This window comes from Rutidosis leptorrhynchoides, chromosome 1 (genome assembly GCF_046630445.1).
Source record: "Rutidosis leptorrhynchoides isolate AG116_Rl617_1_P2 chromosome 1, CSIRO_AGI_Rlap_v1, whole genome shotgun sequence".
NCBI lineage: Eukaryota > Viridiplantae > Streptophyta > Magnoliopsida > Asterales > Asteraceae > Rutidosis > Rutidosis leptorrhynchoides.
This window is the reverse complement of record NC_092333.1, coordinates 34317034-34389122: the sequence shown is the minus strand read 5'-3', so window position 1 is coordinate 34389122 and position 72089 is coordinate 34317034. Positions and strand designations below refer to the sequence as shown.

The following is a 72089-nucleotide window of genomic DNA, read 5'->3' as shown; positions in this document are numbered from 1 at the left end:
ACATTCACTTTGCTTTCATAGCTTGGCTTGGTAACCGACCTTAACATATAATGCGCATCACTAATATCCCCAAAACAGAACATCTCGTCTGTATAATATATAAACTTCGAAGTACTAAACACCACGCCCACTAGCTCTTCCGTCTAGTGAACATTCTGGGTGGGAGTGTTAAACCCGGTAGCTACCTTTAGGATTCGCGTGAATTAGGGCCATACCCGATTCTAATTCTTAGGTTACCAAGCAATAATAATCAGGGAAAATAATCACAACAATTAGTGGCAATTATAACGTCCAACTAATTCAATAATAATCCACATAACTTATGTCTGCATAATAATTCATTCGAGGAATATTTTGCTTGTGTCTATCTCGTCAAACATTTATAAAAGCATTTCATGTATTCTCAGTTCAAAATATATTTCAATAGCATTTAATAAAACAGTTGTAAAAACGGCGCATGTATTCTCAGTCCCAAAAATGTAAAGAGTAAAAGGGAGCAAATGAACTCACAATACGATATTTTGTAGTAAAAATATTCATACAATGGAACTGAACAATGCAAGGTTGGCCTCGGATTTACGAACCTATATCAAGTATATATATTAACACAAAATAGTAATCGAATAAGTTTATATATATTATTATCAATAATATACTTGTTATATTATATGTTATATAGATAAATTTATATTTAATCTATATATTTTATATAAGTAATACTTATAACATTAAATTTTTAATATACTAATTACTCATTAAATTATTATTTAATATGTAATATTGATATTAACATAGTTATGTCTTATGTCATAAATATATTTTTATATAAAAAATCTTTATTTGATATATTAATAATACTAATAATAATAATGATAAAAATAATATTAATTATGATAAAAATCATGATAATTCTAATAATAATAATAATAATGATAATTTTAATAATAATAAAAATATTAATTTTTAATAAAATATTAATTTCAATAATAATATAACTTTTGATAAAAGTGATAAATTTTAAAAATAATGATACTATTAGTGTTACTGATAATAATAATAATAATAATAATAATAATAATAATAATAATAATAATAATAATAATAATAATAATAATAATAATAATAATAATAATAATAATAATAAATAAACTACCTTTAAGCTTTTCCCACAAAAAATGTCTTAGACAGGTCTCGAACCCGAGACCTCTCGGTAACACAACACACCTCCTAACCAGTCCTCCATCTGTTACATTCTGATTTAATTGGAGTGTTTACTTCTTTTAACTCAATTTCAGCTTTCATCACCTTCACTAATGTCTCTATAATCATCATCTCATTAAAAACCCATATGAGTTTATGTATAATTCGGCCCAACTAGAAACTGAATTAATCAGCCCAAGTACAACTAAAAAGTCCAAGTGTAACCCAAGTTTCATCCCGTAATTAATGGGCGTCGGTGTAAAAAAAATAATTAAAGGGATCCGAAGTTTGCAAGTGCAAAACAGAAACATAGTAGTCAACAATCATTCGCGTTTTTTTTTAACGTCACTATCATCAATATATATTATCTTCTTTATCAATCATCATCGTGTATTCATCCTTATTATAAACAGAAGCAGAATTTTTATGGATTGTTGAATGGGTTTCAGAATAAGAATATATATGGCAGCGTAACAGTAATTTAGTAATGGGTTCCGATGGGTGTGTTTGGTTTTAATAAAAAAAATAAACATCACTTGCAGCAACGAATTGCAAGATTTTGTGATGGTGATGATAGTTGTGGGTGGCTGTGAATCATGGGTTTGTGATGGTGTTCGTTTATTAACAGAGAATGGGAGAAAGAGAAGACGAGTGAGATATATAGAGAGTAATGGGGTTGTGGTTCAAAGTGGCGGTGTTAAATGGAGGTGGCTGTTCGGTGGTTAAAACAGAAACGAACAGGAGTGGAAAGAAAACGAGCAGTACCAGGCGTTAACAATAGCAGGCTACTTGGTTCGTGGTGTTCTTGGTGTTTCTCGAAGATAAAGGGATGAGAGAGAGAGAGAAGAGTGAGGTGGTTTATGGCGGTTTAGTGATGATCATAGGTGGTGTTGTTAAGGTTGCAGATGGTGAAGCCGTGGTGGTGATCACGAATGGAAACAGAAAAGAGGAACGGTTTGTTTGGTTTGTGATAGTGTGTTGGTTTATTGGGATGTGGATGGTGATATGAGGGTGATAAGGTGGAGATTATGGTGGTTATAGTGAAGGTGAAGGTGGTTTTAGTGATAGCCTGTAACAACCTGACTTTTTTCGTTAACTTTTCCGTTAAATACTTAACGACCGTTAGTTAAATTCTACGAATTTATACGCCAGAACTTTTTCTTTGAGAATATTATTTCTAACATGTGCTACATATCACTTGATTTCATACTTTGGTTAGAAGTATGCGAGAAACTTAGAAAACGCAAGAAAAACGTACGGTTAGTGAAAATCGGAGAAACGTCTTAAGACAACCAAATGATTGATAATTCACTTTTAATAATTATTTTATATAATTATTATGCTTTAAAGGTACTTTTAATTTATTAGAAGTTTTATAAATTTAAAACGCGTAGAATTCGTTAAACGCTCGGTTAACGTTCCAGTTTCGGTTTCGGTTAACGACACTTAGCAACGAATTAAATAATTATTAAGAAAAATAATTATTCCATGTATTTTATAAAAATTAGAATTCTTTTATGATTAACAGAATTTAATTTAATTAAAGAATCCGAAAGAATTAACGTTTAGCGATTCGGGTTGCGTTTTCGGATAACGACACTAAAAGGCTCTTAACGGGATCCCACAGAAAGTTATCTAGCATCATTTTAGAGTCCATAGACTCCCTTTTGGGCCACTTGGCCGAAATTATTCACCCCTCCATGGTTTATATGTTATTTTCGTGGCCCGTTTGTGTTAAAACCCAACTAGTTAAGCCCTTAAACCTTTTAATCCCTAAAATTAAACAAAGAAAAAGGATCACGGATCCTCCCTCTTCTTTTGGACGAATTTTACAGCCCCTATAATCATCATCTTCATCTCCACCTGTTGGTCCCTTAATAACAACAGGAGTATTGTAGAGGGGGGGGGGGGTGAATACAATTCTTTTCTTAATTAACTAGTCAGTTAAACACGTTTAGTATTCTGTAGTAAATAAGATAGAGTCACAGGTAATTTTCAACTGTTATTCTTTATTGATTAAATCAGAAAGAATCACAACTATCCTTGGCTGAAATGATAGTTGGTTGATACAGATTACCTAGATTATAGCTAAGAGATAAACTAAAGCTATTACACGGTTTGGACTCTAACAGATAAACCCACACCACTAGTTTTTACAATAGTGGATACAACAATATATATAGTAGTTCTATTAACCGTGTAATTAATCTATTGTCCACTAGTACATTGGATGCCTTGTACTTGTGGGGACAATTATGTCAGAAGGCGTGCTCTCCTTCTTTCCTCTTAGGTAGCTATTTGCAGGAACACACCAATTCGGTTTGGCACTACCATTTGATTTAAACAAATGGAATGTTGTGTTCCCTAGGTATGAATAAAGTATAACACATGTCTGCACATGCGTTCCACTTCTGCATTCCCACGTGGTCTTGTAAGGTCACTTGTCAGCCGCCGACTCCTGTCCTTTTCTGTTCAACTTTGTCTTCGACTTCTGTTGAATAGTGCGTTGATGTAGACCACTCTGATAAACTACCATGCTTGTAATTGAGCATGGCTGTCTTGTGTTGTATGCTATTATCCAGACTTACTGGTCCTTCATATGCTGAGTCACTTGATATTCTTGATTTGCTGGGTGCACATCCTGTGCTGATTCGAAGAATACATTTCTACCTTGTGCTGATAGACTAGGCAGCATACTAAACACTCGACACAGCTATATTAGCTGACTATACATAAACAAACGTGTGCTGGCTGCACATAACACTTTAGTGCAAATAAATATTGTTTTGTCATAATTAAATCCTTAATTATTTTGGGGACTCAACAATCTCCCCCTATTTGATGATGACAAAACCTATGACTTGAAGAGAAAACACTAAAGCCAGCACTTAGGGACCTAGAGAGAGTAGACAGTAAATTCGTCCCTTTAAGTTTGTTTTGGGATCTTTTGATGAGTTATCTATATCTTATAATTTGATATGATTTTGAAGATAAACTCACTTTACTTACATTACATCAGATATATACAATAATTACAAGATAATTCATAATAAAAAGTAAATTACAAAGATACAAGTTAAACACATAGGAGACTATCTATCTTTATCCCTTTCTCTTTCTCTTTCTTCATCAGATAGCTCCTCTTGTTTAATCTTCCAGGCTTCAGGGAACAGGAGAGGTAATTCAGCAGGGTCAAAAACAGGGATGAAAGGAGGTAGAACAATTCGGCTTCTCCCAGTTGGTCCTTCACCAGTAGGTTGCTTCCCTTTAGGCTTTTGAGCAAGAAATTCATCAACATCAACTACTGGTGCATTCCCAAACTTAGTTGCCTTCTTGAACAGCTGTTGGAGTTCAGTCTTAAGAGCACTCTTGATAGCACTCTCACCTTTACCAATGAAATACTCCAAGATTTCTATCCATTCACTGAATCCAAGAGTTCTTAAGTCATCAAAACTAATCCTTTCTTGAACATTGTTATCCCTGACAACATTGAAAGCCCTTTTTGTCCCCCTGTTTACCTTGATAATTCTGCAGGGATTAGATCTTCTATTCATCACATTACCATACCTGCTCTTATAATAAGTATCAGGAAACTCAATATTGTGATCAGGTACTACAGGAGCAGTGGTAGGTACTTTCTCAGCAGTTTCTATCTTATCAAAAACCTTATCCTGTTCTTTGACAATGGCTCTGGCTAGTTTGAGGGACTCAGCCTGTTGCTTTCTGTCAGCAGCCAATCTGTCTTCAATATCCTGAAGCCTTGAACGTTCAGCAAGTTCAGCATCAGCAGCTTCTCTGGCTTCCCTTTCAGCAGCTAAACCCATCAGATAATCATCATAAGAAATGTTCAGGGATCTTACTGCTTCAACCATCTTTCTACCCTCTTCAGTACTAAGGGCAGCACAATACTCCCTTATATCCATACCCAGCTGGAGAGCATCTTCAAAATGAATTCTTTCATCAGTAGTGGAGAGCCTGAGACCACTGTTATTCAAGTACACCCTAATGTCAACGCCAAAGGTTAGTGCAACAATATAGCGTGGCTGATCAAGAGGGTGATGCAGCAGCCTGACTTGACGAATTCTTTCATTAAGTTCAATTTGTCTTTGTTCAAGCAACTCTGGAACAGTGATCTGAAGTCTGTAGGCATCTCTTTCATCTGGGTTCATTTTTCTGATGTTCGGCTCACCATGGGTTACTGAGTCATCTTCCCAAGTGATATGTTTGTCATGAACCCTTGGGGAAGATGAAGGATACATAGATGATTCATAGCTGCCAGATGAACTAACTGGATGCTGATTGACCCGGTTATCCTGTGTTCTGTCAAAGTAAACTTGAATCTGGGGAGGAAGAGGAGATAGAACAAATGTTTGGCCGTCTCTTCCCCAGACTGTGAAGTGAGCAGGATCAACCGTTTCATCATCTACTTGTTTAGCACCCAGCTCAACCGACTTTGCTGGGTCTTCAACACTTGTACTACCCAGCAGCACACTTCTGGCTGGGTCTTCTATCACAGCACTCCTTGCTGTGTCTTCAATGCCAGCTGACTGATTAGTATCAGCTGGCTCAACCACATCAGTACCTTCATCAGCTGCCTCGAATAGGGGTCCATTCCTCAGGGGCTGATTGTCCCTAGGAGCAGATTTCACCCTGTATTTGTCAATAGGCCTGGGTTCAGCTGATGGTTCTTGTGTCGATACTGGTTGAATAGGAGGCAGGTAAGGAACAATAGCAAGATGCTCCCCCTGTCTAATATCATCATCATTAAGGATGATTGTTTCTGCTGGCTGTGTTTGTTGTGTAGCTGGCTGAGCAGCAGATGCTGGTTGAGGAGTAGAGCTGGCTTCTAACATAGCATCAACCCATTTCATGAAAATATCAGCTCTAACTCCACCAGTTGACTCAGTAGAATCAAGGTAATCCTTCATCTCAGCAGGAGTCATGTTCCTGATTCTTTCTGCTCTCTGTGCATACAGCTTTGCCCTCTGTTTGTCGTATTTGACCATGAACTTGGCATTTCTTTTTCTTGCCTCTTTTCTGTGTTTATCAAAGGCAGTCAGGTCATCATCGATTTCCATTGCTTTTGGACTCAGCCATCTCCTGTGCATAATCTTACGACGTTTAAGTTCAGCAAAGGCCTCAAACTTGGCATTGAAGGCATCATCTAGTTCCTGCTGTCGCTTTTGATGTCTCTCTAACTTCCTCTTCATTTTACGTTCAATAGATTGAGACAGCACAAAAGCTTCAGCTACAGCCATATCAGAAACATCACTGGGCTTACTGCCAGAACCAATATCATCCACTGGTGTGGCAGACACACTGGGTTGAGTACCACCAGTTGCCTGTGCACCACCAGCTTCAGTATGAGCGTTGCTGGGCTTAGGGCCAGTGTCTTGACCATCACCATCACCATCTCCATCTCTCCTGGGTTGTTTAGGAGCCTTTTCATGTTCATGCTCCCCCTCAGACTGTTTTCTCTTTTTAGATTTCTTTTGAGACTTTTTCTCCCCCTTTTTGTCATCAGCACGGGCAGTAGGGTGAATAGAAGGGGAGACAGTAGCATCAAGATCACTGTCTGACTGAGGAGCAGAGAAGGAAAAATTGTTCCACTCAGCAACCTCTGGAGTAAGATGGGCACCAGGATCCACACCAAATTGTCTTAGCAGAAGATTGGAGGATCTAACTTCATTCCTGGCTACACCCATAGCCATTTGTTCAACGATGGCCCGAACATCACCTTGCAAAGCAGCCATTCGTTGCATGTTTTCAACCATCTGAACATAGGCAGCAGCAGGAATCATGTTAGCCATTTGAGCTTCCTGCAATTCCAATCTCTCGTGTAACACCCTGTTCTCCTCATTTAAGAAAGTATTTCTGCGGTTAGCAGCATCCAAATCAGCTTGGAGTCGGGTGATATTTTCACAGTACTCATTGTGAGAGATAATTCGCCTTTGAAGCTCCTCTTCATCTTCGTGGTGCTTTGTGATTGCTTCGACTGCCACATCAGCAAAAGCACACACCTGCTGGAGTTTAAGATCAATAGGAGTTGTAACAGCCTCTCCAGCAGATCTGACAGCAGCAGAGACACTATCAACAATAGCTCTGTGAATAGTTTCCTCCAAATTTGGTGTGATCCCTTGCAGTGTCTTATAGACAGCAAAGGTGGAAATATCAGCAACCTCATCTGCATTGAACTTTAAGTATGCAGAGGTTGAAGGTTGGTCAGCACAAGCTAACAGAGGAGTATCACCGTGGGGTGGTGGAGATGGAAGGTCAGGAGCTGACTCATCACCATGATCACCATCGTTTTTACCTTCGCCCGAAGGCTTAGAACCACTGATATCCTTGTCAGCATTACTATCAGCATTGTCATCAGTAAGATCCACTGGTTTGTCTTTGGAACCAGTCACGTTATCATGAATGACTGGTTCGCCCTTACCAGTACCTTCATCAGCATCCTCATCAGAAGAAGATGAGGAGGAAGAAGCTGAGGAAGAAGAAGGTACTGGCGAATCAGGGACATTTTGCATAACACACTTACCAGTAGTAGGATCGATGACAAACTTGAGAGGCCTCCATGTACCAGGAAATGGCGAAGCAGCTGGAGCCATACCAAAAACATGATAGTAAGGCTGTTCATTGATTTTCTCCAGCAGGGCTATCCTCTCATAAATTTCTTCTCTAGCTGGTCTATCAAGCTGAGATAATAGCTCAACCATCTCTTCACGAGGTAATCTGCTGGCTGAGACTATCGCAGATTCGGGATCGGTGGTCAGCTGATCGACCAGCATAGCAATCTTGGGAGAGATTGAAGCTCCCTTGAAAATGAAGTTAGGAACAACTTCATCTGGATCTGGTACCTGCACAACATATGGCTTTGTTTCCTCAGTAACAGAAGCCTTAATCGAATCAGTAGTTGTGTCAGCAGAGGTACCAGCATCCTTAACATCAGCAACCTGTGCACCAGAATCAGAACCAGGAATGACAATAACATTAGCTGCATTCGGCTGAATGGTTTCAAACTCCATCTCAGCAGTTGGTTCAGTAGCAACCAAAATCGGAACAATAGGATGACGAACTCCCGATTCTGTAAGAACTTGACGTTCCATAGAAGAAGAATCAGAAGAATCAGCAGGCTCATCAGACATTAATGCAGAGTCCACTCTTGGCTGGGTGACAGGTTCATCAAGAAGAACATCCTTGACAATATTGTCAATAACCTTCTCAAGAACAGGAGGTTCTTCCATGATAACATCTTCCACACCAGCAGCAGCAGAATCAACAGTACTAGCATCAGCACCACCAGTAACAGAATCAGTGGTGCCAACACCAGTAGCAGGGGCAGCAATATCACCAGTAGGAATAACAACATCTTTATTTTGCTCCCCCTCTGCCTGTTCATCTACCCTGCTAAGAACTGAAACAATAGAACAAGTTATGTTAGCAACTGTAGAACCAAATAAATTTGACTCAACAATTGCATCTGTTTTTGGTCTCTGGGGACAGACTTTTGATTTGGTCAGCCCTTCGAATGAGACAGAAGAAGGTGTCTGTAAGTACAGCGGTGACTCTGCTGACTCATTGGCAACACATGTTGACCCAGATAGTGTAAGAGATCTGGCTGGTAATGATGTAGGAGTGCGACTCTTATCAGTATCCGAGTAACATACTGGCTGTGCAGTCACCTGAGCTGGTTCAACACGATGAAGACCCAGCTCAAGCCTGCTTTGGGGGTCAGTTATGTTCTCTGCTGGTTGTACTGTCAGCAGAGAGTATTGCAATAAGTTCATTTCAGAAAAATGTGGAAGTGCCTGGTTAGACGAGTATGGGTTGCTACTCTTCTTGACACCAGTTTTAAAACCAGTCAGCTTGGGAGCCAGGGTTATACCGTTAACTCCCTCAACATTTTTCAAGTCAGCAGTTAAAAAATTTTCAATTAAGTTAGATTGTTCTGCTGTTTGGTCTAGAAACGCACCAGGTTCCATAGCTACATCCTTTGCAGGAGCAGCAGCTGAGACTGGTGCAATCTCCCCTGTGGTTCGCTTGGAGCCAGCTTTAGCACGCTTAGGTTTGCCTGTTACCAAGAAATAGATGAGCAACGGATTCCAACACTAGAATTGGGTAGTCAGTATATAAGACTAGGGCTGTTCTTTATGATTAGAGAGCACTAGATTCTAATACAACTACTGCTTTACCAGTATATGAGACGGTGGCTGTACTAGTTGAGGTAGCTGGCTGCTTCCTTCGCGTTGCTGGCTTTCGCTGAGGACCCTCCCCTCAGCTGGTGCAGAACCAGAGGCAGTCGATTGGGTGGCTCCACGACGAGCAGCAAGATACTCGTTCATTGCTGGTGTCAACTCAGCATATGGAGCAGCAGGTACATCCTTTGGCATACCCCCTTGTTTTACTGGGACCTCAAATGATTGATCAGCAATTTGCTGATAAGCTTCACCCAGTTCACTTTCAAATACCAGGCTTAAGAATCGTGGAAATGGAATCAAGTTGGTTCTTACTCTAGCAGTCACCATTTCCCTTAGCCTCAAATAAATTTCAAGGGCGTAATCGATGTTCCTGTTGAACAACAACCCATGACCAAGCTTGAGCTCAAAATCTGAGCATTGGTCAAAGCTTCCTGACTTTTGACTCATGCACTGAGTCATCAACCCAAAGAAGTAGTACCACAGAGGTGGCATATGCTTTCTCAACGGTGTATGTGCCACTGGTCCAGCAAACCCAATGGTCTCCAACACCTCCCTTCTTAATTCGTCACTAGTAGGTGAAGCAACAAATGGTCCACCGGGCAATTGAAGAGCACGTCTAATAGCTTCAATGGTGACAGAGCAATTTAGGGTTTCAGTCACCATGCCACGAATACATGGAACGTTGCCGGGAGTGGTAGCAACAGTGGCAGTATACCAAAATCGTGCCAAACAGGCAGCATAGAATCGGGAAGGTACACCGGTGATGGCTCTTGCCAGAGGTGATTGACGGATGTATTCGATGAGGGCCTCATACCCTTTGTTAACCTTCGATTTGGGAATAGAGAGGGCATGTGCAGCATTGCCTCTAGATAGGCGAATCAGTGAGTGATCAGGTGCATTGGGAGCCCTAATCAGGTTGGGGTGGAGATTGAACAGTGGTCCTTGAACGACGTGTTCTTGAACCACCAGTTCCTCCGGTGCCGGTGCCGGTTGTGGGGCAGATTGTGGTTGCTGTTGTGGTTCGACTGTTTGAGGTTGTTGTTGCTGTTGTTCCTCTTGCTGGCTTGCAGCACGTGGTGATTGCTGTTGTTGTTCTGCCATTGATGAGTGTAGGATGAAGATTTGAAGATTGAAAAGATTTTGAGAGTAAAAGTGTGTGTGTTTTGAAAAATGAATAACCGAAGGTTATTTTGTAAGATGAAACACACTTTTATCCGTTGTGATTGGGTGAAAAAGTGCAGGAGAGAGAAAATTACTGTCATCTGCAGGCGCGTGGGCAGATGTGACAGACTGGCACGTTTTCAAATGGAGACAGACGGTTGACATGACATTTATACGGCTTAAACACTCATTACTCCCATACAGCATTAAATGCATCAGATTTCATTTCAAACAAATTGATTTAAAACCTCAAAAATAATTTTTTGTATTAAATACAAAATACTTTTGTTACATTTAATATGTCATGAATTTAATTTAAATCATTGGAAGTAAATGAGTTTCCAGTTTTAAGGAATCATTAAATTTGGAGAGCTATTTATTATTTCATTTAAAACATTTAAGTAACCAAAATATAAAAGACCTTGCTGTGCTGGTTGTTTGACATGTAGGCAGTAAGTAAATAAATGTGACTTACTGGTTTGCCCTACACGTTGTAGAGCCAGCACACCAACAAAAGTTGTCTTTTATTTAAAGCTCAAGCATACCCAGCTCAGAGATGAGATAGTTAAAACGTTTCTCATCTAATGGCTTTGTAAATAGGTCTGCTAATTGCTGGCCTGTAGAAATAAAATGTAACTCAACATCACCCTTTTGAACATGATCCCTTATGAAATGATACCGAACATCGATGTGCTTAGTCCTTGAGTGCATCACAGGATTGTTGGTGATAGCAATTGCACTGGTGTTGTCACAGTAGATTGGAGTTTTTGTAACATGAACACCATAGTCCTTTAGCTGGCTTTGCATCCACAGTACTTGAGCAGTACAACTACCAGCAGAGACATATTCTGCTTCAGCAGTGGATGTGGACACAGTATTTTGCTTTTTGCTTGTCCAGCTGACTAGCCTACTACCCAGTAACTGGCACCCACCATTAGTACTTTTCCTGTCTATTTTACACCCTGCAAAGTCAGCATCTGAATACCCAATTAGTTCAAAATCCTGGTCTTTGGGATACCAAAGACCACGTTTAGCAGTACCTTTTAGGTATCTGAATATTCTTTTTACTGCCAGCAAGTGTGACTCTTTAGGATCAGCTTGATATCTGGCACAGAGACATGTGGTGAACATAATATCTGGTCTGCTGGCTGTGAGATAAAGTAGGGATCCAATCATACCTCTATATTCAGTGATATTGACTGGTTCACCATTTGGATCAGCATCTATTTTAATGGATGCTGCCATTGGAGTCCCTATGTCTTTTAAACAGGTCAGACCAAATTTCTTTAACATATCTTTGATATATTTATCTTGACTTATGAATATTCCATCATCAAGTTGTTTGATCTGCAATCCTAAAAAGTATTGCAGATCTCTTTGTACACTCATTTCATATGCCTTTGACATACGTTTTGAAAAATCTTGACAATGTTTTTCATTTTTAGAACCATAAATAATATCATCCACATATATCTGTACCAACAAGAGATCACCATCTATCTCTTTTGAGAATAGAGTGGTATCAATTGTTCCAACTTTAAAACCTATACCAGTGAGATACACATGAAGTGTCTCATACCATGCTCTTGGAGCCTGTTTAAGGCCATAAAGAGCTTTGTCTAACTTGTAGACATGGTCTGAATATTTACTGCTTACAAAACCAGGAGGCTGTTTGACATAAACTTCTTCTTGCAGCTTCCCATTCAGAAATGCAGATTTAACATCCATCTGAAATACTCTAAAGTTCATCCTAGCAGCATATGCTAAGAACAATCTGATAGCTTCCATCCTAGCCACTGGTGCATAAGTTTCCCCATAATCCAATCCTTCTTCCTGTCTAAACCCTTGAGCAACTAATCTTGCTTTGTTTCTGATAACGACACCATCTTCATCCATCTTGTTTTTAAACACCCACTTAGTACCAATGATCTTCTTTGTCTTATCCTCAGGTTCAGGTACCAATGTCCACACTTTGTTCCTATCAAACTGAGTAATTTCTTCTTGCATTGAACCAACCCAGCTAGGATCTTGAAGTGCTTCCTCAGGACACGTGGGCTCAATGGTAGACACAAAATTAACATGCATACAAAAGTTACTGGTAGCATGCCTCCGTGTTTTAACACCACTCGCAAGATTACCAATAATCTGCTCAATCGGATGCTCCCTTGTCCATTTGGTGTTATGAACAGGTGAGCTGGTTGTAGAACACACAGCATCTTGATCATCAGCTGGTTCAGATGAGTGAGCAGCAACAGAAGGTTGCTGATCAATATCAGTAGAAACAGTACCAGCTTGTGATCTCTCAGAACCAGCAGACCTAGGCTCAAGTTGCAGCACTTCAGTAGAGCCAGTAGGTCCACTTGGTTTAGACACAGATGGAACAGAATGTTCCATTTCATCATCAGAGAACCCAGCAGCATGGATTGGTGAGGGTTGTGCTGCTGGCTCTTCATCATCAAGAGCTTGCTGAGTAGGCTCTTCAAACAGTAACACTTCATCTTCACGATCAGTAGATGAAGCAGAGGCAGTTTCATCGAATGTAACATTAATGGATTCTTCAAAACAACCTCTTCTTTTGTTGTAGACCCTATATGCCTTTGACATGTTGGAATATCCAAGGAATATACCTTCATCAGCTTTAGCATCGAATTTGCCCAGCTGATCCCTATTATTTAGAATGTAACAGGGAGTGCCAAAATCCATGAAGAAATGAAATTGAGGGTCTTCTTCCTTTGAGAACTTCATAAGCAGTTTTCTGATGTCTTTTCACAATAAGAGATCTATTCTGGGTAAAACAGGCAGTATTCACAGCTTCTGCCCAGTAGGAATTCTTCAACCCAGACTCAGCCAACATAGATCTTGCTGCTTCAATGAGAGTTCTGTTTCTTCTTTCTGCAACACCATTTTGCTGAGGTGTTCTCACAGCAGAGAAATTTTGGGAAATACCTTTGTCAGCACAAAATTCTTCTAATGTAGCATTTCTGAATTCTGTACCATGATCACTTCTTAGTTGCTTCACCAGTTGCCCATTCAAAAGCTCCATTCTTTTGATAAAATTGATGATTTCATCAGCAGCTTCACTCTTTTGCCTCAGAAAGAACACCCAAGTGTATCTCGAGTATTCATCAACAATAACCAGTGTATACTTCTTCCCACTACAGCTGGCCACATTCACTGGACCAAATAGATCCATATGAAGTAAGTGAAATGGTTTCTCAACAGATGAGATTTGCTTTGATTTGAACGAGGCATGGTGATGTTTCCCCTTTTCACAACCAGGACACAACCTGTCCTTCACATAAGACATTGTGGGTAGCCCAGACACCAAACTTCTACTGGATAATTTGTGAATATCTTTGAAGTTGAGATGTGAGAGTCTCTTGTGCCATAACCACTTCAGGTTGTCTGCTGCCTTCGAATAGAAACAAGTATCAGTTGTTGTGACTGCTGTGTTCATGTCAATTTGATACATGTTTTCATGACGTTTTGCAGTCAGCAGTGGCTTCCCTGTCTTATCAAAAATAGTACCAATTTTCTTTCTGAATTGGACTATCTTATTCTTGCTTGTCAGTTGGCTTATGCTGAGTAAGTTATGTTTAAGCCCAACTACATATGCAACATTTGAGAACGTGACATTCCCATTTGTCAAAGTACCAAAACCCTTTGTGTAACCCAACGAATTATCTCCATACGAAACAACTGGACCATCCTTTTCCTGATAGTCCATCAGCAGGGACTTACTTCCGGTCATATGTCTCGAACAACCACTGTCGAGATACCAGATTTGCTTGTTTTGAATGCCCTGCACAATAACTTAGAGATTAGTTCTTTTTGGGAACCCATCCTAGGATGGGTTCTGAAGGAGTCACCTTTGATGACTTCTTCTTTTCTACTGGCTTGCTAGAAGAAGCAGCAGATGGGGTTTGGGTTTGAGTACACTGGTTAGCCAGGTGAGCTTTGCTGCCACATTTGTAGCATTTTCTCACTTTTGGCTTTTGTGGCTGGTCATGCACAGATCTAATAAGGGCAGTAGGATCGGGTCGACTTTTAGTTACTGCCTCAATTAGCTGGTCAAGCTTGGCTGTCATTATCTCAGTGATAGACAGCTCATCAGTCGAGTCAATTTTTGCTTTTCCCTTATGGGCAGCTTTCCTTTTGGAACCAGTACCATGACCATGGCGAACTGTCTTTCCTTTATCATTTGACAAGTTAGCGTGGGAAGTTGCTGGCTTGTCTTCTGATGCTGATGAACCAGTAGGTATCTTAACTGCTGCCTTAGATTTGCTAGTATTTCGTTTTACTGGCTTGTCTGCAGCTACTGGGTAACCAGTAGATTGGTCATCAGCTGGCTTAGCACTGGTAGAACTCGAACACGAAGGGGAATCAGTTGGTTTAACTTTTCTCAAATTGTTTTCAGTGATTTCCCTTTTAATACGTCTTTCTTTCGGAGTCATGTAGTGGATGCTTGAGGGGTCAGTAGTCTCATCAATTGAGTTACTGGCTTCTCTTGCTCTAACTTCATCCTCCAAAATTTCTTTCATGGCAGGTGGTGGGGACACAGTAGGTCTAACAAATTTGTTTGTCACAACCTTTTTACCTTCAACTATCTTGGCAAAAGTATTTGGCAAGACAGCTTCAGGATCAGTTTCAAGAATCGGGTCCATGAAAGTAACTTCTGCAATAGCAGCAGCAGCAGCATAGTCACCAGCAAAGAAGGCTTGAACTTGGGCAGGCACCTGCTCATTAACACATTTAGCTGTGCGTTGAGCAGATGTGCACCATGAAGCAACAACTCTTTTGAGATTGTCCAGCTGGGTCTTGACTTCTGCTGCCTCAACGTGAAGAGTTTCTAAAGCAAAGTTTTGTTTTTCAAGTTTGGAAATTGTATCTTTTAAGATCTTAATTTCATCATTTTTGCCTTTGAGTTTTTCATTTAAAGATTTGTTATTAGATTTCAAACTCTCTTCTCGTTTGCAGCTTCTGCATAAATCAATTCTTAGGTAGTCAAACATTTCAGCTTTTTCATCATCAGTATAAGTTCGAAAATTATCAACCTTATACATCATTTCAGTTTTCCATTGAGGAGAATCTCTGTTTTGATCAGCTTCCCTCATATCAGCCAAAAATGTACTACCACCATCATCCTCATCAGACTCCTCTACCTCTTTGGCCATCAAACACAGCTTTTTACCAGTAGCATAACCAGCACCATCATCATCAGTATCACTATCAGAAGACGAGGACGTGCTGGCTTCATCCCAGTCATGATGTTCAGCAACTAGAACCTTTTCTGGCTGTTTACCCTTCTTGTCAGTCTTTGCACTTTCCTTCATCTGAGCTTTCATAGCTTTGTACTTGTTTTTGTACTTATCAGCTTTTGAGAAAGAGTTAGCATGTGACGTGGAAGGTTTCTTGGACATGCATTCAGCAGCAAAATGTCCAACCTTCCCACAATTAAAGCACTCGGATTTAGGACCCTTGATTGACTTGCTGTTGTACCTAGCATTTGGCTTTTTGCTCCCTTTGTATGACTTGCTGGTTCTACTACGATTGAACCTTTTGAACTGCCTAGCCAGCAGAGCCATACCTTCAGCAAACCCTTCTACATCACTTTCATCTGTACTGCTTTCTTCAGACCCAGTACCACTTTCCTCAACACTATCAGCTGACTCTTGTTCTGCCAGTAACTTTTGAACCAGTAAAGCTTTTTGAGCTTTCTTCCATTTAGCAGCAGCAATAAGAGCAGCATCATCATTTTTAGATGATTTTGAAGTGGTGGGGGCAGACCTAAAGTTTTCTTTCATGTTAAGTTCAAACTTGGCTTCTGCCTTCTCATGATTCCAAAGGGAACTGTAGAGAGAAGACAGGTTAAAGTTCTTTAGGGTCTGTGTGGTTCTTAATGGGTCAGTAACAGGTTTCCATTTACATGGCAGTGCATCAATGAATTTGTTCACTTGTTCAAATTCAGTGTAGGTTACATTTAAAGTGGTCAGGTCTGCTATCAAAGAGTTAAACCTAATGAAGGTTTGCTTAAGGGTTTCATTCTTATAGGCAAAGAACATTTCATATTCTCTTTTAAGAGCAATCATCCTGTTCTGCCTAACTTCTCCCATACCCTCATAGGTGACATCTAGGTAGTCAAGCATAAGCTTAGCATTTTCTTTTCCCTTGATCAGTTTGAACAGTGGGTTAGGCAAAGTTATGGCTAACAGGGTTCTGATTTTAGGGTCAAGACCAACTCGACGTTTATCCTCATCATCCCATCTAGAGGGAGTGAGAATAACCTCTCTGCCAGGGATGGCAGGAGTGTCAGCTGTTGCTGGTGCACTACCAACTGTCTCAGTGGGAACAAAAGGGCCATCTTTGGCAATTCCAGGCATGAGTGAATCCACAGACTCAAGATGGAGCATGAACCTTGCCTTCCAGGTTTCATACTCATCTTCAACAAACTTAGGTGGTCTGTTAGACGAGCCATTCTCAAGGTAAGCTGAGTTTGAATACGAAGCCATAAGAGAATTCAGATCCAAGATATTAATTATCAAGACTGAAGCTCTGATACCAGTTGTTGGTCCCTTAATAACAACAGGAGTATTGTAGAGGGGGGGGGGGGTGAATACAATTCTTTTCTTAATTAACTAGTCAGTTAAACACGTTTAGTATTCTGTAGTAAATAAGATAGAGTCACAGGTAATTTTCAACTGTTATTCTTTATTGATTAAATCAGAAAGAATCACAACTATCTTTGGCGGAAATGATAGTTGGTTGATACAGATTACCTAGATTATAGCTAAGAGATAAACTAAAGCTATTACACGGTTTGGACTCTAACAGATAAACCCACACCACTAGTTTTTACAATAGTGGATACAACAATATATATAGTAGTTCTATTAACCGTGTAATTAATCTATTGTCCACTAGTACATTGGATGCCTTGTACTTGTGGGGACAATTGTGTCAGAAGGCGTGCTCTCCTTCTTTCCTCTTAGGTAGCTATTTTCAGGAACACACCAATTCGGTTTGGCACTACCATTTGATTTAAACAAATGGAATGTTGTGTTCCCTAGGTATGAATAAAGTATAACACATGTCTGCACATGCGTTCCACTTCTGCATTCCCACGTGGTCTTGTAAGGTCACTTGTCAGCCGCCGACTCCTGTCCTTTTCTGTTCAACTTTGTCTTCGACTTCTGTTGAATAGTGCGTTGATGTAGACCACTCTGAGAAACTACCATGCTTGTAATTGAGCATGGCTGTCTTGTGTTGTATGCTAATATCCAGACTTACTGGTCCTTCATATGCTGAGTCACTTGATATTCTTGATTTGCTGGGTGCACATCCTGTGCTGATTCGAAGAATACATTTCTACCTTGTGCTGATAGACTAGGCAGCATACTAAACACTCGACACAGCTATATTAGCTGACTATACATAAACAAACGTGTGCTGGCTGCACATAACACTTTAGTGCAAATAAATATTGTTTTGTCATAATTAAATCCTTAATTATTTTGGGGACTCAACACCACCTTCCAAGATCAAGAACACCTTCAATTGCTTGCTCATTTGCTTAATCGTTTACATAATCGTGTTCCTCTCGTTCTCCTCTACGCATTGGTGTAATTTATTTGTTGATCAAAGGTATAAACACATGAACCCTAATCTTAAAAATCTGATTTTTATTACAGTTTCAAAGGTAATTTATGTTGTCAATTGCTCAAGTCTATACACGTACGTGTTAATCGTTATCGTTATTTTGATTGTTTGATGCGCTAGGGTTTAAAAACGAATTTGTATTTGTTTGATCAGAAAAATTTATTTTTTCAAATGTTAATTATGATGTTATAATCAGATTCCTTGCGAAAAACTATTGAGTTTAGGCTTTGGATTCGCTCGATTTCGTTTCCGTACGATTAAGTTATGTCGATTTGAATTATCGTTGTGTTTTTGTTGCTTGATCAGAAATCTGGTATTGATAGAAAACGAATTGGAATGTGAGACTTATACCACTGGAAAGATAATTTAAAAACACTCAAGTTAGACTAGGATAACATGTCGTTTGCTTATGTATAGCCCGAGATATGCTCGAATGAGTGTAAAAGTAGTTTTATACAGCACTTGCATAAAAATAACCTTGTATGATAAAATTTGTTAACTTCTGTGATTAAAGCTTTGCATATTTGAAAATTAGACAAAAGGTACTTCATCTTTCATGTGGATATCATAGGCTAATTTAATCTATATCTTCGGATAATCGCATGCGAATGTGACTAACTAAAGGAGAATCGAATCTGTAAATTGATCACGGTTTTGTACTCTGTGGATTATGTGAATTGCATGAGAATGTATGCTTCTGGAAAATGAAACTTAACCTGATATGTGACTATTTTTAGTTTATGTCAATCTCTGAAATCTTATGCATTGGGTACAATAGAGCCATACTTTATTTGAATTCTGATTTGAGCTGAAAACTGAATGTTCAACTTGCACGAATAAACTGTAAAAATTGGCTAAACAAAAGTTGCTAGATTTTTTATATGTGTTACTTTGATTTGTCTTTGAACTATGGCCACTGGTCTTGTATCAATTTCATGTTCCTAACTCCGGTTATAGCCAAAATGAAATCAGTGAGCGGTCACAAACTGACTTGCCAAACCCCAAATGTATCTCTTCGGATTCCTGATTTTAATTATCGTATGGGTCCCTGGCCGGACTTTTTAGAATCGATTTTAAGTATATTTATGATCTGGAGTTTTTCATATTTACTTGAATTTTGTACTATGAGATAATGTGCTAAGTATGCTACGTGTTCATAAACTTTGTGCATGACGATAAGCTGAAATTGTGAAAATGATCATTCATGGCCTAAAACGTATTGTATGACTTAGGTTTGACATGTTGACTAATATTTGACATGAACCTACTGAGGTTGACTTTAGTTGACCACATTGACCAAGTTTGACTCTCGGTTTGACTTCAGTTGACTTTGTATGACTTGCATGATATAGTTGACTTTTACTTTAAATCGCATCGAGTCGAGCAATAAGACAACGTATGCTATGAAACGACACTTGTTTAAGATATATATTGACCAACCTAGATACGTATACTTAGGTTGCATTACTTGGTTATAAACCGTACAAGTTAATTGTTCGCTTTTCAATCCGAGCTTATTTCAAAGGTGAGTCTACAGTCCCGCTTTTTATATATGTTTTCAGGGATGAGAATACACGCTATTATATTTACATTTTCAAATTACTTTATATTGACATGAGTACTACACATATGCATACTGAGTTTTGTTCAAAAAGCCTCTAGCTTGAATACTTTTAATACCATCGGTGTAAGCACAATTTAGATGGACGGATCCGTTAGGTTGACAACCTCACCTACTATAAAAGCAGTGGTGCATTTATTTTGAACATTAAATACATTTGAACAAGTGTATAACATTTTAGGAGGTAAAGGCGGGTATAGTGGCTTATATACTCGGGTTAATGCTAGTATTCAGGTGCTCGATGTATGCAGCGATAGAATCTCGAGGTCAAGGAAATTAAACTATTTTTCTGATAACTGTTTTTCAGATACTATACAACGATATTTAAACTGTGGTTTACGAGCAAATGAGATAAAACTTGACAGGGTGTTGTCTACAAATGATTGAAATTTGACATGGTAGTGTCAACAAACTTTTGAAACGAGAAACGGTGTTGTCTAAAAACTTTAACATTAAACTTTGGTGGTCTTTCACTAGTAAACGTTTTCGAAATGTTATTTCTTAAACATACTGTATTGTTTACCTAAAACCTGTAGATTCACTCAACATTATTGTTGACCCGTTTTGCGTGTTTTATTCTCAGGTATTAATTGCTTCCGCTGTAAAATACTGCTGTTACGTAGAAGTCAAGCCAAGCACTGGGACCAGAGTTAACATTCCGTTAAAGGGATTTGACGGGGTGTTACATAGCCGATGGGTGGAAGGTTGCTGGTTGTGTTTAGTAACCGTAATACATAGAATTCATTTACTCTCTACGGTATATTAGCAAGACCCATAGGGTTGTACTAGTACTAATATTAATAAAAATGAATATAGATGTACCTTTGAACAAAATTGTATTAGAACCAAACTGTATGGTGAAATGGTGGTTATACATAGTGAAGGTGACGGTTGGTTTGAGGTTGAAGAAGATGGTGTAAGGTTTGATCAAAGAGAAAAGAGATTGATGTATTTGAGTTTGATTCATTGAACATGTGTTAATGTATGTGTTATATAACTATATAATACATAGATGATGAATCAAATAAAAATAGTAGATTATGATGGTTTGCTTTCTATAACAATCAGAGAGGACAAGTTGGGTTAGTGATTGATTGATTAAAAAGAAGAAACAGAAAGATAAGTAGGGTAGCAGTGTGACTTTGGTGATCAAATAGATATGTATGTATCACATATATATCATAAAATATAATAATTAACAATACTATAATAGGATTAATAAACGTGAAAATAAAATTTAGCAGCCCTCTATTTTGGTTACATATGCCGACAGTTTACACGTTGTGGGATATCGTACTCCGTTATTAATTAGTGGCGGACAAAAGTCTTCAGAAAAATCTCAAAATTTTATAGTAAATATATTTATTTATTTTAGTCTTTATATGAAAAACGTGATCAAAAAGGTTCGCCTAGTATTTGTTTTTAGTTTTAGGTAATATGTACGGAGTGCTAGAATTTACTGACTAACTTTTATTTTTAAAATTTCTTAAATTCGTATTAGATCTATTTGAACACTAACGAAATGCCAACCGAGTGTTACTGACGTTTATTAATTAGGCTTGAAATCACATTTATATATTTAATATATTTCAATTATATATATTGATATATTTTAAATAATAACTATTATAATATCATATTTTATTTTACATAATAAATTCTAATAATCAAATCATATAATACTATATTTCCAACTATTATTATATATTCATAGATTTAAATATATATATTTATTTACAAATAATGGTTCGTGAATCGTCGAGAACAGTCGAAGGTCAATTGAACAGTTCAAAATTTTTTTAGACTCGACCTAACAGACTTTACTTATCGTGTCAAAAATATTAAATCGTATTGAGAGTTTGCTTTAAAATTGGTCGAAATTTTCCGGGTCGTCACAAGTGATGATCTATAACTTATACTGTAATTAAGAAATCTTGCATTCTCTACAATATTCATAATGTTTTTCACCTGTGATCTGTGCTGCATGCTTGTTTAAAGAATAACCAAGGCTTGTTGGTTATGTCAACTTGAAATGGTTACGGTTTTAAAAATGTGGAGTGAAAAAATTAGAAAAAATATAAATTTAAAGATTCAAATAACATTTCAAATCAGAGATAATATAATTTAATTTGAAAAGTTAAGATACATACTCAAATCATATCATGTGCGGGAAAGTCACATATTTGGGTTGAGGTTTTCAAAATTAGGGTTCTTATTTTATTTTATTTTTTTTGATGATGAAGATTAAGATGTGAGTGGAGTAGATTGAAGGAGAATGTTAGAACTATGCGCGTCAAAAATAAATATTAATTGAACAAACATGAAGGACCAATCGCGTAACTTTTTTTACATATTAACCTGGTACCTTCTTTACAAGTTATTTGATACATACAATAGAACAATTAAAATAGTTGAATGCATACAATAAAAGATTTGAAAGTTGAATGTATACGATAGAAATTTAGTGAAAGTTCAATGCATTTTTATATAATTTTCTCTTTAAAATTTCATGTCAATGACCTTTATAACAAAATTTTCAAAATCACGTTACAAAGTCAACACGTATCATGCTTACGTGTGTGAGAAAATTTTTTTCCAACCTAGTCACTAAATATAGCCTTTGCATCATAATCATAACATCTATATAGAAATATTTCATCATGCATGGAGATATGATAACTAGGATCGCAATTACTTCCTTCGTCATAAAGTAATTGAATTGGTATTAACATTTAAAAGAACAAAGACTTCTAAGTTCTAAAGTCAAATTGAGATAGTTATCTTATGACAGAGAGTAATATCAAATCCGACCTATATTTATCAGATTTGATTCTTTAACAATAAAAGTTTATGACTTAAATGGATATATAACAAATGTGGGTACCAATGTGCACAAATTATCATTTATAAATTCACCCACATGGTCACCTTAAATATATAACTACACATCATACATATACTACATACACTATAAATTTAAGTATAGAATTATTAATGTGGATCGTTCTTACATTTTTTGATATATGGATTTCAGACTTGCTTTGTGGTCCGACTAATCACAAGGCGACTTCCCACTTTACGAGCAGCTCGAAGTCATCGCGGGTAAACCTTCGTGGTCACGAGCAAGGGCGGACCTTTGTTGAGACAAAGGAGGGCAACCGCCACCCTAAACTTTTGGTTCACAAGTGTACTTTTCTTATATTAAAGGGGTAAAAAAAAATACGAATGCTTTATTAGCCCTCCTAATTTGCTACTTTATTTTTTCCTTTCTTAAAACTTAACCGTCATTGTTGTTTCTTCTCTTCAAAAATTTCCTTTTCTATGTTTTTCCCTACTGCAAAAGACCAAAGCAAAAAAGTGAGTTGCAAAATAAACCAAGTATTGTCGCTGTCATTTTGTAAAGTGTTAGAAAGCCCCAAAATAAACCAAGGATTCAAGGTATTAACTCTCACTAAAATGTATTCATGTTTAAAAATATAATATTGCATGTAAACATATAAACTTTTACTCCGTATTTGAATCTTTTTGTCTCTTTGTCTGTATCTAATGTTGCCTTTGTTGATTAAAATTCTAGTGTTGCATAATTGCATTTGCATACAGTATACTTTTATTTTTATGTTTTATTTTCCTGCCCTCCTACTCATAAACTTCAAGTTCCGCCACTGGTCACGAGAGGGATTTATTTTTTCAGCTCCATGGATTCGAACCCATAACCTCCACTTTGAAAGGGTAGACCACAACTACTTCACCACCACCTCGCGGTTAATCGTTCTTATATCTTAAAAATTCATACTCCCTCCGTCCCAGATTAATTATCTCCACATAGTTTAAAAAATGTCATTATCACATTGTATTTTTTCTGTACTTTTTTCTCACTTTACAGTTTTAATCACAATAAATTAATCAAAAATATATACTCGTATCAGTTAGTAAAAATAAATGTATACCAATACGGATAGAGAGTAATCCTATCAAAATCTGAATTATTAATTGCCAACTATAATGTTTATAAATTCTCAAGAAGACAAGTTTCTTCAAACTAACCCACCGAAACGGAAAATGGCAAATGATCACAAACAAATAGCCATTATCGGTGCCGGAATCAGTGGCCTACTAGCATGCAAACACTTGATGCAAAAAGGTTTCCGGGCAACCATTTTCGAATCACAAAGCTCTCTCGGTGGTGTGTGGGCCCACCAGACTCTTGACTCAACTAAACTCCAAACTCCTAAAACATTCTACCAATTTTCAGATTTTTCTTGGCCATCTTATGTTACTGAGGTTTTTCCTGATCATAATCAGGTGCTTGAGTACATTAATTCTTATGCTGTACACTTTGATCTCGTCCGTAGGATTAAGTTCAATCATAAGGTGGTCGCGATTGATTACTCCCGACCGTTGGATGATAATGAGATTTCTGGCTGGGATGAGTGGGGTGGAAATGGAGGGCCTTTTTCACTTGAAGGGAAATGGAAATTGCTTGTACAGGACATCCTCTCTCCATCAGAACCATCAAAGGTAAAAGGGCAATTTGTAATTTCCTTATGTTTAATTAATTTGTTTGTACGATTTATTTGTGAAGGTAGTTAAAAATGGATAGTTAATTTGTCTTTAAGTAGATAACGGCACCGTTGTACAAAACCCGATTACTTCAATTAATCTTCGATTACTCATTTTTAATAGTAGTCTGTTCCGATTTTTCAAAATCCGTTTAATTAGTCGATCAACGTCGATTGATGGGCCAAAATCGAATTTGGTAATCAAATTCGCTTAAAGTCAAAATTGTTCAACATTTTAAAATGAATTCAAATTATAACTTTAGAGTTTTAGAACAGAATAAACAATTTTAGACAATTAATAAAGTTTATGTGTACGTTTACGTTTTTTTTTTTTTTTTATATTTACACATATAGTTTTTGAAATTTAATATCTATATGTATAAAGTACAATCCGATTAATACACGATTAATTCTATTAGCCGTGTATATATATTTCTAGGAAATATCATTGACTTTATAATTATAGTTATGATCTCATTGTATATCCATTCCTTATATTGTGGAATGGTTAGTTAGGATTGATTTGCTTTCCTTGTTTGTAATCATGTATATATACGATACACATATGATGAATAAAATCACGGATCAAATCCTTTCATAGTATCACCCTAATATCGATCCATCTCTTCTCCCCTTTCTCTGCTTTCTTACAAGCCTATTCTACAAATCACACGATGGCCGATAACAACATAATACACCTAGCCACCACTGTTAATAATATTCGAAACTTCATACCACTACTACATTCCGGCACAATTAGACGTGTGGAAAATCAAAGACGCGTTGAACAACACGTTTACATGTGACGGCTTCAATTGAGTGGTGACATATAGTGCGGTTCAAGGAACTGCTCTAAAAACTCTCAAGTAGACGTGTTGTCAAATCGTTAAATTAGGCTGTTCCGTTATGTCTTTTAGACGTGTTCCGTTATTTACAATTAGACGTGTTCAGTTAGTTGCAATTAAAGGTGTTCCGTTAGTTGCAATTAGACGTGTTCTAGTAAATGTTAACCATGGTTAAACTCAAATATTTTAAATAACACCTGCCAATTACCGCCAAATAATTTCTAGCGCCAAATAAATTAAAATCTCAAATAACACGCGCCAAATACAAAATGCATCAAATATACCAAATTAAATTTACTACAAACTATATATATATATATATATATATATATATATATATATATATATATATATATATATATATATATGTTTAAAGTATTTACAGAAAAAAGTCATAAATGTAATTTACAATGGATGATTCTAAACTAAAAAACACTAATAAAACACTAAACTAATATAAGGTAGCTATAGTTGGTTCTTTGCCATCCCTCTGCCAGTCTTGCCTCCCTCTCCCTCTGCCAACAACATTATAAAATAATTTCACATGTTTAGTTATATAATGCTTTTTACTTAGAAAGGATATTTAAGATACCTTGGACGAGAAATTGTTAACTAAAGATCTTTTTTGTGTTAGGTTCTCCTACTGCTCCTACTGCAACTGTCAAATTCAGCTGCTATACAATTGAATCACGTCTACATGGAAACATGTCAAATTAAGCTGCAATACAGAGCACGCTTAAAACAAATCAGTATAATTAGCAGATTGCATTAAAGTACATTAAAAAAATCATTGGACAGACAACTCTTAAGAACCTCATTATGAGTGGACAAACTTAGTAAATAATTCGTTAACAATCAATGTGATCTCTACCAAACACCATGAATCACAAAATAATATAGCAAAACAGTATAAATGAGAATCACGGGTAGCTCCTTTACATATATATACCTTTATTGTGTATTCAGTTGACTTGGAACGACATATACACCATTAGACATAATCGAAGTTTTATCTCCATAAAGACACTCTAGTGGACAACTTTCATTCTCCAGCGTCCTAATACATTTGAACATTGTACAAGTATTACTGACGGTAACCTATATCTTGTAACTAAACCAATTCAGAGAAAACATACCTGAACATGATTAGCAAGAAACTTGAAGATCTAGATGTGTTTCCTGAGCTGCTTATATGTGAACGTGGGTACTAAATATGATTAGAAACAAACAAACCAAGAAGCGCATGTAACAAAGTAAAGTCTGGAAAAAAAAAATCATACTCAGTAACATGTTAGTATAGCATATACAATCTTAATCTCAGTAATTACTAAAAAGGAAACCCATATTAGGCATGATACTGATACTTATAGTTATAAATGAACCAAAACCATTAAGTGTCTACAAAACGTCCATTAACATGCTTCGCAGTTGCAGTGGCAATATATAAAAAAGCTTGATCTTTGGCGCTGCTATCCATTGATGCCTGTTTCTACCGTCCAAAACTATTCAACCGAACAGAAGCATGTCAAGTCATGCCTCCAATTCAGCCACTACTCTCCAATACACAATTCGCCACATACCAAAACATGTTATTAATGAACCTGATATATGACTGAGCCCATAGCATTAAACGATATAACCATTTTTTCCTTTGTTAGTAATACTTTTCTCATAATTGTCACAGGCAAAGATCTTCTTAATATAATTATCATGTCCGATTCTTCGCCAAAATAATTCTAATTTTTATATCTATTTAAGGGTATCAACTTTAATGCCTTAAGTGAGGAACGGGTAATTGATACTTTTTAACCAAATTTGTCCCATACAGCCCGACCCGGCCATTTTGTGACCACTAAAAACTAAAGATTAAACCAGTTTTTCAGGAAAAAATGTTTTGTCAAAAAGATATTATACGAGAATTCTTGCATCTTTCTACTTCTGTAACATACTTACATATTTTTGAGCATATGATATGTGACCCTGTAACAGAACATGTCATAAACCCATTTAGTGAAGATTGTATGTCAACACTGACATCAACAACTTAACTAACAATCAAAATTTAACATGTAAACAACTCAACTAAACAGCTCTAATATGATTAATCATTGTATGCATCAACATAATCAAATGAAATAGTCCAAAAATTAAATATGAATATACTTGCTGTGAATCCTTTATTACATGCCGAAACTTACCAGAATTTTTATCTAGTTGACACACAACGAAAGTCAACTCTAGGACTTGGCCTTCCTACGCCCGACACGTGCAACAAAAGCACTCTTGATTGGGCCCACTCACCGCCCAGAAACACTGTAAATAATATTAAAATTCGATGTTCTATTAATTGATAATCAATTACAAATACATAAGGGACAGTGACAAAAAAGTCTAAGATCATGTATCAACAACGATAAAGTAACATAGAGGAATTGAAGGGAATTATACATACATATTTACAAAAGTATATTCAATCACCGATCATCACAGCCACCAGCGACGTCACCTGCAACATCAACAACATCAAAACGAACAATCAACAATATAGAAAAAAAAACATTAATCGAGAATCGTCAACAAAGCAACTAATAAAACCCTAACCTTTCATCGATGGACTGAACAGATGAATGCGAATGTGAAAATAGAAAATAAAACCCTAATTCCGTCGATTAAAACTACAAACGCCTCATACAGTTGATTAAAACCGTGGCGAACGGCCATAAAAATTATAACCGCGTGAAACCATCGATTTTTTGCCGTCGATTGTGGAAGTCGATTGTAAAAGGAGGTCTGATGATGGTTAACAAAGTAGATGGGGAAGGAGGGTGAGTGAGAATGGCATAGACGTGGTTACGGTTATATAAAGAGATATTTATATTTATTTTAATAAAATTTATTTATTAAGGGCATAAGGGCAATCGTGTAATTAGGAAGCCCAACTGATACTTGAAAAGTTAAATGACGCTATCTATAATTTAGAGGGTTTGGATCAAAATTAGATTTTTATCATTTAAAGGTTGGCCTTTTTCCAGATGTCCTTTTTTCAAAAAAGTTGACAACATATTTTTTTTCTTATTAGAGATAAAGAGATTATATTATACTTATAATAATAATGATAACGATAACGATAATAATTAAGATGAGGCAAGGTTAAAAAGTTTAATTAGACGTGTTCTGTTAACTTATGTTAATAAAATGTAAGAGCGCTCCCAACCATGACAGGGTTTCTTCCAGGACTAACCAATCATTCAGCGCCACATCAGCACCTCCATCCCACTTTCTTCCCAAGACTAAACCTGGACTAAATACTCCCAACAAGGACATACCTCCTCAAATAAATTGAGACCCACTTAAATTATTTAATTAAAGATGTTACAAGCTTTAATGCTCACGGTACAAGCAATATATACGTCCAGCCGTCCTCAAATATGTTGTAAATGGACAAGAACCTGGGCGGAAGAGCTGGGCTAGACCCCTGGACTAGAGCTGGGCTAAATGGTGCCATCAGTGTCCTCCTGGACTAAAACTTGGGCGGAGCCTGGGCGCATGCGTTGGGAGCACTCTAAGGGTTAGGTTGATTAAACGGAGCTCGTTAACTTATATAACTCGTTAACTTATTTGAACTTATTTAGACGTGTTCCAGTTAAAAGGCGTTTGTTGCAAACTAATTAAACGTGTTTTTTGTAACTTATTAGACGTGTTCGTCATTTAGACGTGTTCCTGACAAAACTTATTAGACGTGTTTCCAATTAGACGTGTTGTTTTTTCATTCAGACGTGTTCATGGTAAAAGTTATTAGACGTGTTGTTAATTAGACGTGTTCCTTGAAATACTTGTTAGACGTGTTGTCAATTAGAGGTGTTCCTTGTAAAAGTTATTAGACGTGGTTACCAATTAGAGGTGTTATACTTATTTTAGACGTGTTGCAGGTTTCTAATTAGACGTGTTGCTACTATTATTTAGACGTGTTCCGTGTTTTTTTTGTAAAAACCTTTGTAAGTAACTAGAGGGGGGTTGAATAGTTACTTAATACGTTTTTAACATTTTTTTCGATTGATCACCAACTTCGATTTTACTTTGATCAACCAACTCAACTCAAACTTGATGTGTGTAGTATATATGTTCAAAATGATAAATGAAGTAATGTAAAGAACATAGACACAAGGATTTATAGTGGTTCGGGTGGATGTTAACTAATCCACCTTAATCCACTCCCCGATCACACTAATCGGGATTTGTTGCTTCACTAAGCACTTTTCTCCAAACCCGGTGGAGATCCGATTTACAAGTCTTCAATCTTCTTTAGTAGACAACAAACCTAATCTTTCTATCCCTTTGAAAGATCAACTCTAACCTAGATAAACTTGTCTTTACCTTAGACAAGTACTAATCTCCAAATTAGATTAATCAACTTCCTAAGTCCCTTTAAGGAAGTAGATCACTAAGCTGCCTATGCTTCCACTAATTGAAGTTACAAGACTCATACACTCTGCAATGATGACCCTAACACAATACTAGGACATACATTACATTAAGTAAACTCACAAGATAAATGATTTTAATTGGTAAGCTTACAATAACCCAATTCTATATCTATAAGATCATAGAATCTTCTCTTGCTTGATCACATTTGAGTAGTAATTGATGCACTTGTGATCACTGGAGATTAGCCTTTTAAATGTGCAAGCGGGTCAGCTTCAAATGCTCTTAAATGTTTGCCTTTTATAGTGGAATTCAAAAAATAGCCGTTGACACACGGTTATCTGCACGGTCGACCGTAGTGCGACCGTGCTTGCTCCAATCCAAAATTGATAGCCGTTGTATAGCCGTTTGACTCAGATTTGAACACCACATTTTGGCACCTTTACTCCTTCTAGCACCTGCAAAAGAAATCAAACATCCTATACAAGTACTATATGCATTAAGTGTGTGAGATTTGGTCTTATTGCATGAAAGTGACTAATCATTCCAAAAGTGGCAAACCCAACATTCTTGGAGAAGTGTCTTGATTGATATTTAGGGAAATTTCAGATTGGTCAAGATTTAGTTAGTAACTTTAATGCTCTTGTTTCAATTCTAAAGGCTAGTCAATATATCATTAACTCCCTAGTTCCAATTAATCACAAGTCATGTTTCATTTGAGTTTAGTTAGGGATTAATTGAATAATGTCTCTATAAGATAATCATGAAGTGTGTAGAGACATTAAGGTTAAGTTATTCTTGATCAAACAATCATACTTAGTTACTTAGACTAGACCAAATAGACAATTGACTATAGTTTCATTGTGAACCATTTTACACTTAATCTATTGGAGTAGGTTAGTTACTTGAATCCTAACTAATGAGCACATGACAAACATATTAATTAAGTTGACAAGTTTATGAGTATTAAGCATATTAGCAAGTAGCAAGTAATACTCACATAGCAAGAGATAGTTATTCTAAGATCAATCATGTAGATACTTGTACAACTTATAATTCAAGTACTTAAAAAGTATAATGTGCAATATAACACATTACATGATTAATGTGTAAGCACACATTAATGTCCAACACATGCACAAGGGAAGAGCAATCTCTAGTTGGGACTTGGTGACCATCCTAAATGTATCTAAGTGTGTTTTAGGATTACAAGTCATTTCTAGTTTAACCTTGAGATCATTGTTCTTCATTTAGCCTTAATTAATCACTAAGTCATTTCTAATAGCAATCATTGTTCTAGTGACATTGGCTTAAGTGTGTTGGCACTTGATGATCGTACTAAATATATCTAGATAAGAATTAAGATCACAAGTTGTTGATTAACACTTATGTGTTATGCCTAATCTTGGTTAATTTGTCATTAATATGTCATTAGGCGTAATTAATCATAATTAGTGTTTTTATGACCAAAACTCAATTGAGTATGGAGAGGGCATATATTCTAAGCATGTTTAGAAAGGTTTCATGAATTATAGATGTCGGGAACTAGTCAAACTTTATTTGGTCGAAATTGGAGACAGAAGAAACTGCGGTCGCACTGCGGTTGACCGTGGTGGCGACATTGCAACTTGTTTTCAGAAAACTACGTTGCAATTCAGTTTGGGGTTTCACGGTTGACTATGCGGTCGACCGTACCTCGATCGTGTGTTTACCTGAACTTTTAATTTCATTCTTAATCCTATGTTTGACTTGGTCGTTTGCAAGATAAAGTATGGATTAGTGACCTTGCGTGTTTTATGTTAAGATGTCAGTCATCACTTATGCGTATGTGTGTGTGTCATCATCAAAACGTATACTTTGGTTAATCATACTTAAGTTTATCGTTTAGTGTATTAACCCACATTCAACCAACATTCTCCCCCTTTTTGATGATGACAAACATACAAGTGATGAGTGACATTTTGCTATAAATACGAAAGTGTTAACAATCACTTGTATCCATCTTTCTCCCCCTTTTGTCGAAGCAAAAAGGTTAGCTCCCCTAGAACTAAGCTCGCCCTTAGAACAAAACTCCCCCTTAAATTGTGCACATTGGAAGAACATATATTAAAACATAATAAGCACACATTTTATTCAAAGCAATCATGAAACATAGTAATGCATATATGAAAATATGCATGGAAGACACATTAATTGGATGTATAGGTAGACATTCTTTAAATTGCCTTAGCCTATTTCTTGAGGTGAATGTAGTGATGAGTGTCTCTTATAATTCCTTCTAGCTTGTTTAGATGTCGTCCGATTTTTAGAACATTTTCATGAATGACACTGATTTGTCCTGTGGTCACAAGGAGGTTAAAATTTGGAGGGTTATCAAGAGAAGGTTCAACAAATGGTCTGGTTGAAACTCTGCAAATCGGGTATGACGAGACTTGAGCAGCGTAGTGATAGGAGGTCGTCAATTTGAGATGAGCAAAGAGTTTAGTTAATTGGAGGCCATAAGGTAGTTTCAAGAGTGGTTCTTGAGCTGCCTGTTGCATTCTCGATGCCATCAGAAAAGCAATGTTTACCTTGAGTGAGTGTATGAGACACCACAAAAGAGTAACCTCATTTGCATTCATTCTTCAAAGTAATTCACCCTTTCCATATACATTTATGGAGATGATCTGTTGCCATAGATCATATGTTGAAGCAAGGTGATGCACTAAAAAACCCTCTTTGTTGATGGACTCAAATTTGAGTGGTCCTTCACTCAGTGTTTCAAGAACACATTCTTTTTCCAACCATTCAGGAAACTCATCAAATGAGTTTGGGTTAAGGAAAAATTTGATCCCGTTACTTGGAACATTCATGATGTTTCCAAATTCTTCAAGTGTCAAGGAATAGCTTTTGCCATAGAGAGTAAATGATATCTTCATATCATCATGGAATTGGAAGTTTGCATAGAACTCATTCACATGAAGAGGATATAGAGGTCCTCGAAGATTGAGAAAGACATTCCAATTCACACTAGAGAAGTTAGCCAGTGAATAGGTTGAGAGTTGATGGGTTGACACTTCTCTTCCTTCGGCAATTTGTCTCATGATTTGGTTGTGGATTTTTTGGGATTGTGAAGGTGGGTATGAGTTTTGGTTGAGTGTGCTAGTATTTATAGAGACCTACTAGGAACTATTTTTACTTTTTCACAAGAGAGGTAGGTTAAGTGAGTAAAGTCTTTTAGTTCACAAGTCAATTTTCACTTGAGAGAAGTTATTGAGCTAATAGGACAAAATGATTTGTTAGTTTATGCAGGGTTTATTTTGCAGTTAAGCTTTGGTCGTCCGTGACATAAGCTGTGGATTAATCGTTTTGAAAAATTTAAACTTGCTGGTACAGAACACACACGGTTAGGCTCACGGTCGATCGTAGTTTAGCCGTGTATGACTCTGTCATGCTTGGTATTCTTGATTAAAGGCATCTAATAAGCACACACAAATACTTTATTAAACACACATACTAGAAGTTCTCCAAACATTTTGTTTAAAACATTCAATCATTCAGCCATAGAAAGTTTTTATGATAGTTTGTTAGAATTCTTCACTTGAATCATCATCCTCCTCATTTGCTGACCTACAGGTCAAACTTCTGATCACTCCTTTAAGTAACTTCTTCATTTTTGATTCCTTTTTCATACTTTTGATTTGAGTTTGATAGATATTATCCATCTTGGCATTGACCCCAAGATCCCTCACCGGTTCATTTTCTTCTTCATTTTCACTGTCTGATACCTCAATAGCTCCTCTGCTTGTTCCTGCCTCATTGGTAGTTCTTCTTCTTTTGGAGGTTGATACTCCTGTTATTTTTGATGGTAGGATTGGTTTATGAGTGAGTGGAAGAGGGTCATCACTTGTGATTTTGAGGTGCCTAAACAATTTGTTTAGATGCATTCCATAGGGCAATCCTCGAGTTGTTTCGGTGATGAGTCCACTCATCCTGGTTGCCATCAGATAGGCAATATTTACCTTGATTCCACTTTCCAAACACCACAAGAGAGCAACTTGAGTAGCATGAATGTTTGAGTGATTTCCTGATCTGCAGTAGATGTTGTAGTCAATGACTTTGTTCCAAACTTCATACTCAGGAGAGAGATGTCTACTCATTACTCCAGATCTCTCAATTTCAGAGCGAGAAACACTGTCTTTGCATAGTGCTTTTATTACTGCCATTTTGTTGGAGATAAAACTTGGAAGATATGCCAGTCCGTGATGTGAACTGAAGAATTCTTCACCATTTGTTGAAACTTGGAGAATGCGTCCGAAATCCTCAAGTGAGTAGTGGTAATTGGTGCCTTGAAGACTGAAGGAGACTTTATTGTTCACGAAATTGAAGTTTGCATAAAATTCGCGAATGAGAGATGGGTAAACGGGACCATCAAGAGTGAGAAATACTTCCCATTTGAGAGTTTTGAATTGTCTCACAAGTTCGGGCATTTGATCGTGGGCAACTTTTCTTCCTTCAGCGATAGGACGTCTAGAGAGAAACCAAGCGTTGTACCTAATTCTCTCTGTAGGATCTGAAGGTGGGTTGTATGAGTCCTTTCTTTTTGGTTCATCTCCTCTTGCCATTTTCTACACAATGATACTTCAGATTAGTTCAAGGTGTATAGTTCAATTGTAGGCAACACGTTTTGCAAATTTAATTATCATCAACACTTAGATGTTTTGATGTTAATGTTCTTCACATTTTCACTCTTCATTAGTGTTAATGAGTTTGCAACTAGATTAAGATTTTCACAAAGTTCATATGTGTTCTAGACTTTTGAAATCATCATCAACACATATTTTGACATTCAACATTATTACACTCAATTAGCAACAATGTCATTCATATCATATAAACAATGCTTCTATGAAAATCTAACCTAGATGTATAATGAACCCTAGAATCATTCAATGTTAAATCAATGCATAGATATACGATAATCATTACTACAATTGTTTCTAAATTGTTCTTTAAGAACAATTTCAATTGTTTGCATCAATTTGGGTTTTGATTCATTCTAGTTAGGGTTTCTTCTTAACCCTAATTCATCATACAAACACAATTGAATGTTAGGAAAGCAAGGATTAATCATACCGAAAGTAGGAATTGAATTTGAAGGAATGCGCATTTTTCTTCGTGCGGTCGATCTCTTCAGTCGTGTGTAGGTGTGTGTGTTTTGAAGTGGGTTGAAAAGAAATAAGAGTGAGGGTTTAGTTCAATTTAAAACTGAATCAGACCACGCACGGTCGAAGCACGGTCGACCGTGGTGTTAGCCGTGAAGAAATTTTTCCACGAACATGACAGGTGTCTGCGGTCGAGTACACGGTCAGCCGTGGTGATACCGTGGATCCTTCTGATCACTCGTGTCTTCACTTTTTCTTTCTTCGAACGCGTTTTGACGATTCTTAGGTTCTATAGAATACTCGAGGACAAGTTTTTTTTTCCTAACATTGAATGATTATATCCTCCCGATGTTTTAATCATCAATGACACGTAATATACTATATATATATATATATATACACATATATATATATATATATACATATATATATATACATATATATATATATATATACATATATATACATACATACATATATATATACATACATATATATATATACATACATATATATATATACATACATATATATATACATACATATACATATATATATATAGATACATACATATATATATATATATATATATATATATATATATATATATATATATATATATATATATATATATATATATATATATGTTCAATCACATAGTATACACAAAACGCATCAACATAGTATTTAGCATGCAATACACGTTTTCACATAAACACACAATCCTAAGGCAAGTAAGCTTCCTACACTTAATCTTTTAAAATCATTTTTCAAAAACAATTTGCATTTGTAAGAAAAACCTTTCTTTTATACAAAGTCTTTTGAGAAGGTTATTCTCATTAGCATTTTGATCATTGATTTTGATTGATTTTAAGATTACCCAATCCTTGACTTATCCCTACCATAGAATTGCTAGCTTGGTCCATTTTTCCCATGTTTTCAATTTTCCTAATAATATATAATGGACTTTGATTACAAGATTTGTGTTTGCTAGAGTCGTGACATACATTGATTTCATGTTTACCTCTTGAAGGATCACAAATAGTTATCCTTTCAAGTTTTCTTTTCAAAGTGTTATTTTCGTTAATTAGAACTTTGTTAAGTTGTGTAACTTTGTGTAATTCTTTCTTCAAAAGTTTTACTTTGTCACGACTACTATCATACACAAATTTAATAGTCTTGTAATCATCTAACAATTCTTCATAATTAGAAGGATATAGTACATGTACCTCATTGCAATCCATGCTTGAGACATCATCTTCTTTGAATGGAGATTCAACCTCTTCTTCACTTTGACCATCTTGATCCATGTCATTCCAAGAGCTCATGAGGCAAAAGTCTTCATTTTCATTCAACCCTTTTGCTCGAAAAACACCAACCCTTTCCGAACCCTTCTCTATTCCTTTACCCTTTAAACTCTTAGAGTTTAAATCTTCTTGAGAACATAGTAAGTCCCAACATTATTTTGCACTTTCACATGAGATTATCCTTAATCTTTCTTCACTAGGAAGAATTCCATGAAGTAGTGAAATTGCATCAAATTGTTTCAAAACATCATTGTTTTGAAATGTTGACTTCACTAGTCTTGAACTAACTTGTTGCACAAAGTCTCCTACTTTGATTATTCTCCACAAGTAGTAATCCTTAGATTTGAGATAAGACTCAAATCTTAATTTCCACACATCAATATTCATCTTATCAAAGATTGGTGCTCCTTTCACCAATTCTTCCAAATATCCCATCGTTTGAGTTGATCCGAGAATCGTTGACTCAAGTTTTTGCACAAAACGAATTTTGACGCTTTCGCGGTCGTTTGTAGCGCAATGATTTGAGCAACCGCTCTGATACCAATTGTAAGTAACTAGAGGGGGGGTGAATAGTTACTTAATACGTTTTTAACATTTTTTTCGATTGATCACCAACTTCGATTTTACTTTGATCAACCAATTCAACTCAAACTTGATGTGTGTAGTATATATGTTCAAAATGATAAATGAAGTAATGTAAAGAACATAGACACAAGGATTTATAGTGGTTCGGGTGGATGTTAACTAATTCACCTTAATCCACTCCCCGATCACACTAATCGGGATTTGTTGCTTCACTAAGCACTTTTCTCCAAATCCGGTGGAGATCCGATTTACAAGTCTTCAATCTTCTTTAGTAGACAACAAACCTAATCTTTCTATCCCTTTGAAAGATCAACTCTAACCTAGATCAACTTGTCTTCACCTTGGACAAGTACTAATCTCCAAATGAGATTAATCAACTTCCTAAGTCCCTTTAAGGAAGTAGATCACTAAGCTAGCCCATGCTTCCACTAATTGAAGTTACAAGACTCATACACTCTACAATGATGACCCTAACACAATACTAGGATATACATTACATTAAGTAAACTCACAAGATAAATGATTTTAATTGGTAAGTTTACAATAACCCAATTCTATATCTATAAGATCATAGAATCTTCTCTTGCTTGATCACATTTGAGTAGTAATTGATGCACTTGTGATCACTGGAGATAAGCCTTTTAAATGTGCAAGAGGGTCAGCTTCAAATGCTCTCAAATGTTTGCCTTTTATAGTGGGATTCACAAAATAGCCGTTGACACACGGTTGTCTGCACGGTCGAACGTAGTGCGATCGTGCATGCTCCAGTCCAAAATTGGTATCCATTGTATAGCCGTTTGACTCAGATTTGAACACCACATTTTGGCACCTTTACTCCTTCTAGCACCTGCAAAAGAAACCAAACATCCTATACAAGTACTATATGCATTAAGTGTGTGAGATTTGATCTTATTACATGAAAGTGACTAATCATTCCAAAAGTGGCAAACCCAACATTCTCGGAGAAGTGTCTTGATTGATATTTAGGGAAATTTCAGATTGGTCAAGACTTAGTTAGTCACTTTAATGCTCTTGGTTCAATTCTAAAGGCTAGTCACTATATCATTAACTCCCTAGTTCCAATTAATCACAAGTCATGTTTCATTTGAGTTTAGTTAGGGATTAATTGAATAATGTCTCTATAAGATAATCATGAAGTGTGTAGAGACATTAAGGTTATGAAACAACCCAACCCGTATTTAAACCGACCCGTACAATTTTTTTCTTTAATACATTAATATTTAGGTCCCAATTATGTTTCCAAAACATCTTTAACACAAATAATAAGTTTAATAAACTTTTAAAACATTTAATACATAGTTTAAATATCCGAACGGGTAAACATGACCCGACTATTTTAATGTCCAACAAAACTGAGCATGGTGATTAGGGATACGCTACCCAATCCTAATCGATCCAAAAGCACATCTTCTAAAGCAAACTACGCGAGTCCACTAGTCCCCACGCTTACCCGAGCCACCTCCTCCACGCAAATCTATAAAAATGTAAATAACAAGAGGGTAAGCTAACGCTTAGTGAGTGAGAATATACTACATACGTATATATACATAAAATGGACACGCCACACAAGTAATCAAATAACGCATACCGGAGCATCCAAGCATAAAGGCAAGCTAAGCTAAGCATACCGTACGATCACTAAGCAACAAGCTAAAAAAATAACAACAAAGTAAGTTCACCAACGACGATGTGAACAATGCCAAGTAAGCTACACCCGGAGGGTTAGCTACATCACAACAATACGACAATATATAACAAAGCGTAAAACTCCCAAGGTTAACCCCTTAACCCAAATACCGAAAACCAAGTACCAAAATGAAGATTGGCCGAACTACACGAGCCTTAGTAAATCCGCATCCACACGAGACTACTATCTTCAATACCACAACAACATCGAGGTTGGCCGAACTACACGAGCCTTAGTGAATCCGAAACCACACGAGATCACTACCTCAATAAGATGACCGAACCACACGAGTCTTCGTGAATCCGCATACACACGTGATCCCCTTCTCCAATCACAACTCAATACCAACCCTTCGCCATTGGGGTTATATAGTCCACATCACAAGCACATGTGATAACGTACAAATGAAATGTACACCTCGCCAAAGGTGGTCAACCAAAAACGCACAACCGTGCCAATTGGACCTATTACACAAGTCCATCAAATCTACCTATATGTGAAGTGAGCTCTATAACCGAGAACCACTTCACCTGACCCGCACCCATCCTACACATACATATGCACATAGAATATTAACACTCACCTTGTCGCCTTGATGAATGCCACCGAACAATCCGCAACTCGCCAATGGAAAGTACATATTCCATTATCACAAATACAACAACACAATTAGGGTGGATTCACAAACCAACCCAATTGACACTTAGTGCAATTTCGACCCAAATGCCTCTCCAAGCACAAACCGCGCCCAAACTAACCAATAATCACTAACACTAGTGACAATGGTCCTAATAAGCCAATTAAACCCGAACACAAGTGTTAAACACTTGTCTTGCCCAAATTTGACACCAAACCCTAATTTTGACCCATTTCAACATTAGTCAACCAAACACACCCAAAAGTTCCAACACTTCCATAATCACTAATCATAGTGATTACACTCAATTTAAAGCCCTAAACAAGGCTAAATCATCAACCAACCCAAAACCCGCCTTCATCATTAATAAACCCGAATCCTAGTTATTATCTTTCATTAACAACTAGTGGGGTTCCATGTATGAACATACAATCAAAAACCCTAAATTTAGATGAAGAACATGAAAATGAAATTCGGAGTTAGAGCTTACCGCTAGTATCAAATTGTAGCTAAGAACGAGGAGAACAAAGTTGCCTCTTACGCCTTCGATCAAAACCCGAATCTTCCCTTCCAAAATCCCCCTTGAAAGATTTGGAGTATTTAAGTTTTGAGAGGAAATGAAGAAGAAAAGGAAAAAGAAATAAAGAAAATGAGGTGAGTGGATGGGATTTAAGATCCCAAATCTGGCACATACGTGAAATGACCAAAATGCCCTCGAATATCCTTTAAAATTGCAAATCTGGTACCAGCTCGCCCAAAATGCCGCGCCGCGGCCTTAATCGTCGCGCCGCGACCTATAACGTATTCTGGTGGTTTCCTTAACATGCCTCCTCGAATTGAAATCAGCTAAATGTCGCGCCGCGGCCCTTTCTGTCGCGCCGCGACTCAAGGCGTGGCCTGGTGCCTTCCTTACCATGCCTCCTGATCTTGATTTGTTTGTAATGTCGCGCCGCGACCCACTCCTCCGCGCCGCCACCTTTAACTTGGTCTAATCACTTTTCGCATACAAGAACTTTAACGCACGAACATGTTTCAATTCCTTCATACACCTATCGTACATACGCGATACACCTGTAAATCATGTACGGAGGAAAACGGGGTGTTACAACTCTCCCCCACTTAGATTCGATCACGTCCTCGTGATCCTAGTCACTTAACTAAATACACACTTGCACGCATTTCGAGACGTACAATACACACAATATCCGAAGTCTGCAACGATCACTTAGAATACGCGAATCCGCCACGTATCCTTCCAACTCTTCTAGGCAATTCTTCTCATAGAGTTACCCTTAACAACTAAATCGTCATTCGCGATTTATCAAGTCTATAAATCCGAGCACTAAAACTTGCTCAATCCCTCATATCGGGAAAAACTCCACCAATCTCGTACCGAGATATCAACCCTTTAGCGTACCATACCAAGTACAATGCTAAAAGTAAACACGTCCCAAACTAAAGTCAACCATCTAACCGATGAAGACCAAATAAAAGTGAAATCTAACGGATAACACTTACCACTTAACATCCCTTGTAGTGCGCAAACACGTCTAATAAGCAACTACCGCAAACACGTGAGCAAAATACGACTATTGCATCACTATTCACACTAAAATGGTCCTTACGACCCCACCATTGGCGTATAAAACAACCAACAGATCACATAACGTGGTCCTTACGACCCCACCATTGCCGTATAAAACAACCAATAGATCACACAACATGGTCCTTACGACCCCACAATTGGCGTATAAAACAACCAATAGATCACACAACATGGTCCTTACGACCCCACCATTGGCGTATAAAACAACCAATAGATCACACAACATGGTCCTTACGACCCCACCATTGGCGTATAAAACAACCAATAGATCACACAACATGAAGGCTGGCCAAAAACTACACGCGCCTTAGTGAATCCGCAACCACACGCGACCCACTACCTCCACCACACAACAATCGAGATTGGCCGAACTACACGCGCCCTAGTGAGTCCGAACTACACGAGAATCACTATCCCAAAAGAGTGACCGCAACCACACGTGTCATTGTGAATCCGAACTACACGAGACTCACTTCCTCAATATAATGACTGCATCCACACGAGTCATTGTGAATCCGAACTACACGAGACTCACTTCCACAATAAGATGACCGAACTACACGCGTCATCGTGAATCCGCAACCACACGTGATCCACTTCTCAAATCTCAACACAGGAATGGTACTTAAATTTCCCATCGGTGTTCACAACAACCGTTAGTGCACTTAACACGTTGTACACTAACCCCACGGGTGACATCTTAACACGTCGATACTTCACCCCGGGTGGTGTCTTAACACGTCAACACTTCACCCCGAGTGGTGTCTTAACACATCGACACTTCACTCGCCACGTGAGAAGTGGTGTCTTAACACGTCGACACTTCACAACTCATACCACACAAATAAATACATCATATATGCACGCATATAATTATTCCACTCACTTGAAAATCCTTGCACACGCATCATACGTACGTGTACACAATGCCATCACAATCGAGCAAGAACCACCTATATCGCACATAGGCACAACACAACAATTCTCTAGAAGAGAATCCGACACGCACATCCCTTAACCGAGGGATCTCACTTGCTCGTCAAACACGTCCATTATCTCTAAATGAGGTTCATCACATTACCACATCGGTGATAATTTAAATCCAAAACCATAAGTACAATTTATTTCAAATCGTACTTTTACCACAAATCGACCAAATCTAGGTCCCGACACCAATTTCTGATCTACTAAGAGTATCATTCGAAATCTCACACTAAAACCTCCTCGTGCGGGAGTGTAACTCCCCCACTTGGAACTACGTCCCATAACCGCATCTTGTACAACCGTACAATGCTACCAAGGCTAGACTTTACTAACAATTGGGTTCACACGACCCATCACCACATCTTGCTCCAACCTTGAGCTTACGAAGGATTTTAACCAATCCTTAAACACTTCGAACGAAGAGTTTACCACAATTACACCAACTTTAATCTTGCAATCCTCCGATTGCTCTAGCTCATCAAATTTCCACCTAGTCACTCATGTACCTAAGGGTTTCTCTCTGGTACCCTAAGTACAATGTAACCGCAACACCATCGGAGTCGAACACCACGCTAGTAGGCATCAAAGAGGTACCTAACATCGCGTCACGTAGACTCCTTCACCAATCATACATCGAGATTCAAAACACTCGATCTCAAGGGTTTCATTCACCCGACGGACCTTACGGTTCATCAATTTCAACACGAGAGCGAACATGCTCTAACATCCAAACACCAAAGCCCATGCCCGTGTATATATATTTCTAGGAAATATATCATTGACTTTATAATTATAGTTATGATCTCATTGTATATCCATTCCTTATATTGTGGAATGGTTAGTTAGGATTGATTTGCTTTCCTTGTTTGTAATCATGTATATATACGATACACATATGATGAATAAAATCAAGGATCAAATCCTTTCAAATCCCCGAATTACTGATTACTCCTTCTAAAATTTTTACCGATTAATCACCGAATAGCGAATTTTGCAACCTTAACGGTATTAAGATCCCTAAAACAGTAGTTAAATGTTACTTCATCTCAAAGCATATTTTTATTTTATATTCCATTTTTCTTCGGCCACTCATTCCTTTCAAGCGCCTTGGAGTCTTGGACTCGTTACGTTGTTTGTTGAACTCGTTGAGTTACATCATCTCTGTTTCAAAAAGGTGTTCACTTTATCATTATATATAGATTTCAAAATAATCGTTTGCCCGTAAAAAAATAACTAAAAATATCGTTAAACTTCTCAATATACCTTTATGAATTACCTTTATGTGTTATTCTTAATCATTTGATTCTTAAATAAAAAAGTTAGTCAATTTTAACTTCTTTTGTTTATGGGAAAAACTAATACTGTAACTACTATAACAAGTAGGAAAACTTCATTAAAAGATCAAGCCCGAAATACAACTGAAGAAACAAAAAACCATACGAGCTTAACTAGAATACAAACTAACCCGAGCGCACAATGTCTGAATGAAAAATAAACGATAGCAAATCCATGAAAAGAAATTAAAGGACACTTATTTCGAGATTAACAAGAGTATTTGAATTACTTTCTAATCATATTTAGTTCATTCATCTCAAAAATAAGTCTCAATTGATGTGCCACAAAGTTTTATGAATATGTGAGTATTTCACTTTTTAATAGTGAAATTTGTACTTTACAGTTATAAGACTTCAATCGTTTGGTCTATCGCTTGGTAGGTTTTTGAAGTGGACTTTGTGATATTATGCAATGGAAACTATAGCAACTTTCCAAATGTGCCCGAATTTCCGTGTGGTAAAGGGCCGGAAATATTCGATGGTATGGCTTTACACTCCATGGACTATGCGGCTATGACCTCAGCCAATGCGGCCGAATTCATCAAAGATAAGAGGGTTACGGTTGTTGGCTTTCAGAAATCAGCAGTTGACATTGCAGTACAAGTTGCCAAAACAAATGGTAAGTTTGAGCTTTATTATTTATGGATTAATACACATGTAATCAGGTGAAAACATATCAAAAGGGGCAAAACTTACCCTGCTGGTATTCAAATGAATAACATGTCATGATAGGTGCTAAAATGAAACAGTATGGTATAAATTCTATATGTGCCTAAAACAAATATCAGTATATATATGCTAAACTGAAACGATTGAAAATTGTATGAAAATGATTGATAATATGATAAAAAAAGAACAAGATCAATGTGTCAAAAGTTAATAGAATTAGACATATTTTTAATATATATTTATATTTTATCTTAATAATACATAATACATTTGAATTTGATTTAAACTGTTAGGTGTTAGACATCCATGTACGATTGTGTATAAGCAGGCGCACTGGATGGTTCCCGAACATCTAAATGAACTTAACTTTCTAAATCAGAACCGTTTCTCCGAGTTCATGATCCATAAGCCTCATGAAGGCTTCTTCCTTAGGCTCCTGGTTTCTCTTCTATATCCTTTGGTAAACTATTCACCTTTACTCTACATTTACTGACTTACCCATTTTGACCTGTTACCCTAACCAAATCATTTCACATTGTCCTGTAAACGGTATACGTATCTAAATCTTGATTTTGGATATAATTTCAGATGTGGATATTCTCGGTTTTATCAGAAATTTACCTTAAATGGATATATCCTTTGAAGAAACACAACATGATTCCAAAACATAGTTTCATATCTCAAGTTGCTTCATGTATGTTGCCTACTCTGCCCCCTACTTTTTACAAAAGAGTTGATGAAGGAAGCATAATTTTGAAAAAATCTCAAAGCTTTCATTTTTCTCGAACCGGATTAGTTCTTGAAGAAGAAGAAGCAACGCCTTTATCAACAGATATTGTCATATTTGCTACTGGTTTTAGACCTGATGAATGTTTTGCTAATATCTTCAAATCAATGTACTTCCAAGGTTGTATATTTGGATCATCAGCCCCTTTTTACAGGTACGATAGATAATTACATTAATGGATCGAGTAACATTTCAAGCACACCATACTTGTAAACCCTCGGAAACTAAGAATATAAGAGTAGCCTAGTGGTTGTGGCCGTTTCAAACCTCGCAACATATATTGGGTGTTGGAGGTTTTATTGAAATTTCGTGTAGGGTAAAATAATCGATAGCCGGATAAATCACTAAATCGTGGTATCACTTTCCGAAAGTAATTATTCGACCCTTATTGCCTGGGTTACACGAATATCACTTTGGGATAAGACAGAGATTAGTTCTTGTTATTGGCAGTAAACAAGAACTCTTTTGCATAAGAGTATTCAGGTGTTTTTGTATCTATTTTTTCTCATGAATGATAGTTCTTATTTATAGGCACCCAAAAACAAGTATTATTCCACGATGGAGATGTTTCACTAACTAATTTCCTTTTCAAATCTAAAACAAATCCTTTTCATAAAGTTGTTTGTTTTATTTTCAACAACCAAATCAAGGAAATCAATTAAATCATTTTCATAAAATTCAGTTTCCTTTTCAAATCTAAAACAAATCCTTTTCATAAAGTTGTTTGTTTTATTTTCAACAACCAAATCAAGAAAATCGATTAAATCCTTTTCATAAAGTTGTTTGTTTTATTTCCACGATGGAGATGTTTCACCTAGTGTAGGAATAATACTTCCGTAATCACTCAAATTTGTGATAATGGAAAACCACTTTCGGGTCCGGGTAATCTATCACTTAATGGGTGTACACTCCGTACCTCCTAACCCATTTACAAGTGTAGATTAAATCCCTCAATTACACTAAATTTCCAACAATCCTCCCCAATTTAGTGCAATTCGTTTCATGAGAATTAAACAAATTAAAACAAAAACTCACGCATAAATGAAAATATCTTGAAGATTGAATTTTCACCTTAGTACATTACACATTCCAAATATTCGAGAATCAGGGTGTTCTAAGAATTGAACCTTCAACCCATTTGAATAACTGAAAATAATATACACATAAGTTTTCAAATACTCTAAAGCTATCCTGACACTTTACAAGCCATGTGTCCATATCCTTTAATGAATGTATCCAAAGCTAAAAGTCCAAGCTTTGTTGAAGCGGCAAAACTTCACATTCACATAGGTAGTTCACTTCAGTCATGTACCTGCTCTTGCACTTTTTCAAATGAACTGTTAAGAAGCTAGACTTCAACCTCACCTTCAGCAGGTCCGAGTACATACCTTACCTTGGGATGATATAAAATTTATGTACTCCAAATTTCTAAGTATAAGCCTTCCGCATTGAATTCAACTTCTAATTTTCATTGGAAGGGAATTGTGTATCTTATAATTAGACATTTATGTGGACTTTAAACCCATCCCCATAGCAGACTTGTCAACCAAGTCTCTTGCCAATCCCTTCGTCAAGTGATCAGCTAAATTCTGTTGTGGCCTCACGAACACTATAGAAATCACCCCATTCATGATAAGTTCACGAATCATGCTATGTCTGACACCTAAGTGTCTAGACTTTCCATTTTACATCTGGCTATAAGCCTTTCCCAATGTCGCAGCACTATCACAATGGATAGACATGGGTGCTATAGGTTTAGGCCATAATAGCATCTCATGGATCAAGTTTCTAAGCCATTCTGCTTCTTTACCAGCAGCAGCTAAAGCAACAAACTCAGATTCCATCGTTGAGTTGGTAATACAAGTTTGCTTATTGGAAGCCCATGAGATGGCACCTCCACCAAGCAAGAATACCCAACCAGTTGTTGAAGAATGGTCTTCAACATTGGTTATCCAACTCGCATCAGAATATCCTTCTATTACCGAAGGAAATCCACTATAAGACAAACTATAGTCCATAGTTTTCTTTAAATACTTCAGTACCCGCCCAACTGCTTGCCAGTGATGAGTACTAGGATTACTAGTATATCTACTCAGTTTTCCCACAGCAAAAGCAATATCCGGCCTTGTACAAGTCATGGCGTACATCAAACAGCCAATCACCTGAGAATACTCAAGTTGTGATACAGCTTCACCTTGATTAGGCATAAGCTTCTCACTTGGATCAATAGGGGTACTCACAGGAGCACATTCAAAGCAATTGAACTTTTTCAACACCTTCTCAATATAATGAGATTGACAAATCGAAATTCCTTTGCTTTCACATTTGATCCTAATGCCAAGGATAACGCCAGCCTCCTCCATATCTTTCATGGAGAATTTTGATGACAAAAATTCTTTTGTTAAATCAACCTGACTTTGGTCAGTCCCAAAGATTAACATGTCATCAACATATAGACAAATTATAACTCCTTTACCAGAATCATCAAATTTGCTATATACACATTTATCTACTTGGTTTAATTTAAAACCGCTAGATAGAACCACTTCATCAAATTTCTGATGCCATTGCTTAGGTGCTTGTTTCAAACCATATAAGGACTTCACAAGTTTGCACACCTTGCCTTCATTTTCTGGCATGACAAAGCCTTGAGGTTAGTTCATATAAACCTCATCATCCAATTCACCATTCAAGAATGCTGTCTTCACATCCATCTGGTGAATAACCAGATTGTGAATTGTAGCCAAAGCAATCAACAGTCTAATGGTAGTGATACGTGCCACGGGAGCATAAGTATCAAAATAGTCAATTCCAGACTTTTGTCTAAAGCCTTGAATGACTAACCTTGCCTTGAACTTTTCAATAGTTCCATCTACCTTCATCTTCTTTTTGAAGATCCATTTGCAACCCAAAGGTTTACAACTAGGAGGTAGATCAGCTAACACCCAAGTGTTATTGCCCATGATAGAATCCATCTCATCATTAATTGCCTCTTTCCAGAATGCAACATCCTGAGACTTCATTGCTTCATCATATGTTTTAGGATCATCATCAACATTGAAACAATACGAATATTGGGTAGAAACATCATCCCTAGAACCTTCAATTATGTATAACTGAAAATCAGGTCCAAATGATTTAGGTTTCCCTTTTCTTTTGCTTTTTCGAATCTCAAGTGACTGATCAACAGCCTTTTCAGAGACTTCATCATTACAATCCTTATTGATTCCATTGTTACTTGAAATCATATCCTTTGGTCTAGGTATAGATGAAAATCGATTTTCATCAAAGATTGCATCCCTAGATTCAATCACAGAATTAATTGAGACAAACTCATTAGGCTCTATAACATAGAACCTATACGCCTTGGAATGTTCAACATATCCAATAAATATGTAATCTATACCTCTTTCACCCAAACTTTTCTTATTGGGATCAGGCATTCTTACAACAGCCCTACAACCCCATACCCGAAGATAGTTCAAGTTAGGTTTTCTTTTATTCCAAAGTTCATAAGGTGTAATCTTGTTCCTTTTGTTAGGAACTCTATTAAGCAAATAACAAGCTGTTAATATAGCTTCTCCCTAAAATCCCTTACTTAAACCCGAATAGGATAACATGGAATTAACCATCTCTTTGAGGACCCTATTCTTCCTCTCAGATATACCATTTTGTTGTGGAGTATAAGGAGCTGTGGTCTCATGGATAATACCAACAGATTGGAAATACAATTGGTGAATGTATTCACCTTCCCTATCCGTTCTAAGTCTTTTAATCAATGCCTTTTGTTGTAATTCTACTTCAGTTTTAAATATTTTAAATTTATCTAATGCTTCATTCTTAGTATGCAACAAATAAACATAGCAAAACCTAGAAGCATCATCAATAAAAGTCACAAAATATTTCTTGTTCCCTAAAGTAGGAGTTGCATGCAAATCACATAAATCACTATGTATTAATTCCAAAATCTCAATATCACGATGTATATTTTGAAAAGGTTTATTAGTGATCTTTGTCAACATACACGTTTTACACTTTTCATTGTTCATATCAAAGGCCGGTATTAATCCATCTTTAGACATATCTTGCATTCCTTTAAAGTGTACATGTCCTAGTCTAGCATGCCAAAGAATAGAATTATTTATGCTAGTAGTAGACATACAAGCAATATCAACACTTACATGTTCAATGTTTAGTCTAAACATTCCATTACTCAAATAACCAAATCCAACAAATAAACCATTTTTAGATAGAACAAACTTGTCAGATTCAATAACTTGCTTGTAACCACAATTATTCAACATACTACTTGAAACCAAATTTTTCCTAATTTGTGGTACATGCAAAACATTAAACAAAGAAACAATCTTTCCAGAACTAAAACTTAAATCCACACGACCACGTCCATGAATAGAGGCTGTTGACTCATTTCTCATATGAAGAATTGATCCATCAGTAACCGACTCGTAAGTCTTGAACCAACATCTATCCTTACATACATGAATAGTAGCTCCAGAGTCAACCCATCACGCAACATCATCATCCTGCACAAAACAAATCTCAGATATATACGAAACATAATAATTCTCAATTGAATTATTAAATATATTCTAACCTTTCAGGGCTTGGTTGTTCGAACCATTGCCCGAACCATTTGTGCTAGATCCCTTAGCATTGTTAGTGCCAAAAATAACCTTGTAATCCCTCTTCAAGTGTCCAGATTTACCACACTTCCAACAAGTCAATTTAGACTTCTTATTAGGATCAACTTTGTTATTACCTTGATGTTTACGTTTTCCATTTTTGTCATTATTACTAGTGAACTTTTTATGTTCCACCATATTGACAACAGACGTACCAGCAACTTCGTTGCTCTTTGGCTTGTCATTATCCTGCAACCTGAGGGATTCCTCAATACGCAGATGACTACCCAACTCAACAAGAGTTAACTCCTCCTTCTTATGTTTCAAAAAATGTTTAAATTCTTTCCAAGATGGAGGTAGTTTATCAATTATGCTTGAGACTTGAATAGACTCATCCATGTTCATCTTATGTTGTGTGAATTGACCAAGTATACGAATGAGCTCATTGTATTGTTCCAAGACCGGTCTATAAACGACCATCTTGTAATTATTAAAATTACTCACAAGGAACTTTTTACTAGAAGCATCTTCAGACATATACTTGGTTTCTAAACAGTCCCATAGTTCTTTAGCAGATTCAACATTTAGGTAAATATCAAAAAGGGAATCAGCCATACCATTGAGGATTAAACCTCTAGCGATGTAGTCATCGTTCTCCCACTTGAACCTTTTCCGAATTTGTTCAACAGTGGCATCATCACCATGATCTTCAGGAATTGGTGTGCTGAGTACGTACACCACACTCATGCTGCTCAGAAAGAAGTGCATCTTCTTTTGCCATCTCCTAAAATCAATTCCCTCAAACTTATCAAGTTTAGAGAAATTCGCCGTCATGTGTTTCATCGTAGCCGCCATCGATTATAACAAATAATTACTTTCGATTGTTGGAGGTTTTATTGAAATTTCGTGTAGGGTAAAATAATCGATAGCCGGATAAATCACTGAATCGTGGTATCACTTTTCGAAAGTAATTATTCGACCCTTATTGCCTGGGTTACACGAATATCACTTTGGGATAAGACAGAGATTAGTTCTTGTTATTGGCAGTAAACAAGAACTCTTTGGCATAAGAGTATTAAGGTGTTTTTGTATCTATTTTTTCTCATGAATGATAGTCCTTATTTATAGGCACTCAAAAACAAGTATTTTTTCTTTTCAAATCTAAAACAAATCCTTTTCATAAAGTTGTTTGTTTTATTTTCAACAACCAAATCAAGGAAATCGATTAAATCATTTTTATAAAATTCAGTTTCCTTTTCAAATCTAAAACAAATCCTTTTCATAAAGTTGTTTATTTTATTTCCAACAACCAAATCAAAGAAATCGATTAAATCCTTTTCATAAAGTTGTTTGTTTTATTTTCAACAATCAAATCAAGGAAATCGATTAAATCCTTTTCATAAAGTTGTTTGTTTCATTTCCACGATGGAGATGTTTCACCTAGTGCAGGAATAATACTTCCGTAATCACTCAAATTTGTGATAATGGAAAACCACTTTCGGGTCTGGGTAATCTATCACTTAATGGGTGTACACTCCGTACCTCCTAACCCATTTAAAAGTGTAGATTAAATTCCTCAATTACACTAAATTTCCAACATTGGGCAGCGACCATTCTAGGATGAAAACAGGGTCTCGGAGTTTTTTCAAAGACTATTTATATTTAAAAGGTATTTCAGTAGCTGTTTACCTTTAGAAAATCTCAAATCTTAAATTATATGAGGTACCGTTTGACAAATTTAGTGGTGTCTCTTACAATCTGAAATATACTCTGTAAAAAAAAAATCTGAACTAGCGGTGTCACAGGACCCCACCCGTTAAAACATAGATGCGCCCCTGATATTGGGTTGGCCGGGGAAAATGGTCAGAAACGGTCACGGATAATCCGGTTAGGCCACGTACATTAAGAAAAATATTTCCTTCCCGGGTAGCCTAAACGCGAAAAAAGTCTTTTATGTTCATTCGTTTTGAGGAAAATGAGTATCTATATAGAACTTGTAACCACTCGATATTAATGTAACTAAGTTTGTGATTGTATTTTCGGCATAGTTACTAGGTTCTTTCTTTATGCATTTTAATTTGCTTATTACAGGGAATGCATACATGCTCGGATCCCACAAGTAGCAATACTTGGGTATTCAGAGAGTACAGCGAACTTGTTTGCAACCGAATTAAGGAGCAAATGGTTGGCTCATTTTATAGCTGGGAACATGAAGCTACCAACCATTAAGGCCATGGAAGAAGACACTAACAAATGGGAAATTTTTATGAGACGTTATGCTTTCAAAACCTACAAAAGATCCTGCATTACATTCTTGTTGCCGATCCATTTCAACGATTTGTTGTGTAAAGACATGGGTTATAACCCAAGGAGAAAGACATGGTTTATACCTGAGTTATTCGCACCATATGTTCCGACTGATTATGCCGACCTTTGATGTGGGATCATGGACCCAAGCTTGAGCCATCATCCCCCGGTTTAATTTGGTGGTCATATTAGCATCGTTATCAACTTATCATTTTGTTGTGATCATAATAATATATAATCAGACTTATAATACAAATCTTCAAGGGCATAGTGAGTTAGTGACTGTCTTAAAAATTCCAGTTTGAACTCTTGGTGACTATGTATGGGTTAAGGTGGATTCCCTATTTTAATATATCTTTAGCGTTAAACGATGTTACATCGAGATACTCGTAGTTAACTGTCTTAAGTTAAAAAAATAAAAATAAAATATATGATTTTTAGAAAAAAAAAGTGTAGAAAAATAGTACGGAGTAATTAACCATTGGATTATAATTTTCTAAAAGTGTTCGAAAAGTGGAGTACCATACTTTTTTTTTAACAAAAGTATGGGATCATCCAGGGTACTTACGCGTTCATCTTCCGAAGTTGCATAACCCACTCCCAGATGCTCTCCAGGAAGAAATCTGGCCCAATTCGAGGGCATGAACTGTAAACCCCCCCCCCCCCCCCCCCCCCGGGCCACTGCCCCCGCAAAGCGAAGTGCGGAAGGCTCCATTGGGTGGAATTCAAGGGTAAAGGGGCAGGTTTATGTGCAATGTTGCACCCCACAGGTCGAACTCCTAACCTCTCGCTGAGAGAGACAGACCACTACCATACTACCGTGTTTCCGATTATTTTTAAAGCACTTGTAACATAGTTCATAGATATTTGTAGAACTTACATTTTTAATTTTAAATATAATCTAAACTCTATAATAAATAATAAATAAAATATATCTATTAATAATGAGGACTTTCATGACACTTTAATGATAAAAAATAAACACCTAAGAAAGACAAAAGTATGAGGGTGGTGGTGGCATGGTAAGACCCCGACCTTCCAATGTGGAGGTCAAGGGTTCGATTCCTTGTACCCACAAAGTTATTCTCTCTCATGGTCACGGAGGTTCGCCTGCAAAGCGGGTAGTCGCCCTGGATTAGTCAGTTAAAAAAATGTTGGATACCCAGGTTACAAAAAAAAAAAAAAAAAACGACAAAAGTATTGAAAAATTGCATGTATGTAATAGATAATAAAAAAAACTAATATTTGTTATTGGTATTATTAGTATTTTTATTTTTATTGCTGTTATTGGTATTATTATTGTTAACAATAGTAACAATAATATCAATAAAAATACAAATAATACAAATAAAAATATATAATAATATCAGTAATACTAATAAAAGTAATAATAATAATAGTATACCATAAATACTAATAAATATATTAAAAATAAAATTAATACAAATAATAATACTAAAAATTAATATTACTAATAATACGGTAAAAATACTGATAATACTAATAAAAATATCAATATATAATTAATACTAATAATACTAACAAAAATACTAAAAATGCTATTAAAAATACAATTAATACTAATAGTACTTATAAAAATAGTAAAATACTAGTATTAATAAAAATACTAATAATACAAAAAGTACTAATAAAAATACAAATAATTATACTACTAAAAGTACTTATACATAGTAATAATACTTATATAAATATTATCATACTAGTAGAAATACTAATTATAATACCAATAATACTAAGAAATAATACTAATAGTAATGCTAATAGTACAAATAATATCAATAAAACATATGAAAATGGTAATAATACCCATAATACTAATAAATACTAATAATACTAATAATAACAAAAACAATAATATAATTTTAATAATAAAGAGACTTTATTATAATAATAATAATAATAATAATAATAATAATAATAATAATAATAATAATAATAATAATAATGAGCATAAAAATTATACAATAATAATATTAATAATTGAATTTCAAATAATACTATTAAAAATAATAATTAAATACTAATAATAATACTAAAAAGTTACTAAATTAATACTAAAACAATGTAATACTAATAGTAATATTAGTAAAAGCCTTTCAAAAAAATAATATTATTAAAAATATTAATAATGCCAATAATTCCAAAAATACTAATAGTAAAAATCCTAATTATATAATTATACTAATAATAAAAATAATAATACTGACAAAAATAATACTACTAAAAATACTAGTAGTTGTACAGATAAGTATACTAATAAATTACTATCAATACGGCTATTAATACTAATAAAATAAATAATACCTTTAATAATAGTAATAGTATAATGAAAATACTAATCATGCTAATAAAACCAATAATAATGATAATACTACTTATTTAAAAACTAATAATGATAATACTAATAATAATATAATATTAGTAAAGATACTAATAATACTATTACTAAAAATTCTAATAATACTATTAAAATCAAATAATAATTAAAAACAATAATAATACTATTAATAATACTAAAAACAGTACTAAAATTAATACTAATAAAGATAATAATACGAATATTTATACTAATAATAATAAAATTAATACTAATAAAAATAATTCTATAAATATCAAAATTACCAATTATAATACTAATAATACGATAGAAACCGATAATTACAATATTACAATACTAATTGTGACGACCCGGAAATTTCTGATCAAATTTAAACTTAATCTTTATATAATTTCTTCACGATAAGCAAAGTCTGTTAAGTTGAATCTCAAAATTTTGAACTAAGTTTAACCTCGACCAAATTTCGACGATTCACGAATGATTATATAAATGGATATGAATATGTATATATATATGTATATATATATATATATATATATATATATATATATATATATATATATATATATATATATATATATTATAACTTGAAAACATTAACAAAGTATTAAATGTATAATACTTTACGTTAAACGTATTAGTTTCAACATATGTTTATCGACAGAAATTAAAAGATAATATTATTATATATATATATTAGGATGATGATTTTAAGAAATAAATGACCATAACACTCAAATGTATAAGTTACATTTCAATTAGTATAATTTTATGGCGAATAAGTCTAAATATTGATAAAGGTACATGTAGTGACCCGAACTTTTTTATGGTTATATATTAAATGAAAACTATATTTGCATGATTAAATGTTTCCAACATGTTAAGCAATCAAACTTATTAAGACTTGATTATTTGAAATGAGTTTCATGTAGACATTTGACCACCCAAGTTGACCGGCGATTCACGAACGTTAAAAACTTATAAAAACTACATTATATATATATATATATATATATATATATATATATATATATATATATATATATATATATCGATATATATGGTTAACATGAGGTTATGATAAGTAAGTATCTTACTAAGTGTATTAACAATGAGTGATATACATAAAAATGAGATTATTGAATTAAGAAACTCGAAACGATATATATAACGATTATCGTTATAACAACATCTTACTAAATACATATGAATCATATTAAGATATTGATACACTATGTTTAACATGATAAAATGATAATTAAGTATATAATTAAGTGTGTTAACAATGAACTACATATGTAAAAACAAGACTACTAACTTAAGGATTTGGAAACGAGATATATATGTAACGATTATCGTTGTAATAGTATTTTAACATATATATATATATATATATATATATATATATATATATATGTATATATATATATATATATGTATATATATATATATATATATATGTATATATATATATATATATATATGTATATATATATATATATATATATATATATATGATGTTAAGATATATTCATACACCATGTTATCATGTTAACATAACAATTTAACATCTCATTTAAGTATAATAATAATGAATTAATTACATTTAACAAGATCGTTAACTTAAAGGTTTCAAAACAACACTTACATGTAACGACTAACGATGACTTAACGACTCAGTTAAAATGTATATACATGTAGTGTATTAAGATGTATTTGTACACTTTTGAAAGACTTCAAGACAGATATCAAAGTACTTCTACTTAACAAAAATGCTTACAATTACATCCTCATTCATTTTCAACAACAATTCTACTCGTATGCGCCCGTATTCATACTTATACATTACACAGCTTCTAGATGTATATACTATTGGTATATACACTTCAATGATCAGCTCCTTAGTAGCCCATGTGAGTCATTAAACATGTGGGAACCATCATTTTGCAACTAGCATGAAATATCTTACAAAATTACAAAAAATATTATAAATCATTCATGAATTATTTACATGAAAACAAACTTACACATCCTTTATATCTAATCCATATACCAACGACCAAAAACACCTACAAACACTTTCATTCTTCAATTTTCTTCATCTAATTGATCTCTCTCAAGTTCTATCTTCAAGTTCTAAGTGTTCTTCATAAATTCTGTAAGTTCTAGTTTCATAAAATCAAGAATACTCTCAAGTTTACAAGTCTACTTCCAAGCTTTCTAATCCATTTCAAGTGATCATCCAATCTCAAGAAAACTTTCTTATTTACAGTAAGATATCTTTCTAATTCAAGGTAATACTCATATTCAAACTTTGGTTCAATTTCTATAACTATAACAATCTTATTTCGAGTGATAATCTTATTTGAACTTGTTTTCGTGTCATGATTCTACTTCAAGAACTTTCAAGCCATCCAAAAATTCTTTGAAGCTAGATCAATTTTTGTTGCTTCCAGTAGGTTTACCTACTAAACTTGAGGTAGTAATAATGTTCATAACATTATTCGATTCATATATATAAAACTATCTTATTCGAAGATTTGAACTTGTATTCACTAGAACATAGTTTAGTTAATTCTAAACTTGTTCGCAAATAAAGTTAATCCTTCTAACTTGACTTTTAAAATCAACTAAACACATGTTTTATATCTATATGGTATGCTAACTTAATGATTTAAAACCTGAAAATACGAAAAACACCGTAAAACCGGACATACGCCGTTGTAGTAACACCGCGGGCTGTTTTGGGTTTGATAATTAAAAACTATGATAAAATTTGATTTAAAAAGTTGTTATTCTGGAAAAATGATTTTTCTTATGAACATGAAACTATATCCAAAAATCATGGTTAAACTCAAAGTGAAAGTATGTTTTTCAAAATGGTCATCAAGATGTCGTTCTTTCGACGGAAATGACTACCTCTTTAAAAAATGACTTGTTACCTATATTTCCGACTATAAACTTATACTTTTCTGTCTAGTTTCATAAATTTCAGTTCATTATGAAACCATAACAACTTGAATCACTCAAAACGGATTTGAAACGAAGAAATGACGGGTAAAACAAAATTGGATAAATTTGCTAGTTTTAGCTACGAAAATTTTGTAACAAATCTAGACTAAACATATCCTAACTAATTTATATTGTATTATACATATTATATAATCTTGGGATACCATAGACACGTATACAATGTTTTGACATATCATATCGACCCATCTATATATATATTTCGGAACAACCATAGACACTCTATATGCAGTAATATTTGAGTTAGCTATACAGGATTGAGGTTGATTCCAAAATAATATATATACTTTGAGTTGTGATCTAGCCTGAGACTTGTATACACTGGGTCGTGGATTGATTCGAGATAATATATATTGATTTATTTCTGTACATCTAACTGTGGACAACTAGTTGTAGGTTACTAACGAGGACTGCTAACTTAACAAACTTAAATCATAAAAACATAATAAAAAATGTTGTGAATATACTTCGATCTTACTTTGATATATATGTACACATTTGTTATAGGTTCGTGAATCGACCAGTGGCCAAGTCTTATTTTCCAACGAAGGAAAAATCTGTGAAAGTGAGTTATAGTCCCACTTTTAAAATCTAATATTTTTTTGGGATGAGAATACATGCAGCTTTATAAATGTTTTACAAAATAGACACAAGTATGCAAAACTACATTCTATGGTTGGATTATTAAACCGAATATCGCCTTTCAAGTCTGGTAACCTAAGAATTAGGGAAATGGCCCCTAATTGACGCAAATCCTAAAGATAGATCTATTGGGCTTAACAACCCCCATTCAGGTTATGGATGGTTTAGTACTTTGAGATTATTATACAGATGAGAGGTTATGTTTTGGGGATATTCTATGCATTTTGTTAACGTCGGTTACCAGGTGTTCAACATATGAATGATTTTTATCTCTATGCAGTTTACGAAGTGTCTGACATGAGATGTGCTATAAAAATGAAATCTTGTGGTCTATTATTATGATTTGATAATATATAGGTTAAACCTATAACTCACCAACATTTTTGTTGACATTTTAAGCATGTTTATTCTCAAGTGATTATTAAGAGCTTCCGCTGTTGCATACTAAAATAAGGACAAGATTTGGAGTCCATGTTGTATGATATTGTGTAAAAAATGCATTCAAGAAACTTATTTTGATGTGATATATTCTTATTGTAAACCATTATGTAATGGTCGTGTGTAAACGGTATATTTTAGATTATCATTATTTGATAATTTACGTAATACTTTTTAAACCTTTATCGATAAAATAAAGGTTATGGTTGTTTTAAAAATGAATGCAGTCTTTGAAAAACGTCTCATATAGAGGTCAAAACCTCGCGACGAAATCAATTAATATGGAATGTTTATAATCAATATGAACGGGACATTTCAGTTGGTATCCGAGCGTTGGTCTTAGAGAACCAGAAATTTGCATTAGTGTGTCTTATCGAATTCGTTAGGATGCATTAGTAAGTCTGGACTTCGACCGTGTTTACTCGAAAAATGATTGCTTAACACTTTTTGTTGAAAACTATATATTATTAACATGTAAATATTATGTGATATATTAATCTCTTAACATGTTTGATATTGTGTGATATATATCTACCTCTAGTACAAATCCCATCGACTCACCTAATAATAATGAAGAGTCGAATATATTTTGGGAAGATTCACAAATTCTCGAAGAGGAACCGGAAGAAGAGGAACTGGAAGAGGAGGAACTGGAAGAGAAGGAACCGGAAGAAGAGGATCCGGAGGGGGAAATTTTAGGAACCACTGAAAACAGACAAATAAAAGAAAACTCTCAACTAATGGACCAATATTAATAATGGTCAATGGTGTTTCCGCCGAGAAAGCAAAATATTGGGAAGAATACCAATTTTCCGATGAATCGGATCCCGATGAGGATTCCGATGATGTTATAGAAATTACCACGACCCAATTTGAAAAAGCAAAAGAAAATAATAAGGGAAAGAGCATTAAAATAGAGAAACTTGATTCCAACCCCAATGAACTATATATGTATCGTCAACACCCGTATTTCTTAAGTTGTAACAATAACCAGAGAACCTCTAAGCCACCAGGTTTTTCTAAACCATTTGTGAAAACAACGGCTCATATTAGAGGAACATCATATATCCCTAGAAAATTAGCAAAACGAAATAGGTCCGAAGAGGAAGAAACTAGTGAGTCGGAATAAAGAGTTGTAATCATGAGGTGTAAAATATGTAAAATAAGTGTGCTTGTACTTTTCTTGTTGTATGTGAAAATTTCTTGTATTATTTGATAATTATCTTTTACGAATCTAATTCTCGTATGTTTTACAGTATAAAATTACAATGAACGTTAAGGATAGACAACCAAAAATTTTAGAAGACCTACCCGGGGACATGATTGATGAAATCTTGTCTAAAGTCGGTCAGAATTCGTCGGTACAATTATTTACGGCGAAATTAGTGTGTAGAATATTTGATGAACGTTCCAGCCATGCCTTAGTTTATAAAAGGCTTTCATTTGAAAGATGGGGTATATCACATTGGGGAGACCGTAAGTTACGCCGTGTTTTCTTTAAAGCGTTAAATGCGGGGAACCCAAATGCAATTTTACGCTACGGGTTAAGAACCTATTTTGACTCAACATATCCCAATATAGGACTTCGTGAGTTAGAAAGAGCTTCTAACATGCAACATAAAGAAGCATATTATGCTTATGGGTTAGTGATGTTCGTTCTCACCAAAGTGAGAAAAAGAACATCGGATTACAACTGTTAAATAAAACATTCCCACAAGTGACGGACTCAGTAATTGGGGCGAGAAGCAAGGTTTTTAGATTGTTACGGGGCTGTTGGACATTACGAAATCCTCGTCCTTTTGACGACGTTACAACATGCTGCCTAGCCAACGGTCATAACGATTATTTTCCACAAGACCAAGGATGGGAAGTAGTCTTAGTAAAACCAGAATGCATGACTTATTTCTGGACCTATGAATTACGTGTATTTATTGCCTTTGCTGAACGACTTGCGTTAAACTACAAATTGTCTTCGCAACTGCTTTGTATCAAAGTTATTGTGTGCTATATTTTTATGCTATATGAAAAATAGCGGTATTGTAAGTTTGTAGAATATTGTATAAAAGTTTGAACGCGAAATATTATTATAATCAGTTTTTCATATAGAATTGTAGTAGTTGAATTGTATGTTAGCTACTAAGTATGAACTTAACGTGTAGGAACTACCCGAATTAAAACTATAAAACGCTAATATGAAGAAAAAGCTTTTATAAATGAGTTCATATTATGCTACGACATACTATTGACTACTCTTAATATTCTATATGATTAACTCAATCCTTTTGGCTATTTTTGAAGGAAATGGCACCGACGACTCGTCAGAATTTGAACATGAGCGAGGAAGACTTCCGTGTTTTCCTTGCAGCAAACGTAGCCGCAGTATAGGCTGCAATGCAAAACAACAACAATAACTCTGAATCTAGCAATGCAAATAACACCACAAGAAATCGTATAGGATGCTCCTACAAAGAATTCATTGACTGTAAACCTCTGGAATTCGATGGAACCGAGGGTCCAATCGAATTAAAACGGTGGACCAAAAAGGTCGAGTCGGTGTTTGTCATAAGTAAGTGCACTGAAGAAGACAAAGTAAAGTACGCTACGCATGCTTTCACAGGTGCTGCGTTAACATGGTGGAACACCTATCTATAGCAGGTGGGATAAGATGCTGCTTACGCACTACTGTGGTCAGCATTCAAACATCTGATGACTGAGCAGTATCGTCCCAGAAGCGGGGTCAATAAGCTAAAAGTAGAGCTTAAGGGATTACAAACACAAGGATTCGATATTACCACATACAAATGACGATTCAAGTAGTTGTGTTTATTGTGCCCAAGAGCGTTCGAAGATGAAGAGGAGAAAATCGACGCATTCGTAAAAGGGTTACCAGAAAGGATCCAAGAAGATATAAGTTCACACGAGCCCGCCTCCATACAAAAGGCGAGTCGAATGGCTCATAAACTCATAAATCAGATTGAGGAAAGAGTTAAAGAGCAGGCGGCTGAAGAAGCTAACACGAAACAAATCAAAAGAAAGTGGGAAGAGACTAGTGACAAGGGTCACAATTTTAACAATCAACACATCAATCACAACTTCAATCGCACCAATTATCGCAACAACAACCGTCCCAACAACAGCTACAACAACCATCCCAACAACAATAACAACTACAACAACCGTTTCAACAACAATAACAACCGCAACAACAACAACAATCCCAATAATAACAACAAGAGGCAGAAACCATGTCAGAGGTGTGAAGGAAACCATCCGAATGGGCTCTGTACGGCAGTGTGTACTAAGTGTAAAAGAAAGGGCCATGGTGCGACAAAGTGCGAAATCTACAGATCAATGGCTAAGGGAACAAATAATGCCGGAACAAGTTATACCGACATTACCTGTTTTGGATGCGGGAAGAAGACCATTACAAAAATGCGTGTCCAAATCAGAGAGATAATAATGGGCAAGGCCGAGGAAGAATCATCAACATTAATACGGTTGAAGCGCAAGAAGACCCGGAGTTTGTTACGGGTACGTTTCTTATTGACAATACATCTGCTTATGTTTTATTTGATTCGGTTGCGGATAGAAGCTATATGAGTAAGGATTTCTGTGCTAAAATAAGTTGTCCATTGACGCCTTTGGATAATAAATTTTTACTCGAATTAGCAAACGGTAAATTAATTTCGGCAGATAAAATATGTCGAAATCGAGAAATTAAACTGGTTAGCGAAACATTTAAGATTGATTTGATACCAGTAGAGTTAGGGAGTTTTGATGTGATAATCGGCATGGACTGGTTGAAAAAGGAGAGAGCGGAAATCGTATGTTACAAAAATGCGATTCGCATTGTACGAGAAAAAGGAAAACCCTTAATGGTGTACGAAGAAAAGAGCAACGCGAAGCTAAATCTTATTAGTAATTTGAAGGCGCAAAAACTAATAAGAAAAGGTTGCTATGCCATTCTAGCACACAGCGAAGAAATCAAATCAGAAGAAAAGAACATCAATGATGTTCCCGTCACAAAAGAATTTCCCGATGTATTTCCGAAAGAATTACCGGGACTACCTCCACACCGATCCGTTGAATTTCAAATAGACCTTGTACCAGAAGCTGCACCAATAGCTCGTGCTCCATACAGACTCGCACCCAGTAAAATGAAAGAACTCCAAAGCCAACTACAAGAACTTTTAGAGCGTGGTTTTATACGACCAAGTACATCACCATGGGGAGCTCCTGTTTTGTTTGTCAAAAAGAAGGATGGTACATTCAGGTTGTGTATCGACTACCGAGAGTTGAACAAACTTACCATCAAGAACCGTTATCCACTACCGAGAATCGACGACTTATTTGATCAACTACAAGGCTCATCAGTTTATTCGAAGATTGATTTACGTTCTGGGTATCATCAGATGCGGGTGAAGGAGGATGATATTCCGAAGACTTCTTTCAGAACGCGCTACGGTCATTACGAGTTTATGGTTATGCCGTTTGGGTTGACTAACTCACTAGCTATGTTCATGGACCTCATGAACCGAGTGTGTGGACCATACCTTGACAAGTTTTTCATTGTTTTTATCGATGACATACTTATTTACTCAAAGAATGATCAAGAGCACGAAGAACATTTGAGAAAAGTGCTAGAGTTGTTGAGGAAAGAAAAACTGTACGCCAAATTTTCAAAGTGTGTATTTTGGTTGGAATAAGTTTAATTCCTCGGTCACATAGTGAACAAAGAAGGTATTCAGGTAGATCCGTCAAAGATCGAAACCATTGAAAAGTGGGAAACCCCGAAAACTCCGAAGCATATACGTCAATTTTTAGGATTGGCTGGTTACTACAGAAGATTCATCCAAGATTTTTCCAAAATAACAAAACCCTTGACTGCATTAACGCATAAAGGGAAGAAATTTGAATGGAAGGATGAGTAGGAAAAAGTGTTTCAATTACTGAAGAAAAAGTTAACTACGTCACCTATATTGTCATTGCCTGAAGGGAATGATGATTTTGTGATATATTGTGACGCCTCAAAGTAAGGCCTCGGTTGTGTATTAATGCAACGAACAAAGGTAATTGCTTATGTGTCTAGACAGTTGAAGATTCACGAGCAGAATTATACGACGCATGATTTAAAATTAGGCGCGGTTGTTTTTGCATTAAAGACTTGGAGGCACTACTTATATGGGGTCAAAAAGTATTATATATACCGACCACAAAAGTCTCCAACATATATTTAATCAGAAACAACTAAACATGAGGCAGCGTAGGTGGATTGAATTGTTAAATGATTATGATTTTGAGATTCGTTACCACCCGGGAAAGGCGAATGTGATAGCCGATGCTTTGAGTAGAAAAGACAGAGAACCTATGCGGGTAAAAGCTATGAATATAATTATTCATACTAACCTTACTACTCAAATAAAGGAGGCGCAACAGGGAGTTTTAAAAGAGAGAAATTTGAAGAATGAAATACCCAAAGGATCGAAAAAACATCTTAATATTCGGGAAGACGGAACCCGGTATAGGGCTGAAAGAATTTGGGTACCAAAATTTGGAGATGTGAGAGAAATGGTACTTAAGGAAGCACATAAAACCAGATATTCGATACATCCCGGAGCGGGGAAGATGTACAAAGATCTCAAGAAACACTTTTGGTGGCCGGGTATGAAAGCCGATATTGCTAAATACATAGGAGAATGTTTGATGTGTTCTAAGGTCAAAGCTGAACATCAGAAACCATCATGTCTACTTCAACAACCTGAAATTCCGGAATGGAAATGGGAAAACATTACCATGGATTTCATTACTAAATTGCCAAGAACTGCAAGTGGTTGTGATACTATTTGGGTAATAGTCGATCGTCTCACCAAATCAGCACATTTTTATCAATGAGAGAAGATGACAAAATGAAGAAGTTGGCGCGATTATACTTGAAAGAAGTTGTCTCCAGACATGGAATACCAATCTCTATTATCTCTGATAGGGATGGCAGATTTGTTTCAATGTTTTGGCAGACATTACAGCAAGCATTAGGAACTCGTCTAGACATGAGTACTGCCTATCATCCACAAACCGATGGGAAAAGTGAGAGGACTATACAAACTCTTAAAGACATGCCACGAGCATGTGTTATTGACTTTGGAAACAGCTGGGATCGACATCTACCGTTAGCAGAATTTTCCTACAATAACAGTTATCATTCGAGTATTGAGATGGCACCATTCGAGGCACTTTATGGTAGAAAGTGCAGGTCTCCGATTTGTTGGAATGAAGTTGGGGATAGACAAATTACGGGTCCGAAGATAATACAAGAAACTACCGAGAAAATCATCCAAATTCAACAACGATTGAAAACCGCCCAGAGTCGACAAAAGAGCTACGCGGACAGTAAAAGAAAAGGTATAGAATTTGAGATTGGAGAGATGGTCATGCTTAAGGTTTCACCATGGAAAGGTGTTGTTCGATTTGGTAAACGGGGGAAATTAGATCCAAGATACATCAGGCCATTCAAGATTATAGATCGTGTCGGACTAGTAGCTTACCGACTTGAGTTACCTCAACAACTCGCGGCTGTACATAACACTTTACACGTCTCAAATTTGAAGAAATGTTTTGCTAAAGAAAATCTCACTATTCCGCTAGACGAAATCCAAATCAATGAAAAACTTCAATTCATCGAAGAACCCGTCGAAATAATGGATCGTGAGGTTAAAAGGCTTAAGGAAAACAAGATACCAATTGTTAAGGTTCGATGGAATGCTCGTATAGGACTCGAGTTCACATGGGAACGTGAAGACCAGATAAAGAAGGAATACCCGCACTTATTTCCAGAAGATGTGTTAACACCTTCAACCACTTAAAATTTCAGGACGAAATTTATTTAACGGGTAGGTACTGTAGTGACCCGAACTTTTCCATGGTTATATATTAAATGAAACTATATTTGCATGATTAAATGTTTCTAACATGTTAAGCAATCAAACTTGTTAAGACTTGATTATTTGAAATGAGTTTCATGTAGACATTTGACCACCCAAGTTGACCGGCGATTCACGAACGTTAAAAACTTGTAAAAACTACATGATATATATATATATATATATATATATATATATATATATATATATATATATATATATATATATATATATATATATATGGTTAACATGAGATTAGGATAAGTAAGTATCTTACTAAGTGTATTAACAATGAGTGATATACATAAAAATGAGATTATTGAATTAAGAAACTAGAAAAAATATATATAACGATTATCGTTATAACAACGTCTTACTAAATACATATGAATCATATTAAGATATTGTGTAACATCCTCAATTGGGCCTAGATGTAAGATTACTAAAGTGCCCTTTAGTTAGTATTGTGTTACTATGTGCTTTTATTTTTATTTAATATTTATTATTAAATAATAATGTGGTTAGGACCAGTTTGTGACAAGGGTCACAGAACAGGTTTGTTTATTTAATTTGGACTTTGTTTGGGTTACCAAATGAAGTATGAAAGATATCAGATAACTGATAAATACCCGTGTGTCACACAGTATGGGATTTAATCCCAAATAATAGACTTGTGTCTATCCCTTTCTTGCATTTTCCAGAATTTTCCCAAACCACCCCGTTCTTCATCTTCTCCAACTACCAAAACCCTAATTCCCCATTGTTGATCTTGAGCTCGAATTGGTCTTGGAATCACGTTCTTTACACTCTACTGATTCTTTTAAGGTATGAATCATGAGCTTTCATGATCAATTTGGTGTTAAAATGGTGTTTTTAAGTGTATTTGTTCAAAAGCTTGATTTTGTGTCAAAACAAGTGATTTAAGTGTTGTTATGGTCAAATTGTTGTGGGTTTATAGTCTATAACATGTAGTAATTGAGTTGTGGTAAGTTTTGATGTCGAAAACGAGCTCTAGATCGAGTTTTGGTGAATTTAGCTTGAAGTCCGTAGCCTATGTTCAGTTTCTGAAAAAGATGAACACAGTCGGTCGACTGTCGGTCGACAGTCGACCGACCGACGTAGTGAACCGACTGATTGACAGACAACCGACCGACTGAGTATTGACTTTTGGCCGATTGTGGATATACCAAATGAATCGGCCGACTGGGAATGTCAGTCGACCGGTTGTGTCGACAGTCGACCGACTGTAAGAGTAAGTCGACCGACTGAGTGTCCAGGGCAGAATATTTTACCAAAGTGTTGAGTTTTAGCCGTTATGCTGCCCGTTTGTATTTTGATGATTTTGATGTAAATTTTGAAAGTGTGTTAAGGAGAAAAATTTTAGCGGACAGTTTTTCTGACAAAAATTTTTATATTGTGTTATTTGGTGTTAACGGACAGAAACTAACTTGTGTATATGTTTTCTCAGGAGAAAAGGAGAAAGAGAAGGTTCAGTGATTAGATAGCTGAATACCTTCTCGTTTACTGGTATTTGGTGAGTGGGACTAACTGGAGAATATAGTATATAGAAGCATGTTATATTATGATTGCCATGCTTGTTAGATATACTTATTGTTGTGGCTAGTTAGTACTTGTGATGACTGCATGTTAGTTGATGCTTGTCTGCTGGAGCCCAGTGCGTCCCTATTGTGTGGTAGCCTCGGTAGGAGAGATCAACCTGTGGGTTGGGTTCCTCTGTGGTAGCCTAGACAGCCGTGGTGTATATATATGTGAATGACGCGTCCGTCGCGTGTGGATTATGTATATACATACGGTGGTGGAGGAACTTCTGGTAAGCCCCAGTCCAATCAGCTGGTGGTTAATGGTTTGGCCGAGCCGCCAGTCTCTGTAGACGGCACTTGGGTGATGTTTGTGTGTTAGACTAAGTAACATGATTAGTATAACACTTCTGTGTGCTATGGCCTGTAGTTAGTCGTACTCACTTAGCTTCGTGCTAATTCCCCTCCATCTCCTCCCTACAGGTTGATAGCTTTTGTAGGTAGTGCTTTTGGGAGAAGACGGGCATGATGATGTTATGTTTGACAGTGTTAACTCTGATGTGATCTTTTATACATTAAACTGTGTTCTTTTGGAAACAGAATGTAACTCCGTCTTTCCAGTTAAATATGTAATTTGTTTTAATGACACGTGACATTGGTTTATACAAATGTTGATATCGTATTTAATTAATATTATGCTTCCGCCACATAAAAAAAAAATCAGCGGTGTCACATATTGATACACTATGTTTAACATGATAAAATGATAATTAAGTATATCATTAAGTGTGTTAACAATGAACTACATATTGATACACTATGTAATAGTATTTTAACATATATATATGATGTTAAGATATATTCATACACCATGTTATCATGTTAACATAACAATTTAACATCTCATTTAAGTATAATAACAATGAATTAATTACATTTAACAAGATCGTTAACTTAAAGGTTTCAAAACAACACTTACATGTAACGACTAACGATGACTTAACGACTCAGTTAAAATGTATATACATGTAGTGTATTAAGATGTATTTGTACACTTTTGAAAGACTTCAAGACACATATCAAAGTACTTCTACTTAACAAAAATGCTTACAATTACATCCTCATTCATTTTCATCAACAATTCTACTCGTATGCGCCCGTATTCGTACTCGTACAATACACAGCTTCTAGATGTATATACTATTGGTATATGTACTTCAATGATCAGCTCCTTAGCAGCCCATGTGAGTCATTAAATATTTGGGAACCATCATTTGGCAACTAGCATGAAATATCTTACAAAATTACAAAAAATATTATAAATCATTCATGAATTATTTACATGAAAACAAACTTACACATCATTTATATCTAATCCATATACCAACGACCAAAAACACATACAAATACTTTCATTCTTCAATTTTCTTCATCTAATTGATCTCTCTCAAGTTCTATCTTCAAGTTCTAAGTGTTTTTCATAAATTCTATAAGTTCTAGTTTCATAAAATCAAGAATACTCTCAAGTTTACAAGTCTACTTCCAAGCTTTCTAATCCATTTCAAGTGATCATCCAATCTCAAGAAAACTTTGTTATTTATAGTAATATATCTTTTTAATTCAAGGTAATACTCATATTCAAACTTTGGTTCAATTTCTATAACTATAACAATCTTATTTCGAGTGATAATCTTACTTGAACTTGTTTTCGTGTCATGATTCTACTTCAAGAACTTTCAAGCCATCCAAGAATCCTTTGAAACTAGATCAATTTTTATCACTTCCAGTAGGTTTACCTACTAAACTTGAGGTAGTAATGATGTTCATAACATCATTCGATTCATATATATAAAACTATCTTATTCGAAGATTTGAACATATAATCACTAGAACATAGTTTAGTTAATTCAAAACTTGTTCGCAAATAAAGTTAATCCTTCTAACTTTACTTTTAAAATCAACTAAACACATGTTCTATATCTATATGATATGCTAACTTAATGATTTAAAACCTGGAAACACGAAAAACACAGTAAAACCGGACATACGCCGTTGTAGTAACACCGCGGGCTGTTTTGGGTTTGATAATTAAAAACTATGATAAACTTTGATTTAAAAGTTGTTCTTCTGAGAAAATGATTTTTCTTATGAACATGAAACTATATCCAAAAATTATGGTTAAACTCAAAGTGGAAGAATGTTTTTCAAAATGGTCATCAAGATGTCGTTCTTTCGACGAAATGACTACCTCTTTAAAAAATGACTTGTAACCTGTATTTCCGACTATAAACTTATACTTTTTCTGTTTAGTTTCATAAATTTCAATTCATTATGAAACCATAGCAACTTGAATCACTCAAAACGGATTTGAAACGAAGAAATGACGGGTAAAACAAAATTGGATAAATTTGCTAGTTTTAGCTACAAAAATTTTGTAACAAATCTAGACTAAACATATCCTAACTAATTTATATTGTATTATAAATTTTATGTAATCTTGGGATACCATAGACACGTATACAATATTTTGACATATCATATCGACCCATATATATATATATATATATATATATATATATATATATATATATATATATATATTTCAGAATAACCATAGACACTCATTCATAACTATCAATCTCTTTATCTAACATATACTCCGTATTTATTTTTATATTATAATTATTATTTATATTATTATTATTATTAAGATTAATATTATTAATATTAATCTTATTATTATTATTAATAGAATTATTATTATTAAGTATTTTACATAAAATACTACGACGAAGTCATGAGCGAGTTATTTTCAAAACGTGTTTTCGAGCAGGATAGAGCTAAGGAAATTATGGGTTATAGTTATGGATGTTATGGGTATGGTTCGGGAGTATTTCTCGTAAGTCAAACTAGTGTTTATCATCTCCGTTGCGTCTACGTACTTTCCTGCAATATTGAATCACAATATTGATACGTAAGCATTTATACCTTATCTTTTATACATTAATAGTGTATCCATGTCTAGTGCTCGAGTATATATGTTTATGCATGCTTGTATGCTTTAATTTTGTCGTTACATAGTTTATGATGAATCACAAATTTATAACATATGCTACGGATATAAAGTATATGTAGGATTAATGTGCAAGGTACAACATATAACTATATGGCCAACTTCATTTGAGCCTTCGGGGTTACACACATATACACCGAGACGTCAAATAAATATATATGATGTATATATATTACTCAAGTAACAAAATAGTAAATCAAAATTAATTCATTTACTACTCATATGAATAGTAAATAAAACGAAATTAATTAATTTACTATTCATATGAAAGTGACATGATAGAAATTATTAATTATAAGTTACATAACATACCCCTAAAGTATTTGAGAAATACAACTTTTTAAAATCAAATCAAATGAAATATGAGGTTTTGGGAATTTAAATATAGATAGAAACAAAATAACTTTGTACGCGTTTTGTTTCACGGACTTCACAATTCAATGTTTACTTTTACACATATATTATAAATATAAGCATTGATTGGTTTTTGGAAGAGTAAGTCAGACAAAAAGAAAAGGAAACACATACATCGTAAATCAAATGAACCATTTTTATCTCATCCTTGGCTCTTTAATTCGTGAAATTAATTAGCATGAAGAGATGCTTAAGTGTTCTTGCAAACAAGAGTTATACGGAGTATTATATATTGTTTTATTATAATAATTTGATTATTATAATAAGTTACTTGGGTTTGGACTAGCATCCATTGACGGTCGTTTGAAGTGTAGTGTGGACTATCCTAAGAGACGGTCATATTTTTGATCGTAGGTTTCTCTCCTTCAACCAGTTTCTTCAAGAAAGGTATATCGTTTACTCACTTTGTGAATTACATATTTTGACAATTATTAGTGGTGTAACTGGATCTCATTGGGATAAATTAATCGTGTGCATGTTTCATTAAATATATGAATATTTAATCTTGTAAATGTTTTATGAAATAATAAAAGATTATTATTTTAACTATCCGCTGCGTTAATCTGATTTAAAAGTACACACGATTTTCCAACAGTGGTATCCGAGCCGCTTTTACACCATCTTAATTGTCGCGTGATTTTCTTTAGATTTAGCTTTGTGGTGAATTGGTAAAAGTCAAAACCTTTTTGGTTTTTAAAGTCAACGCGGTTGATTTAGACTTAACCTTATGACGTACAAATATGATTGAAAGAATATCACTATTTTAAATTGTAGATTTAATTGTTATGGCTTGAATATTTATTATAATTGTTGATTGTTATATTCCATGGTTATACACATGCATTATAACCATGGACAAGCCATAATAGGTTTTAATAATGTAGTTATTAAAATTGTGATTGCATACATAGCCCGTAATGCCCCGACCTATGTGTTTGATTATATGTGATTGTTGTGATTGTTGATTACGGCAATATTATGTCATGTTGATTATTTATTTTTTTATAAGAAAAGCCATTTTGAAGCCAAAGTTGTATTATATTTATTTTTCATTTTCATAGTATTGTATTTAAGTTTATTCTAAATTGTAAAAGTATTAGATTAGTTATATTTTTCAATTTTAAATAGATATAATAATATGAAGATTAAAGATAAAGATGCAACCTGGAGTTTGACTTAGAAGATGGCGAACAGGTTAAGTTGACAACGATGGCGTTTGTCGAGTTTTCACTTGATTCTTGAATTAAGTGGGAGCTACGATATTACCCTTAGTTTGACCTCCTGATCCCATGTCGGCTCATGGGATCAAGCATAGGATTTTTGGGCTAGGCTAAGTGTGTCTGATGCATGGTTGTATTTTAATTTTTGCATTTATATATAATTGTTGATTAGAATATATATGCTAAATATTTTTGATGAAAACATTAAATAAAACCAGTAACGAGTTTCAAATATTAAAATTGATGATTTTAAAAGGTTAAACTCTAACGAGTTTAAAGTTAAATAATTTTGAGACTCAAGTTATATATGTTTTTGATGAAAACATTAAATAAAACTCTAAACGAGTTTCAAAGATTAAAATTGATGATTTTAAAATAAGTTAAACTCTAACGAGTTTAATATTAAATGATTTTGAAAGTCAAATAATATATATGGACGACATCTTTTAAAATTGTTTTAAAACGATACACGTTTGTGAATTTGTTATTTTTATATCCTATAAATTAAATAACAAATTAGATCACAAACATAATCGACATATACAATTGGTTAAAATGTTTTTTAACTAATAGTGTAGCGAATCTTGTGTGCATGCATTATTCGTTGACACAAACTTTTTTCAAAATACCCGTCAAATTTAAGTCATGCCATCCAATGAGCTTGCAAACACTCCTCGTTATTTTTCTGATATAGTGAGACTAGGCTGAATTATAGCCACGAGGTGGATTTTTCGATCTAGTGAGACTAGCGTGAATTTCCACTGTTTCCAAATTGGACGACTTAATCGTATTCACGGTGAGACCTGAGTTCGAGGCAATGATGGGACAAACATGCCATTAGATAATAGTGGTTTGTTGAACTACAAATATCTCTAGGTCCCATAAAGATCTAAGAGTTGTACTTGTAATGCAATTGGTACCCGCTACCTACCAATAGACTCCATAACTGCTAGCTGATCAACAGATGTGGCTATGGAACCTCTATGTGGATCTTAGGCTTTCGTAAATTAATTGTTTTTTAAAAATATTATAAAAACTTGGGAAGTTAATTTATTAAAGCTCAATATCGAAAATACTAAATT

General features: G+C 35.2%; 1 protein-coding gene and 1 pseudogene across 1 annotated transcript; one reads left to right on the top strand and one right to left on the bottom strand.

Annotated features, from left to right (window-relative positions):
* The first annotated feature begins 23898 nt into the window (after window positions 1-23898).
* On the top strand, window positions 23899-51598 carry LOC139857355 (probable flavin-containing monooxygenase 1). The gene is made up of 5 exons (XM_071846131.1): window positions 23899-24357; window positions 43352-43589; window positions 43933-44099; window positions 44228-44580; window positions 51161-51598. The coding sequence occupies exons 1-5, from the start codon at window positions 23899-23901 to the stop codon at window positions 51504-51506; spliced, it is 1563 nt and encodes a 520-aa protein (XP_071702232.1). The 3' UTR covers window positions 51507-51598.
* LOC139886412 (secreted RxLR effector protein 161-like) lies at window positions 45932-46633 on the bottom strand (annotated as a pseudogene).
* Window positions 51599-72089: the final 20491 nt, after the last annotated feature.

Bases quoted from the DNA above. Each gene is read 5' to 3' on its own strand.
- LOC139857355 (XM_071846131.1), top strand. From the start codon at position 23,899: ATGGCAAATGATCACAAACAAATAGCCATTATCGGTGCCGGAATCAGT. The intron at 24,358-43,351 runs GTAAAAGGGCAA...ATCGCTTGGTAG, and splicing joins CTCCATCAGAACCATCAAAG to GTTTTTGAAGTGGACTTTGT. The intron at 44,581-51,160 runs GTACGATAGATA...TGCTTATTACAG, and splicing joins TCATCAGCCCCTTTTTACAG to GGAATGCATACATGCTCGGA.